At 31.4% G+C, this 71,592-nt stretch overlaps 8 protein-coding genes across 9 annotated transcripts; 2 read left to right on the top strand and 6 right to left on the bottom strand.

The window, feature by feature from the left end:
• Positions 1–15,154: 15,154 nt before the first annotated feature.
• On the bottom strand, positions 15,155–15,814 carry LOC125862822 (protein RADIALIS-like 5). Its single transcript, XM_049542940.1, has 3 exons — positions 15,560–15,814; positions 15,382–15,404; positions 15,155–15,226 (listed from the first exon to the last, which is right to left on the bottom strand). The coding sequence occupies exons 1-3, from the start codon at positions 15,810–15,812 to the stop codon at positions 15,155–15,157; spliced, it is 348 nt and encodes a 115-aa protein (XP_049398897.1). The 5' UTR covers positions 15,813–15,814.
• A 6,286-nt stretch (positions 15,815–22,100) lies between these two features.
• On the bottom strand, positions 22,101–31,142 carry LOC125862110 (sugar transporter ERD6-like 4). The gene is made up of 18 exons (XM_049542109.1): positions 30,748–31,142; positions 29,517–29,579; positions 29,351–29,440; positions 29,199–29,258; positions 29,028–29,093; positions 28,857–28,922; positions 28,696–28,771; positions 24,998–25,062; positions 24,823–24,915; positions 24,524–24,604; positions 24,361–24,445; positions 24,023–24,069; positions 23,786–23,848; positions 23,644–23,703; positions 23,472–23,537; positions 23,316–23,375; positions 23,020–23,134; positions 22,101–22,496 (listed from the first exon to the last, which is right to left on the bottom strand). Exons 1-18 carry the CDS (start codon positions 30,949–30,951, stop codon positions 22,384–22,386), a joined length of 1,473 nt encoding a protein of 490 aa, XP_049398066.1. The 5' UTR covers positions 30,952–31,142; the 3' UTR covers positions 22,101–22,383.
• A 4,591-nt stretch (positions 31,143–35,733) lies between these two features.
• LOC125862604 (protein RADIALIS-like 3) lies at positions 35,734–37,379 on the bottom strand. The gene is made up of 2 exons (XM_049542719.1): positions 37,059–37,379; positions 35,734–35,887 (listed from the first exon to the last, which is right to left on the bottom strand). The coding sequence occupies exons 1-2, from the start codon at positions 37,298–37,300 to the stop codon at positions 35,863–35,865; spliced, it is 267 nt and encodes an 88-aa protein (XP_049398676.1). The 5' UTR covers positions 37,301–37,379; the 3' UTR covers positions 35,734–35,862.
• Positions 37,380–42,608: 5,229 nt separating this feature from the next.
• LOC125862268 (proteasome subunit alpha type-1-A-like) lies at positions 42,609–46,077 on the bottom strand. The gene is made up of 2 exons (XM_049542304.1): positions 45,671–46,077; positions 42,609–43,305 (listed from the first exon to the last, which is right to left on the bottom strand). Exons 1-2 carry the CDS (start codon positions 46,019–46,021, stop codon positions 42,835–42,837), a joined length of 822 nt encoding a protein of 273 aa, XP_049398261.1. The 5' UTR covers positions 46,022–46,077; the 3' UTR covers positions 42,609–42,834.
• A 1,019-nt stretch (positions 46,078–47,096) lies between these two features.
• On the bottom strand, positions 47,097–51,259 carry LOC125862980 (ornithine transcarbamylase, chloroplastic-like). The gene is made up of 5 exons (XM_049543118.1): positions 50,970–51,259; positions 48,954–49,288; positions 48,162–48,293; positions 47,540–47,815; positions 47,097–47,434 (listed from the first exon to the last, which is right to left on the bottom strand). The coding sequence occupies exons 1-5, from the start codon at positions 51,181–51,183 to the stop codon at positions 47,252–47,254; spliced, it is 1,140 nt and encodes a 379-aa protein (XP_049399075.1). The 5' UTR covers positions 51,184–51,259; the 3' UTR covers positions 47,097–47,251.
• A 781-nt stretch (positions 51,260–52,040) lies between these two features.
• Positions 52,041–56,341, bottom strand: LOC125863140 (bifunctional nuclease 1-like). Of its 2 annotated transcripts, XM_049543291.1 has the most exons (11): positions 56,173–56,337; positions 54,853–55,138; positions 54,163–54,333; positions 54,031–54,080; positions 53,866–53,922; positions 53,726–53,791; positions 53,553–53,627; positions 53,348–53,466; positions 53,073–53,164; positions 52,436–52,492; positions 52,041–52,275 (listed from the first exon to the last, which is right to left on the bottom strand). In XM_049543291.1, the coding sequence occupies exons 2-10, from the start codon at positions 55,130–55,132 to the stop codon at positions 52,440–52,442; spliced, it is 963 nt and encodes a 320-aa protein (XP_049399248.1). In that variant the 5' UTR covers positions 55,133–55,138; positions 56,173–56,337; the 3' UTR covers positions 52,041–52,275; positions 52,436–52,439. The 2 variants fall into 2 exon arrangements, with proteins under 2 accessions (XP_049399248.1, XP_049399249.1); XM_049543292.1 differs by lacking the exon at positions 54,163–54,333 and having other exon boundaries at positions 56,173–56,341.
• Positions 56,342–60,247: 3,906 nt separating this feature from the next.
• On the top strand, positions 60,248–63,254 carry LOC125862353 (uncharacterized). Its single transcript, XM_049542404.1, has 5 exons — positions 60,248–60,520; positions 61,166–61,306; positions 61,913–62,032; positions 62,759–62,854; positions 63,117–63,254. The coding sequence occupies exons 1-5, from the start codon at positions 60,299–60,301 to the stop codon at positions 63,234–63,236; spliced, it is 699 nt and encodes a 232-aa protein (XP_049398361.1). The 5' UTR covers positions 60,248–60,298; the 3' UTR covers positions 63,237–63,254.
• A 1,806-nt stretch (positions 63,255–65,060) lies between these two features.
• Positions 65,061–69,327, top strand: LOC125862821 (protein NRT1/ PTR FAMILY 8.2-like). The gene is made up of 5 exons (XM_049542939.1): positions 65,061–65,159; positions 65,282–65,381; positions 66,275–66,492; positions 67,178–67,737; positions 68,448–69,327. The coding sequence occupies exons 1-5, from the start codon at positions 65,061–65,063 to the stop codon at positions 69,325–69,327; spliced, it is 1,857 nt and encodes a 618-aa protein (XP_049398896.1).
• Positions 69,328–71,592: the final 2,265 nt, after the last annotated feature.

The raw sequence follows: 71,592 nt of genomic DNA, 5'->3' as shown, positions 1-71,592 counted from the left end.
AAAATGAAAAATATATTTTTTTATTTTAAGAAAAAAACACTTATAAATTGTTTAAAAACTTGGTCAAACAGATTGTTGCAAGATTTGTGATGAGTGTAGCTTTTACTAACAAAAGTTCTTGATTGAAAAGTAGGGGGTGACAAAATTATTCCATAAAATTATGCTTTACCCATCATCTAAAAATTAGTTTGACTCATATTTTAGCTTAATCTATTTTCACGTTAAGTAGTTTATAATTTATTTATTTATTAATTTAATTCATTTTAATCTGCTCAAATTCAATTCGTATATTTAAAATGTTTACTGAAATTGTCATATTTAGACATATTGGGCAGACAATCAATACTTTAGTAGTATTAGTTTTAGACACGCATTTTTTTTTAGTTGAGAGTTTGCATGTAATACACGTAAACAATTATGCAATTTAGAAAATTGTCATTTTCTATGTCTACTTGCCACAATTAGTTTCCACTTGCCACACACAAAAAAGAAAAAAATAAATAAAGAAAAAGACAATAGAAAGGTCATCACATTTAAAAGTATAAGGTGCAATAATTCCCAAAAGAGTAGGGTATAATAAGAAAACTATAGATTGCAGTATAGTGGTGGCACTACTCTAATTAATTAGAGGTCTTGGGTTCGAATTTTAAAATTGGAGAAAATTTTGTTGGGAACGTCATCTTCTAATAAGTCATGTAGTACGCGATTCAAACTCTAATGTAGACACCGAACATCAGATAGAGATCAAAACAAAAAGAATAGTCCAATATATAATTATGAATAATAACTAGTCAACCAGCAATTAGCTTATATATAGCCTATCAAAGTTGAAAATTTGCACAAATAATTGATCTTATAACCAATATCCGATACAGCTTATAAGTAATAGTCCAAACTCCCTTTAAAATAAAATTTTAAATTTAATTTCATTCCAAAATTCCCTTTCACTAAATATTAGTAGTAAATATTAAGTGGTATAAACTATAGTATTCTTTGTTAATCTAAATAGAATAACACCTTGCGATTGTAAATATTTATAAAGCAGTATATGTCTAGTTATTGAGCGAGTTTGAGCGTAATTATCTAATTTGTGAGAAAGACTAAATTCCACATATATTGATGAATTAGGTTAATCCCCTGACTCGATAGATAACGAATATGCATGGAAGAGTTAGCTTAAATAATCTGTAACCAAACTTTTAAAATAAAAATACTAGATGGGCGTATAATATATAATTCAAATACAATAGGTATGTAATCGTATATAATATCTGAATATTTTGTGTAAAGTGGCTAAAATATAAATAGTGAATCTGATTGGCTATTTAGGTAAAGATCTCTATAGTAAACTAGTCATTTAGCCCAAGTAAGTGCAACTTTCTTGGCCCAATCAAGAATTTGGGCTTGTTACGAAGCTACAATTAAGTGATGACAATGGTTATTGTTACATTAGCATGTTGACAATATATATGGGCCTTTACCAAGGCCTATAAGGGAAAATGAAAAATTACTTGAGTGGATCCTTTTTAAAAAATAATTACTTATTTTAAATATACTCTTTAATTATTACCATTTATAGCAATATATAACAATACTTTATGTTTTATTAGATTTGTCTTTCTCTTTTGCCTCTTTCTCCTTTTTCTCTCTCGCCTTTTTAATTTTTATCTCTTTTTCTCGCTCTTTCTCCCCTTTTTTCTTCATATTGTTCTTTTTCCCTTGTTTTCTTTCTGCTGCTGCTTTTTCTCTCTTGCTTTCTTTCTATTGTTTTTTCTTTCTTTTTTCTTTTTGTTGCACTTTCTCCCTCTCCCTCTTGCTTTTTTCCCCTTTTTCTCTCTCTATTTTCTTTCATATAGTCAATGATTCGTAGACTAAATAATTTTTTATTAATAATTAATTAATTAGACAAGTAATCCAATCGTAACAAATGAAGAGACATAATAAATTACAAAATGAATTAAACTTGAATTAAAAATGTGTTCCACACATATTAAAGTTGAATTAGAAGAGAATTAATATGAATGCAAAATGTAGCAAACGAAAGAGCATTCTATGATCTGTAAACGGAATGAATTTGTATAACAATGAATTTCACAAGTAATTAAACGTAAAAAGTCAACTAATAAATTGCAAAATTGATTAAAATTGTATTACACTAATATTAAACAAGTAAATAAATTAAACTTCCTTTAAAATTGTATTACACAATATTAAAGTTGAATTAGAAGAAATAATTAAGAATGAATGAAAAACGTAACTAACGAAAGACAAGACAACGATCTATAAACTGAATTAAACTTATATTATTCATGAATAAAACATGTATTATATGTGCCTTATAAATTATTTTTGGTTTGTATCACTAAGAACGTGAGTGATGTATTATAAGTGTGTTACCTAAATTACTTTAGTTCATATCATTAAAAAATGGAGTGAAGTTTGCAATATGTATTATAAATGTAGGATGTATTATTCATGATTTTAATGCAATTTTAATACAATTATGAAACATATCTAATACAAACGTGATATAGTTTCGTAAACTTCATCCTTTTCGAGATTCAATCTAATATTTCTCCTAAAATCAATTCTAAACTTAACCAAATCCTTTTTAAATTGAGATATTAAACTCCAAATGATATTTTCAATTATTTGTAGGAACAACCTATTCAAACTAAAGAGCAATCAGGTAATCTAATCGTAACAAATGAAAAAAACCTAATAAACTGCCAAATGAATTAAACTTGAATTAAAAATGTATTACACACATATTAAAGTTGAATTAGAAGTGAATTAAATACGCATGCAAAATGTAGCAAACGAAAGAGCATTCTGTGATTTGTAAACTGAATAAACCTTGATCAATAATGAATTAAACAAGTAATTTAATCATAACAAATCAACCAATAAACTGTAAAATGAATTAACTTGTATTAAAAGTGTATTACACAAATATTAAAGTTGAATTAGAAGAGTGAATTAAACATGGATAAAAAATGTAACTAATGAAAACACCAGACAATGACCTATAGAGTGAATTAAACTTATATCAATAATGAATTAAACAAGTAATCTAATAGCAACAAATAATAAACTACAAAATGAATTAAATTTGCATTAAAAGTGTATTACACAATATTAAAGTTGAATTAGAACAGAAAATTAAGAATAAATAAAAAAACATACCCAACGAAAGACAAGATAATAATCTATAGACTAAATTAAACTTGTATTATTCATAAGTAAAACATGTATTATATGTGTCTTATAAATTATTTTGGTTTGTATCACTAAGAACATGAGTGATGTTTGCAATATGTATTAAAAATGTAGTGTGCATGTATTAATCATTTGGTTGGTATCACTAAGAAGAGAGTAAAGTTTGCAATATGTATTAGAAATGTATTGTTCATGAATAAACCCTATATTATACGTGTCTTATAAATTATTTGATTTGTATCACTAAGAAAATAAGTGATGGTTGCAATATGTATTATAAATGGATTGCTCATGAATAAAACTTATATTAGATATGTCTTATAAATTATTTTAATTTATCACTAAGAAAATGAGTGACGGTTGCAATATGTACTAAAATGTAATGTGGATGTCTTAAAAAGATATTATTAGTGTATTACCTAAATTATACTTGTTGGTATCACTAACAAAGGAGTGAAGCGTGCAATATGTATTATAAATGTACTATTCATGAATAAAACATGTATTATATATATCTTATAAATTATTTTGATTTGTACCACTAAGAAAAAGACGACGTTTGCAATATGTATTACAAATGTATTGTTCCTATATTATAAATGTATTAAGAGTGTGTTACTTAAATTATTTTGGTTGATATCACTAAAAAGAGTGAAGTTTGTAATATGTATTATAAATGTATTGTTCATGATTTTAATTCAATTTTAATACAATTATGAAACATATCTAATACAACTTTAATACAATTGCGATACAGTTTCATAAACTTCACTTTTTTCGAGTTTCAATCTAATATTTCTCCTAAAATCAATTATAAACTTAACCAAACCCTAGCTCTTGAAATTGAGATATAAATTTCATACGACATTTTCAATAATTTGTAGGAATATCCTATCCAAACTAATCACAAATTCGTAAAATTCAAATAATGATTTCAAAATTTGAATCTTTATAATGACCATCAATGGTGAACTCTTGTTGTTGTAGTTTTAGAGATTTGAAATTTCTGCTTGAAAACATGATTTTGTACAAATTTTCATCTTTCCATTTCTTTTTTCGTTGTATTTTTTGGATAAAAATAATGAAATATGAAAAATTGATTTGTTATTTAAATGAAAATTTGAAAGAAGAAGAAGAAATTAAAAAAAAAAAAGAGAAAAGAAGAGTCGGAAGATAATAATTATATAGAAAAGAAAGATGAAGAAGAATTTAAAAATAAAGAGGAAGAGGTAAAAGGGCCGAGAAAGAGGCAAGCGGCGGTACATTTTTCTTAATTTCAAAAAAATTGTTATATTTAGTTAGAAAAATTATATTGACATAAATGGTAAATATTTGTTTAATATAGCATATTTATGTGATTTACCCAAGGGAAAACTACATAAATGGGCCATAAAATCTAAAATAATTACAAGTTTATACCCAAATCCAAAATCATTCCTGAAAAATCCATATACTCTCATAAATAATTACAGTCCATACCCCCATTCATTAAGGATGGAATTAGTAAACGGGGTATATAGTGTAATTATTTAGTGGGGTATGAATGTAAAGGGGTATATGTTTGTAATTTTTTGCTTTTATGGGGTATTTGCTTATTTTCCCCTATTATAAAGGATAAACAACATAAATTTCACTAGTTTAGGAGCAAATTATTTTCCTTCACACGATTTTGCAATATTACAAATCTTACTAGAATTAATTCTAACTTCAAATACATGTATCTGGCGCGTCCAGATACATGTATCTTGGATATATGGGTCAAAATAGGTGTATTTGATCTAGATACATGTATCAATATGTGGGTAAAAAATAGGTGTATTTGATCTAGATACATTGTATCAAAGAGAATTTATATGTATCCGACTCTCTCGCTCGCTTCTCTCATATCTCACTCATCTCTCCATTTTGTATCTGTATATAAAAAATATCTGGAATGTATCTGGTAATTCAGATACATATATCTAGTGAGAATCACATGTATTTGGGATACACAAACTCTCTCTCTCGCCTCCATCCTATCTCACTCGCCTCACTCCTATCTCTTTCACCTCTCTCCTTATGAATATGTGTTTCAGAGTGTATCTTGCAACAAAAATGTATGCATACATCTATGTATATCTGACTTGAAATCTGGTAAGAAATTATTAATTAATGAGACTACATAATTTTTTTAAACTATAGGAAGAATTATTAAATATAGTAGGAATGTTTGTGTAATTAGGTAATTTTTTTCTATAATTATAAATGACACACTATATCAACTAAGACACATAATTGACAAACATTAACCATGTTTTAAGAAATTAACACAAAATAACCCTTCCATACCTTTTGGCCAAAAAATTAATACCACATGACCCACAATTATTTTTCTAAGAATAGTATGAACTAGAAAAGAAATATTTTGAATCTTAAAATTTAAATTTCTTACCAACACTCAATATATATCTCTAATAGATAAATTAATCTAAGATAAATTTTCTGATCTAGACTACTGATTTTGAGTTACTAAAACTTAATATTCTTATCCTCACTTGATTTATATCCTAAAAGATACGTTACTATCTTACAAATTTTTTGATCTGGCATACTTATCTTATGTCTGAAAAAGAAAATCTATTACTCGCAAGAAAATCTAAAATAATTAGTTATAATTAATTTATGAAGAGTTAAGTGGTGGCCATAACAACAATTGCGATGATGTTGAACAAAGGTAAAGCTAATATTTTACTCCGATTTCAAATTATTGTTACTTAATTGATAACCTGATAGAAGTTGTGAGTAATCTATTGTCATGTTTATTACATTGACACTTTATTTGTTAGTTGAGATATTTAACATTAATATAAAATTATCAATGGATATTTTTATTATTAGCAAATACTTGTTCTAAGTATGTTGGTAGGTTACTCAAAAGCTTCTTTTCTGTCCAAATTAATTAATGAATTATCGTACAAATTCTTCTACATTATCTTTACTTATTATTAGAAGAGTTTATATTAACAACGTTAATAGATTTGGAGCGAGGATGATTAGGTAGGTTTAGAATCTTAATTGAGTTTATGAGTTTAGAACAACAACACTTCTTATTTATTTGGATGTGGATAGATTATTTAGATATATTGGGCAAATATTTTAGAGAGAATATCTCAAATGGTCACTCAACTAAGGGTTCTTATCTTTGAAAGTCACTCAACTTTCTTTTATAAATTCAAAGTCAATGAACTAAGGGTTTACCTATAGGACAAAATTAATGAGTTTTGACAAATTCGTAACTTCTCACCACTTCTATCAGATTATCAATTAAGAAAATCATAATAATGTATTACTGATATTTCATGAGAATTGAGTATTATTAATAAGATTAGTTATTTAATATAGGAAAAATTATATTATTAGACATACTTCGCTATCATAGAAACTATTATTACCTATACTTTCAAAATATTATGTATCTTAATACTAATTAAGAGTTTCCTATCATATATTGAGGAATATACACTTAGATACATGTTTTTTTCTACCATATACACTAGTATAAGGAGAAAAGTGAGCGAGATGGGGAGGGTGGCAAGCGAGATTCATCATTTATCTGAAATACAAGTGAATCACGCCATATACATACAAATCTATGTGTCTGGTGTGAGTCGAATGCATACGGGATACCAGATACAAAGGAGAGTGGCAAATGAGATGTGAGAGAGGCTAGTACACGAAAAACTGAAAAAACTGTCTAATTCTTGTAAATTGGCCCTAAATGCTTCAAAAAATGGTGAGACTATTGTACTGCTCCCCCAACTCCCTATGGAGAGTTTTGTAAAGGTTTCACCTAAAAATCCACTGGAAACCATATCATCAAAATATTCATGGGCTAACACACACAAAAAAACTGAGAAAATCGCTTAGTTCCTTTTAATTAGCACCTAGATGCACAAAAATGACTCCAAAAATGATGAGACTAGACATACTATTCCCCCAACTCCATACGAGGGGTTCTGTAAAGATTTTGCATAGAAATCAATCAAAAGCCATATCACTAAAATATTCATAGGCTAACACATACGAAAAACTAAAAAAGAAATCTCCTAATTCCTGTAAGTTGTCCCCTAAATGTCCAGAATTGACTCTAAAAATGGTGAGACTGTACGTGATGCTTCCCCAAATCCCAACGAAGGATTCTGTAAAAAGTTTGCAAAAAAATGACTGAAATTTATTTCACCAAAATATTCATGGCTAACATACACAAAAAACTAAGAAAATTTATTCTTTTAAATTTGCCCCTATATTCCCAAAAATGCCTAAAAAACGATGAGATTGTATGTACTGCTCTTGCAACTCCCTACATAGGGTTCTTTAAAGGTTTTGCTAAGAATCGACGGAAAGCCATATCACCAAAATATTCATTGGCTAACACACATAAAAACTAATTAAGAAAAATCATCTAATTCTTGTTAATTGGCCCCTAAATGCCCGAAAATGATTCATAAAATGACGAGATTGTATGTACTGCTCCACCAACTCCCTACGAAGGATTCCGTAAACGTTTCACAAAAAAATCGATCGGAAGTCATATCACCAAAATATTCATTGACTAACACACACGAAAAACTGAAAAAATCTCCTAATTTTTTATACAAAATTTTATGGGTACATCTGTGATGGCCTAGTGACCAATAATTATAGACTATATAAGATCTACATCACTTTTTTTTTGGAATTTAAGGGTAAAAAATAAATTCAGGATTGTCTGAATTTTATGTGTATTAGTTCATGAATTTTTGGACTATGATCGAATGACTCTGTTGGACCCCAAATTTTGTGTGTCCATCCGTGATGACCTAGTGAATAATAATAATTTCATATACATGGTTTGCACATTTAATTTTTGAGTTTTGGAGGTACAAAATGGGAATTCAGGATTATCTTAATTTTTATTTGTATTAGTCCATGTATTTTTTGAAGTATAACCGATTGACTCAATTAGACCCCAAATTTTGTGGATCTGACGACTAGTGAACTTATAACCCATACAGAATCTACATAACTTTTTTTAAAAAAAAAAATTGGTGTCATAAAACAGAAATTCAAGATTATCTCCGTTTTGCAGGGGTTTAGTCTATAATTTTTTGGAGTATGACCAACCGACTGTGTTTGATCACAAAGTGTATTGGTTCATCCATGATGACCTAGTGAATGATAATAATGGCCTATGCAAGATCCGTACAATTTTTTTGAGTATTACGACCACATAATAAAAATTTGGGGTTATCTCAATTTTTCGTGTGTTTAGTTCATAATTTTTTTAGAATATAGCCGACCGACTCTGTTTGACCTCAATTTTTGTGGGTCCATCATGACAACCTAGTGAATGATAAATATAGCTAATACAAGATCCACACCAATTTTTTTTAGAGTTATGGGGTAAAAAATATGAATTTATCTCTATATTTCATGTATACTAGTTCATTAATTTTTTAGAGTATGGCTAACCGATTTTGTTTGACTCAAAATTTTGTGTGTCCATCAATGACGACCTAGTGAACAACAATAATAGCCTATATAGGATTCACATCACATTTGTTTTGAAATATGGGGTCACAAAACAAATTTTTAGGATTATTTCTCTTTTTCGTGTGTATTAATCTATAATTTTGTTGGAGTATTGCCGACTGACTTTGGTTGACCCCTACTTTTATGTCTCCATCCGTGAAAACCTAGTGAATGATACTATAACTTGTACACAATTCACCCCACTTTTTTTTAGTTTTAGGGCCATACAATAGAAATTTAAGATTATCTTAATTTTTTCGTGTTTGTTAGTTGTTGAATTTTCTTAAAACTAACAAATCTTTCAAACTGGACCACAAATTATGGATTTTAAAATTTAAATTTCTTACTCCCTCTCAATATGTATTTCTAAAAGAGACGTTAGTTTTTGAAAAATCTTTCATTTTTACTATTGATTTCAAGTTCTAAAATTTAAGTTTCTTACTCAAATTCACTATATATTTAATCTCTAATAGAGCCGATAATGTCAGAAAAATTTTCTGATATGGTTAGAGTCGTCAAAACGGGCTTCGCCGATGGGACCGGCCCAATCTAATCCGTTATTAGGGTAGGGTTGGGATAGAATTTTTCAAGCCCATTTAAAACTAGAGCTTATAAGCCCGACCCATATAATCCCTTGGCCCTTGAGGCTTGATCAGGGCAGGGTCGGGTCGGCTCATGGGGCAAAACTTTTTATTTAAGGGTAACTTACAATAATCTCACTAGTCTATAATCTAATTACTTAAAAATACACACTATGTTGTAATATTATGAATCTTACCAAATTTTGGTACTTTCAGATACATGTATCTCGAAATATATGGACTCAAAATCAGATTAATTTGTTCTAGATACACTCTATCCAAGTAGATTTGCATGTATCTAGGATACATAGACAAATCATACGCCCTCGCTTCCCTCCCATCTTGCTTGTCATTCTCTTATCTCACTCGTGTATCTAGTATGCGAGATACATGTTAATTACACTAAATTTTTTGCTAGTGTTATTGAAACAACACCATTGTTTGCCATGTTTGATTTGAAAATCTTCTCATTTTTTTGATGTTATAGAATTATAAGTTTCAAGAGAGAAAAAAAAAAAAAAAGGGCTAGCCCGCCACAACCCTCGGCCCTTCTAGGGTTGGGTTGGGCTGAGCATTTCTAGGCCTTTCCAAATGAAGGGCCGGCCCGCCCTAGCCCTTCAAATTCCTTAGTCCGGATGGGGCTGGGCTGACCCTTTTTTGACAGCTCTAGATATGGTCAACTTATTTTGATTCTTAAAATTTAACTTACTTACCAACGCTCAATATATATAGCCGTTATTATCAGATAAATTTTCTGACTTGGACTATTATTTTTTTTCCTACAATAAAATCTATTTCCCCACAAGAAAATCTAAGATAATTAATTTTAATTAATTTGACTAATTTGAGGTGGACCGTATTTTTGTCTATTTGTATCTCTCATTTGCTATAAATATAGAGTACACTTTTTCTGTACCAAAACATCACAGTTCTAATTTGTGTTTGCATAAAATAAAATGGCCTCAAATTCAACATGGAGTTGGGAGCAACACAAGAAGTTTCAAAATGCTTTGGCTATTTATGGTATTGATGAAACAGCAGGTATGTGGCGTTATTTGGTTGGTACCATGGGTAAAACTGAGGAAGAAGTTAAGTCGTACTATGAAAAACTTATGGTGGAAATAAAAAAAATTGAGGCTGCACCAATTTCTGAAGAATTAGTAAGTGGTGATCATAACAACAATCGCCAGCATGATGAGTAAAGGTAAAATTAATAATTGATAATCCAATAAAAGTCATGAATAATTAATTGTATTTTTTCTCATTTGTTTGGATTAATGAACTTGTTATTGTATTGGCAGGCTGAATTAGAAGCAAGAAATGAAGAGAAGGATGTTGACTGAAAATTAATGTCTTTCTTTTAGTTCCATATCATTTATTTTCATTTAAATTTTCAATGGATATTGTATAAAGGTGACTCAAAAACATCTTTCTATCCAAATTAATGAATTTTCTTTATATTCTTCTTATTTACTATAAAGTCAGAATAATTATTCAACTATTAGAAATTATGTAATAAAATTGTTCTTTCTATTTCGTCTTAGAAAATTACTTTCAATGTAGCTAAACCACTCTATAAATTATTGGAGAAACTACCTAATTACACAATTATTCCTATTATATTTACTATTTCTTCCTATAATTTGAAATAATTACATTTTATATCACTAATTAATAATTTCATATAAGATTTCAAGTCAGTTATACCTAGATACATGTTTTTTAATTTGCTATCAGATACACTGAAATAGAGAGAGAGGCGAGCGAGATTTGTCTACGTATCCCAGATATATGCGAATCACACAAGATACATACAAATACATGTAACTCGCTTGTATCTGGGATACCATATACATAGGAGAGTGGCGAGCGAGATGAGAGGAAGCTAAGGTCAATTAGATTTGTCTATGTATCCAGATACATGTGAATCCATTTGGATACAATGTATCTAGAATAAATTACACCTACTTTTGACCTTATGTATCTCGAGATACATATATCTGGATGTATCTGGACACACTAAAATCTGATAAGATTCGTAATATTGCAAACTAATGTGTATTTAAGTAATCAAATCCTAAACTAGTGGAATTTTGGTCATTTCCTCTACACCCAACTCCTAATTTAAAACTTATAGAAGCCCATGTGAACTTAAATAACCCCGAAACCAAAAAAGAAAGCTCAACTCGCTCCAAACCCATTAACATTAATGTAGTCGTTTGATAGAGTGTATAAGAACAATATTAAATAGAGTGTATTAAAAATATTGAGATTAGTAATGTTGAATTAGTTATATTGAGATTAATTATCCTGGCATTATTTTCTTATTCTCTGTTTGATTTGGTGTATCAGGATTGTTATGTCTTTAGCCATGTATATCTGCGTATAATAATCTTTGTATTGATAACACCATAATTTGTTATCTATTAATTATATACATCCTATATATCACACTGAATAAGGTGGGTAAATATTACATGTATACATAAATCCTATCAAAATAAATAATTAAACAAAACTAGTCATAACAAATGGTAATATTAGTTTCTGCTGTTTAAACGTAAAAAACATTTTTGTAATAATTATTTTTACATTCACGAAAATAATTTGGCCCAATTTTTATTTTTTATAAAAAAAAACTAAAATTAAAAACGTGATAATGCCTAGCTCTACTTACCACACTTCTTTTGCATGTTTTAGCAAAGTTTCAAACCAATTTCAATTGGCTTTTGGTTCAACAACGGACTATTTTTATCATTACATATTTGTTTTTTGGGTGTGTATAGTGTGAACTCATAGCATAGATGAGAAAAGAAGTTATGATTTTCTTTTATGCGTGTATATATAATGTGAACTCAAAATATGGAAAAGAGGCAAATTTAAAATTTTCTTTTATATGTGTATAGTGTGAAGTCACAGTATGGTGAGTGTGGAGTCAACACAGGCTTTTATAGAATTTTTGAAAAAATTATTTGATATTAACGCTTCTTTTTGACATATATATATTCATGAGGGCGGGTAAAATAATTAAATTTTAAGACATAAAATAAATAGCCTAGATGGAAAAGTTGTCTGATTTTTTGAAATATTTTATGTGTTTATTAGGTAATTAATTAACTATATTGATCTCTCATTTGAATATTAAGTAAATAATATTATGTAATTATGCAAAATATTTTTGGGTTTTCACTTTTCCTTGTGGAAGAACATTTTCCAATAGAATCAAAAGATATTTTACAAGATTAATTACCTACTTATATAATGTAGGTAATAATCTATCGCATTATTTGCGATATGCATAAGTTAGAAGAATTACAATAATACACGCACTTGAACAATATTGGTTGATGATACTTGCACGCTTTAGGGCCTAATTTATTTTGAATTACTCTATCAAAATATTGTTATACAGAACATATTTCGAAAAACAACTTAATTGTTATAGTGAAATATCATTACAAATGGTAATCACATATTCAAAGGGTTGTTCCTTGTTGAGTTGTTAGATGTTTGTTTCTGAAGTCACTCCTCTACCTTTCATGTGAGGCATACAATTCGTTATATTAAGCAATTAATATTTTCTTTTTGATGACAAGGAAAACCCGCAGTCGCTACCCTTCTGGTGCACACAGGGCAAAACCCCCGCTCCTATGCAATAGCTCGCAAATCACATAGGAGAGGTAACCCGCACTAGACAAGCCTGGTGCGACGAGCTCGACCCAGAAGGCAAACCCCTTGCTTTCGCTGACAAGGAATTTCGAACTTGAGACCTCCAACATGGAAATTATTAATAATTGGAAGAAGAAATAAAACGTAATGAAGCAACCATATTTCTCAAGCTATATATAGAGTATCAATGTTAACCTTTTTTTTTTTTTGCACCACCTTTTATCATTTAATAATGTTCTTTGTATTTGCATAAATGACATCCAATTCAACATGGACTCGAGAGCAAAACAAGAAATTTGAAATGACATTGACAATTTATGACATGATACACCAAATAGATGGTGTATTGTAGCTAAGGCCACTGACAAGACTGAGGAAGAGGTGAAATTACACTACCAAAAACTTGTGGAAGACGTAAAAAATATTGCGCCTGATCTAGTTTCCTTGCCTCATTTTTTTTTTGTCTTCCACAAGTTTTTTTTTTTTAGTGTAATTTCACTTCTTTCTCAGTTTTGTCAGTGGCCTTAGTCACATTACATCATTTATATGATGTGTTCTTGTCAAAAATGGTCAGTGCATTCTCAAACGTTTTGTCCTCCTCCCTAGTCCATGTTGAATCGAATGCCATTATTACAAAACTAATGAGCATTATAATTAAAATGATACAAAGGAGAGAGGAGAAATAGATGATACTTTGGTTAATTTTTTTTTTTTATACAAGAGACAGAAATATTTGAGCCTGAAAAAATGTTCTTCTTTATTCTGTGGTGTTTTTTCTTCTAATTAGTCATAATTAATTACAACTATTTTTTTGAATTTTCTCATGAGTAATAGATTTAAATTTTAAGATAAAAAGACTATTAGTCTAGATCGAAAAATTTATCTGAAACTAATTCTTTTTTAGAGATATATATTAAATAATACGGATAAGAAATTTAAGTTTTAAGATTCATAATTATTAGTTTTTTCTTCGAATAGAATCAGAAATTGTCACACAACAAAAATTCTAGGATGCACACATTCGGCCTTACCCCTTGTAGGGAAGGTTAGCTCCAGACCAAGGGTGAGTCTGAGTAGGAGCTTCGATAATCGGACTAGTAGTCTAGTTTTTCTTCTTCTAATTCTACTCCTTCCTTTATTTTTTTCCTCAAAATTACCACAACATCTTTGTAAGATTTCCTGATCTAGTCGAGTATTCGAACTAATATCAACGAACGAGAGAAAGAAGTTTCATCAACATAAGTAAAATCGTTCATATTAATTAAATCTAACTCTAAAAATTGATTTAAAAAAAACTAACACCTCATTAGAACCAAAACCTTTACTCTCTTTTTTTCTAGAAAAAGCTCACCACTTTAGGGACATTCACGCCAAATTTTTTTTTATTGTTTTTTACCAAAATCTATATTAAAATTAAATAAAATATGAAAAATAATAAAACCAAATAATAAAAGAAAATTAAATACTGGATAAAATAAATTAAGAAATGAAATAAATATACCAAACTTCTACGTAAAAGCATATAATTATAACCAAAAGTAAAAGATTAATGCTGAAATTTGAAACTTACTCCAAAAAAATTCACCAAACTTGATAGCATCAACATTAATAAAAATAAAGAGGGTTAGAGAGATTATGGTAGAAGTGAATATATATACATATTTGAGAGAGAAGGAGATGAGGGAGTACATGAATTTGTGAGAAATATCAAAGGGGGTGGAGGGGTATTTATAGTGTAGAGGTAGAATCAAAGTGCAGTTTATTGAAGTTATGGATTGAAATGAAAATTTAGGGGGTACGGGTGAGGGGGGGGGGGGTAGGGGGATGAAAATAGCTATTTGGGGGACCCATAAGTTTTTTGATCAAAATTTTCTTTACTGTATAATTTATAATAATTGAGTAACCATTTAAGCAATGAACTCAGAATTTCGTTACTAAGAATATTTTATCTACTTAGTTATAAGTAAGATAATGCACACAAATTTGTACGATAATTCATAACGATATCATTTATTCAAATATAAAAGATGTTTTTGAGTCACCTTTCCTAAACATAGTACATAAATTTGCTTATTATATATATAAAAGACATTAAAAAATTAAATGAAAATAATGGTATAGAAAAGAAAGACAATTTAATTAGCAATATCCTTTTCTCCATCTTCATTGCCATTTATTGCTTCTAATTGAGCTTGAGAGAGTTCACTCTGCCAATAAAATAACAAGTTCATTAATTAAAATAAATTAAATGAGAGAAAAGATAACACAATATATAGTTTTAGATTCAAAATATTTAGAGTTAATAAAATTGTAAGAAAAAAATACAATTGATCTATATCATTTTTTTTTTCAAGTTTCACACCTCATTTATATCACTTGTTTTTGCTATTTGAAATATTACCATCTATGAATTAAAACACATATACAAGACCAACTAGCAGTTTTTTTTTTTCTATCTGAACTATTATCATCTACTTAACTAGCTAGGCGATGATAATTCAGATAGAAGAATGTAACGATTAATAGTTAGGGTATTTTACCTTTGTTCGTTGTCCTTGCTTTGTTGTCATGACCAACACTTACCTCTTTATATTTAGGCAAGGGAACTAGATCAGCCTCGATGTTTTCGATATCTTCTACAAGTTTTTGGTAATGTAGTTTTACCTCTTCTTCAGTTTTGCCTGTGGCCTTTGCTACATTACTCCATCTATCTTGTGTGTCCTTGTCAAAAATGGCCAATGCATTTTCAAACATTTTGTCTTCCTCCCTAGTCCATGTAGAATTGGTTGCCATTTCTACAAGGAAATCAAAGAAAAATTGAGATGATAAACAAGGAGTGTAGAAAGTTGATTTTTGGTTAATAAAAGGTTAACCATGACACCCTATATATAACAATTGGGAAATATGGTGGCCTGAAAATATGCTCCTTTTTTTGTGATGCTTTGTTACTTTTTATTTCTTCTCATAATTAATTAGAAAATCTCTTTTAGAGATATATATTGGTCGTGGATAAGAAAATTTAAGTTTTTAAACCTAGAATCAATAGTTCAAATTAGAAAATTTGTCTAATATTAACGGCTCTATTAGAGATACTGACAAATATATCTTCTAGAGATATATATTGATCGTGGATAAAAAAATTTAAGTTTTAAAACTCGGAACCAATAGTTCAAATTAAAAAATTTGTCTAATATTAACAGCTCTATTAGAGAGAGATATTGATTATGAGTAAGAAATTTATATTTTAAGAATTAGAATCGATAGTCTACATCGGGAAATTTATCTCATTTTACCGTCTCTTTTGAGACATATATATCTGATGCAGGTATTGGAGGTGTATAAAGGTTAATGAGGTTAAGAGTGTGATTCAAATGAAGCATAGGGGAAGAGCGATCAGGCTAGATGAGATCCCGGTGGAATTATAGATGGAAGAGCGTAGGCACGATAGGTACAAACTGGCTAACTGGATTATTTAGTGTCCTTTTTAAGACGATAAAAACGCCCAAAGAACAAAGGTGGAGAGTACAATCATTCTGTTGTACAAGAACAATAGTATAATAGCAGTCAGAAATGCAACAACTATAGGATATGAAGTTGATATGCCATAATATGAAGGTTTGAGAGAGGGTGAAAGAGATGAAGGTAATGATGAAGATTATTTTTTAGAACTAATTAGGATTTGTGCTAAGACATTCAACTATAAAAGTCTTCCATCTTGTTAGGAAACTGATGGAACAATATAGGAAGGGGACTTATACATGATGTTCATCGGGCTAGAAAAGATATACAACAAAGTCCTGAAAAAGATTCTATGAAAGTGTTTGGAGGCTAGAGGCGTACCTGGCGTACATTAGGGCGATTAAAGACATCTACAGTGTAGACAAGAGCCAAGTAAGAATAGTGGAAGAAGACTCAGAGCACTAACCAATTATATTATGATGGGTTTGCACTATGGATCAGATCTTAGCCCATTTTAATTTACCTTGGTGATGAATCTTTTGACGCAGAAAATCAAAGATGACCATAGTATATTTTATGCAGATGACATAGTTTTAACTACAAGACTCATGGTAGAGTTAAAGCTAAGCTAAGGTTATGAAGACGAACCTTGAAGCCTGAATGGTTCATTTTGGACAGGACAAAACAAAATACTTCGAGTGAAAGTTTGTGATGTAACACATGAGACTAGTATGGAAGTGAGGTTTGATACACATGCCATAAAAAAAAAAAGAAGTTTCAAGTATCTTAAGTCTATTATCTAAGATAATATGGAGATTGACGATGATGTTACTCAAGTATTAGTACGGGGTGGATTAAAAAAAGGCTCACATCCTGAGTGTTGTGTGACAAGAAGGTGCGACCAAAAGTTACAGACAAATTATATAGAGTAGTGGTTAGATTGATATGCTGTATGAAGAGAAGTGTTGGTCAGTCAAGAACTCTTACGTCTAGAAAATTAAAGTTGAGGAAATAAGGATATTGAGAGAGATATGTGGGAATACTAGAAGAGATAAGATTAAAATTGTAAGATATTTGGGACAAGATGGGTGTGGCCTCGACGGAGGATAAAATACGAGACGTGAGGCTGAGATGGTTCAGAAACATGAAAATGAGATGCACAGATTCTCCTGTAGAGGGGTGAAAGGTTGGCTATAAATAATTTCAGGAGAGATAGATGTAGGCCAAAGAAGTATTGACTGAAGGTGATTAGATAGGACATGGTGCAACTTCAACTTATCAAGGACATGACCTTAGATACATGATTTTAGTGGATACAAATTAGGATAAAAGGTTATTAGGTAGTTCATTGTTGTCTCACTTGTCTTCTATACTAGTCGTAGTATTAATCTTGTAGTTTCTTATTTTTCTATTTTGTTATTATTTATTATTATTTGTACTTTGATTATCAAATTATTTAATTGTAATTACTGTTCATTTTTCAAAATGTTTTATTATGCCTTGTTTAGTATTTTGTCTTGGCTGTTCAACCCATTTATTTTCTTGAACTAAGGGCCTATCAGAATCAACATCCCTTTCAAGGTAAGGGTAAAGTCTATGTACACTACCCTCTGCACATCTTACTTGTAGATTACACTAATATGTTATTATTGTTGATGTTTAGTATGGGTAAAATGTTGAAGTTTTAATGCATAAAATGAACATCTCTCTTAGATATACATTTTAAATGCATGTAAGACATTTAAATTTTAAGACACGTAATCAGTAGTCCAGATTCAAAGATTTATCACGTATAACTAGGGTATCTTTTTGAGATATATATTTTGCGAGCAAGTTTTCTCTAATCTCATATCAAATCAAGACCTTTCTTACTATGAAATAAAAATAAAGTGGATCCCCTTTTCAGTTACCCTCATCAATTCCTCGAGAGTATGTTCTTTTGTGCTCAGATTAATATGAATTCAACCTTTTTTTCGTCGGGTCATAATCAATAGCTGATGGAATTGAGAAAAGTATAGTCTCACCAACTTGATCTTTCGCGAGAATTGTATGTCCAAACATGCCTTAAACAGGTAAATCTTGCTTTCCTTTGTCACAGTGTAGGACATATGTCCGACTGATTAGCCCTTTTTCTCATACTTAATGAAAGAGTCTATCGACTTCCTCAGTAGTCTTAAATTTCTCCAGTATCAACATTTTGTTTTATAGATACATATTAAGTGTAGGTAAAATACATAGGGGCAAAGCTAGAATGATCTGAGGACGATCAGACGAATACTTTTTATCGAAAAATTATATCATGTATATAAGTAAAATGCTACTTGATAGATTATATTTGAAGTTTTGCACACCTTTGCAACAACTTGATAGGGTAGATTAATGGTAGCGGGTGTCCAAGAAAAGCGTACATGTGCACAAGTTTGATTCTCAATAGTTGATACTTCTCTTCATGTGAGTTTTCAATATTACGATCTTATGAGAATTTGGACTTCGAATACATGTATCTGGCGCATCCACATATATGTATGTCAGATATATGGGGTCAAAATTATGTGTAATTTGTTTCAGATACACTGTATCCAAGTGAGTTCGCATATATTTGACTCTTTCATTCGCCTCTCTCTTATCTCGTCTCTCTTTCTCTCTCACTCTCCTTTCTCCCTATATATTTGTACTTCAAAATATATCTAGTATCACATATACATGTATCTGTATTTGGGATACATAGATTATCTCATTGGCTCCCTTAACTCACTCACCTCTCTCCCTTTTTCAGTGTATGTAATAGTAAAAAATATATATATCTAGGTAGATGTGTAAAAAATGAGCCCAATAGATAACTTGTCCAATCCGCCCAATATTTTATGGGTTGTGCTGAAGATAATTTGAATTGGATTCAAACTCAACTCATTCAAGCCTTGGCCCATTTTAAAAGAATTTTCAATTGAGCCAACTTAATCTCCAATTACAACCCGTTTTAAGACTCTTTATTTGCATTGATGTAATGTATGTTCCTATATTGAAGATATGAATTACTATCTGTTTTATATCTTCTGGAATTTATCTATCAATTTGTAACTTTTTATTTTATTTTCTTGAGTTGAAATTCAAAGTGTGGTTATAAAAGTTAAATTACAATATGTTAAAATTATTGAGATTAAGCGGGTCATGACCCAACCCGATTTTTAGCCTATTTGAGCCCAAAGTAAACTTGGGCGGGTCATAACCCAACCTAATCTCGATTTCAAACCATTTTAATATATTCAATTTCAACACAACCCGCCCATTTGATACCCCTACATCTAGGTGTATTTGACTTGAAATATGATATGAAATTATTAATTAGTGAGACAATATGTAATTATTTCAAATTATAGAGAGAACTAGTAAATATGGTAGGAATATTTGTGTTATTAGGTAGTTTTTCCTTGAAATAATCCTTAATTCGTGATTCTGCTCTCTATTCTTCATGCCTCACTGTTATTGTTACCATCTAGAGACCGATAAAAGCTTAAAACTTAAAAGTGATTTCTTTTTATGTTAAACCCTCTTTTTTCTTTTTGTTTTCTTATTTACTTTTTTTTGCTCCATCCGTTCTCGGCATATTAAATTAAATATAAACTCATTAAATCTAAATATTACGCATTTTGATTTGTAAAGTTTTGTTGCATATATCCATTAAAAAAAAGTCAATTACAAATATTGCGTAGTTTGATTTTAAAATTTGTGGTGCATCCATTTTCCAAAATAAATTTACTAATGGCTTGAGCATTCTTTATCAAATTTTTTATTACGTTACTGAAAATACATAATCAAGAATGATTATGTCCAATATTAATATCCCTTTTAGAGATATTTTATATGTAATTTAAGTTGTAAGACAATAACATTAATAGTTCCAATCGAATTAACCTTTCTTTTAAAAATATATGTATGAGGATAAAAAATTAAATTTTTTTAAAGTATTTTAAATTGGAATAAAGTATTTTCTACCAAATATAATTTTTAAAACTATCAAATTAGGTCTTGGGCCTAACTCACACTCAAAAAGCTAGCTTATAAGGGGAGGATTGTTCAAATCCATATAAGGAGACCACCAGTTTATTCTCCAACCAATGTGAGACTTTTATCCACTCTAACACCCCTATTCACGCCCAGACCCAACTGGAGCGTGGACCGGGAGTCCAAACGGGGATGGACCTGACTCTGATACCATGTAAAATTAGGTCTTGGGCCTAATTCACACCCCAACAACACTCATAAGAGGAGGATTGTCTAAGTTCATATAGTTGTCATATCTTTACCTGGTATCAGAGCAGGATCCATCTCACCCAATGTTGAAAATCAAAATTACCCACACATCGGATGCTAAACACTGAGCATGAAGTGGGATGTTAAAGAATGACAAAAGTCTCACATTTATGGTTAATGAGATGGATGAACTCCTTATAAGGTTTGGTCAATTCTCTCCCTTTAAAATAGCTTTTGGTGTTAAATTAGGTCAGGTGTCATATCTTTACAAAAACCGAGACATGTGTATTCCAGTGGGTCTAAAGGGAAAATTAAAGCAAATGGTAATATCAGTTTCTACTGACTAAAACGTAAAAAGCATTTTTGTATTATTATTTTGCATTCACGAAAAAAATTTGGCCCAATTTTTCTTCCTTGTTTTTAGGGAAAAAGAAAAATTGAAAACATGATAATGCCTAGCTTTACTTTCTACGTTTTTTTTTTGCATGTTTCTGAAAGGTTCCATGTAAAATATATACTTATTTCTTTTTGTGCAAGTATAGTGTGAACTCGTATTGTGGACAGAAAGGAAATTTATAAAAAAGAATTTAGCGTGTATAGTGTGAACTCTTAGGATAGACAAGAAGTGAATTTAAGATTTCTTTTTGTGCATGTATAGTGTGAATTCAAAAATGGACAAGCGGTCAAATTTAGGAATTCATTTTGTGCATGTATAGTGTGAACTCACGGTGGACATGAGGCGATTTTAGGATTTTCTTTTGTGCATGTATAGTATGAACGCAGAGTGAACAAAAGGCGAATTTATAATTTCCTTTTGTGCATGTATAGTGTGAACTCACAATGAACCAGAGACGAATCTAAGATTTTCTTTTGTGCATATTTAGTGTGAACTCGCAATGTGATATGTGAATTTAAAATCTGTTTTTTTTATAGATTTGTAAAAATATATGATATTAATGTTTTGTTTTGCGATTTCTATTGAGAATGGATTAAAAATAGCTTTTGAAACATAAAATTAGTAGTCTAGATTGGAAATTTGTCTGAAACTAACATCATTTTTGAGATATTTTGTGTTTATTAGGTAATTAATTAATTATATTGATCTCTCATTTAAATATTAAGTAAATAATATAATATGATTATGCAAAATATTATTTATAGAAGAAAACATTTTCTAATAGGGTCAATGTTATTTTACAAGAGTACTTACCTATATAATGTAGGTGACAATAATCACATTCTCTGAAATATGCATAAGCTATAGGAATTTCAAGATTTTATATCAATTCTAATTTTTTTCAAGGGAAAAAGGACAAATATAGCCCCGAACTATCGTAAATGGTATGCAGATACCCTCTGTCAACGAAGAGCAAAAATATCACTTGATCCCTCAAATTGTCCAATAAATGTGGAGTATATGTATTACAGTTACAACAACAGATTATTCTGAATAATAGTGTACCAAAAAATCAAATACCACTTGTTTACATGTATGATTCTCTCTTTCTAAAAAAGATGAATAAATCAAAGTGTAAAAATCTCATAGATTTTATCTTCTAATATGGTATTGAAACTCTTGCAGAATGGCAAGAATTATTGTCGAAAGAACGAAGAGGAAACAAGGAGTGGAAAATGCAAATATACACGAATTCTATCATCTAAACGAAAACTGTATTTCCTCTAGCGTTTTTCCTTTCGTCTCAGGTACCCAAATTGTCACAAACGCCACGGTGAACACACACATAAGTGTATAAAGAGTGAAGGTTCCTGGTAAAGATCACGTAGACGCGTTAAGTTAGATCAACAACTATAGAAACAAGGTAAAAAGGACAAATATACTCCTGAACTAACGTAAATGGTATGCAGATACCCTCCGTCATACTTTTGGGACATTGGTGCCCCTGCCGTCCAAAAACTAGAGCATGTATGCCTTTCATTAGTATAAAGGGTATATATGCTCTAGTTTTTGGACGGCAGGGGCACCAATGTTACAAAAGTATGATGGAGGGTATCTGCATACCATTTACGATAGTTCGATGGTATATTTATCCTTTTTCCCTAGAAACAATAAAGCGGACACTTAGGTATGCGTGACCACTGAATAAAATGTAGAGCTGGTAGGAGGGGGAGGGTGCAAAATTTTCACAAGATACGCAAACATGGGCCAAAATATGTAATCTTTTACGCGTGTAGGCGGATAAATATCAATTAGCTCATACTAATGCATGTTATACTCATGATCGGGTTGGATCGGTGTACATGGTATAGATTGTAAGAGCAAGAGACATACCTCCACTGCTCCAAGCCAATAGCAGCGGTGCAGTTGCTGTAATTACCCAGGAAAAGAACCAATTGAATAACGTCGCTACACTTCCAGCAAGGCCTTTGATCTTAACCGGAAGAATCTACAATACCAGAGGGATTAGAAGTCAAAAACTTTACTTCCCGTGATGAACTCTGAAAATTCCTACTATATAGGTTCTATGATTTGGAAAGATAGGAATGTGCTGAATTTAACGTTGCCAGAATTAAATACCAACAAGAAAATGTAATAGTAAGTAATGTGACAAATAAAGATGTTAGTACCTCAGACATTATAAGCCACGGAATAGGCCCCATTCCAAGCGAAAATGAAACAATCATCAACTGAAAAGAAAAAATGGTTAGAAAAGGAAATCAATCATTCAGAAGCAGTGTTATTCCAAGAGTCAAAAAGACGTCTACAACAAGTCGAGGACATACCAAAACACCAACAACTGATATCATGCCTAGAACGCCATACAAGGTAGAATCCTCATCTACGAAACCCTTTTTGAATAACAATATGCGCAAAAGAAGAGAAACATGTCAGGGCCAGAACACCTCATTTTTTTCAAAATTCAAAGGCAAGTTACATAACTTGAGCTAAAAGTACCTTCAGAAAGAATGCAATGGCAACAACAAGGAGACTAACAGCCATTCCAACCGACGAGACCTATAATGAAGCACTTGAGTTCTTTGTTAGGAAAAAGTTCAAAAATTACATATATGAGTTACTACATTTTACCAAAACTTACAATCAGTAAAAGCCTACGGCCAGTTTTATCCACCAGCCATGTAGAAACAGCAGTGGCAACCACCTACAAATTTCAATCTTCTTCAGTTGTATGTTAGCTACAAAGGAAATAGATCGGAATGTGACGAGAAAAAATTGACACAAAGTGCCACATGGGGGAAAAAGAACAATCTTTGTGTATCCTTTTTCTATAATATGCTGAACAGGGAAAAGCAAGCGAACTAAAATTAATCTGGACCTGGATAGCACCTAAACCTAAAGTTGCAGCATCACTTGAAGAAATCCCTGTTGAAGATGCAACTAAATTAGATAGGCTCATATCATGTGAAATAAACATATCAATCAATACAAGATTTGAAGAGAAATCTCAAGTTTCTTCAGTAGTTTCGGTTATGGTTCTCATCACAACAACAAAAAGTTGTTAAAAGTAGGTTTCGATGCTTCACGGATACTGAGAATCATAATGTTGCTTCTACCACGTACTTCATGACCTTTCTTTTGCATATAGAATACTTTGGTACTTCCATCATTCTACAAAGGCAGATAAATACATTTCGATTTAAGTTATCCACGTACCGGCCGATAGGAAAATGTTACTGGAATAGAAGATCACACCATTGGTTCCGCTGAGTTGTTGTAGGACAAGCAGTCCAATGCCTATCTGCGGGATGAAATGTTTTAAAGAATGGCATATGTAAACATGGTCATCTTCTGAAAACAGCCCAAACAACAAATATACCATGAGAGGCAGCCAATATCTTCTTTGCTTGAGATCTGCAAAACGTATTGTTGACTTTCGGCTTGTGGATGCTACAGCCCTCTACACAGGACAGACATTTAATAGGATAATGAATTCCATATTTCTGACAGTAAAATTCAATTACAAAATTGTCCCACGGAACAGTAGCTACAATTATACTGTTTTTTTTTTTTTTTTGATGACAAGGGAAACCCGCAGCCACTACCCTTTGGATGTGCACAGGGTAAAACCCCCACTCCTATACTGTTAGTTCATGGTCTTTCAAGTAACTGAATTACCTTAATTTCATTTACTTCAACGGAAATGTCAGCATCGAACCCTCGGAGAACTTGCAAAGAGGTTTCAAAATCTTCTGTCAGACCCATTTTGGCCTATGTCTCACAAAGAAAATCAAATGAGATTCTGCAACTAGAACTATCAAGGAATGATGGAAAATTACAGTATGATACTCACCAACCACCGAGGAGATTCTGGGATGAAAAATAGTCCAGGTATCAGTGCAAGGCAGGGCAATGTTCCTGCGGCAGAAAATGATAGTTATTGACATTCCCAAGACAGACACCAGAAAGATCTCTGCCATGTGAGGATTTTCTACACGTGATTCCGAACGAAACTAAGCACTGTGGATTCTTTCATTTGAAAAGGCTTAAAACACTCTAGGCTGTTTAGTTTGCACTTCAAATCAATCCACAATGTAGCGTAACATCACTCGGATATATCTTTGATATTGCTTTGTTTTATCACAACACAACCAGTAAAATCAACTTTCTGGAAGAGATATGCTAAATCAGTTAGCAAGGATGACAAATAATTAGATGACCAAGCAAAGACGACTGGCTACAATGTTCTGCTTCTCCTATTGCTTCGGTAAGAGCAGAGACCACCTCATGAATGCTCTCTTGAGATGTACTTTTTGTTTCTAATGTAGGAAATCCTAGCTGTTACCCCGTCTAAGGGAATGCTATGGTAGAAAATAGTATGCATTTATCCCACTAGAATTGCTTAAAATGGTTTGTTATATCAAAAGGCGAATAGAAGGTCATTTCAAACAGAAATTCACCAACCAAACAGTATGTGAGCATTATGAATAGTATCTGTGAAAGAGAAAGTGCTTCATCTTTCTGTCTCCAAACTATCAGAAAAGAGAAAGATGGATTTAATTAAGAATGAGGCGAGAACAGTGTTGTCAAAGGTCTGCTTAAGCCCTGAAGCGAGGCTTCAAATGTGTTGAGCGCTTTGCCTCGCTGTTGTTATCAAGGTTCTAAGGCATACTTTTCCTTGCCAATGAGCCTCTTCGACACTAAACAATTGATATTTCGCTTTATTGTGAACTTTTTTTGATTTCCTTGTTCATATATTTGCCATTCATGCTTAATTATAAGCCCAAACGACCCTTTGCGCCTTTTTTTCATTAAAGCTCACACTTTGTTTGCGCTTAATGCCCCAACGGACCTTAGAGCTTTTTTGTGCTTTTTTCTTTTGATAACACTGGTCAAGAGCCGAGTCTAAACTCTCAAGGTAGCTAATCTGGTTAACCCATCAAACCAAGATTGAAAACTTTTTTTTTTATGATAAGTAACTAAGTTTGAACATATTCTATTTTTTCCCTTGAGGGCAATGGGCATGTTTGGTCAACTTATTAAGCTCAGTTAAAGCATGACTTCACAACCAATAGATGTATTGGATGCACATAAAAACTACTTGAATTCGACCCTTGATCCGCTTAACTAAACTTGTTTGAGCTTGGTAAGACATTGTCATCCCTGGGTGGATCTACTAAGGTCCGAGGGGTGTCACATGGCACTGCTTCTTAGGAAAATATTGCTAAAGATGTATATACAATTAAATGACAGCAGAAAATATAAGAGATATATGTTATAAAGTGACACCCTTGTATACAAATGTGTGCGCAGCTCGGTCGGTTAGGTGTACCAATTGCCCACGTGAGGGACGTGAGTTCGAATACAGATAGCCTCATCTTTTAATACAACTTAGGAGATTAAGTTGTTCAGTGATTTTTTTCTTTCTTTCTTCCTTTGTTTTTTCTTTTTTTTTTATTTTCTTCTTCCTTTGGTGGTTTATACAAAAAAATATTTACCACTATTATTCCAAAGGAGATCATTTTCAAAACGAAAACTCATCCAGAAAAAGTTATAATTTTTATTTTATTTTTGGAAAAAGGTATAGTAGTGTACATGAATTGTGTTTTATATTTTATAATATAATGTTACATTGTTTTTCATTTTAAAAAGTGACACCGCCAGCAAAAAATCATGCCTACGTCACTGATTGTCACAAACCTCCCTCATTTATTTTCTATTGCAAGTAATAAAAGGCCATCATAAATGAAGATGAGTTAGTCAAATGAAATTCAAAAGTAGTTTTGACCAGATTAAATGAATATGATATTAGGTATGACGCGACTATTACGTCACACTTGAAACTGCCCTATATATTCCACCCTACCCTGCACATCTCCACATCCCACTCTCCCTACCTCCTTTTGATACCTTGCTTTGAACTATTTCCAATAGAAATTTCTTTACACCCATCAGCCGCCACAAGCAGCGGCAGCTTGAGCTCATCCTCTGCCGCCGCGAGCGGCAGTTCCACCAGTCGTGAAACATTGCCGCCATCCAGTGATCAAAGAAACAACCGCGTGAAAGTGAGTGTGGAGCAACTGATAGCGGAAAATGCCATGGTCATTGTAACTGTGGGCGGGTGGTGCATGTGGATCGCGGTGAAGCATTTGATGGAAAGGCTGGTGTTAACCCCAAGGTTTTGGAGGTGGATGAGGCGGAGGATGTGACGGTCGTTGTAGCCGTGCGCAGCATCTTCTGCCTCATCTACCCCTAAAACCTGGGGTTAACGCAAAGCCTTTCCACCAGATGCTTCACCGCGATGCAGATGGAGCACCCACATGCAGATACAATTACCATTGAATTCTCCGCTATCAACTTCGCCACACTCATTTCACGTGGTTGTTGATATGATTATTGGGTGCCGGCTGTGATTCGTGATTGGTGGAGCTGCTGCTCGCGGCAACAGCAGAGGTCGAGCTCATGTTGCCATTGCTTGTGGCGACATTCAGCGGGAAGAAATTTCTGTTGGAAATAGTTCGACGCATGGTATCAGAAAGGGGTGGGGATCCGTACCGGATTTGGTCAACGATTTTGGTACTTTGACTGAAATCAACAAAGAAATTTGGAATAGATACAATGATTTTTGTAATCAAAACAAAAGCTAAGGCAAAATTGAAGAAAATGGAGTTTCTTGTATATAGAAATTTCTACGTCAATCACATGTATAGATAAGTGGGTGTTATTTGTAGAAAACCATATCCTCTTGTGAGGTTTTCTACTTTTGGTATACTTCTTGTATACGGGCAAGCTTTTTGCCCTAAACTAATTAAATTTATTACTTTATAAAAAAAAACAAATAAACTATATGTCAGTCTTTTTCCTTATATCACCTCCTGGAATTCTCCTCTTGATTAGTATTGTTTCCTCATAATACCTTGTAAATTTTCTACATAATGTCTCATGAATATAACTCTATTTTTAGATATTTGAATTATTTTTAGAGGAATCTCCGCACACGTGTCCGTATCTGGATCCGTACCCCCAACAACACAACAACATACCCAGTGTGTACGCAGACCTCACATCTTCCTTAAAAAGAAGGAGAGGTTGTTTAAGATAGACCCTCGGCTACAAACAGATGAAAAAAACGATGTATCCGTACCCCTGTATCTTAAAATTTAGATCATGAAGGATCCGACCTCTAGATCCGCATCCATATCAGTCACTCGTACCCGAGTCCGAGCAACATAGGTCACAGCTACTATTGAATTTCATTTGACTACCTCATCTTTCATTTATGATGATCTTTTACTACTTCCAAAATTGCAACAGAAAATAAAATGAGGGAAGTTTGAGACAAATTTTCAATTTAAAGCTTGTTTTGAAGTCAAGAGAAGTTTGAACATCCTATTAATTTGCTCTCACTTCCTTTAGACACCGAGTATAAAACACATTTCCACTTGAAGGAAATTAAATGATACACAGAAAATTGAATGAATATACAACTTCACAATTCACATCCATAAACTAAATATCTAAACAGAGATTTTAAGAGAAATGATCATTTACCAAGAACAGCGAGCACTCTCCAATTAACAAAAAGTCCTAGCAAATAAGCCAACATGATCCCAATTGTAACAGAGAGCTGCATGATAGAAAAGTTAAGTTAACATGTGATTTACTTAGCATGCATAACTTTGGTTAAATGGAATTTTAAGTCACTAGCAAACCTGGTTAACTGACCCCAGGGCCCCTCTCAGGTTCTGAGGTGCTATCTCGGCAATATATACAGGAACCTGAAATAAGCATGAAAATGGAAAGCAACAAGATTTTGATACTTTTAACATGTCCAATAACCCATAAAAGTAACACAGAAGAGGATTGACAAATTTAATGTGTACCGTGTAAGAGATTATGCCAACTCCAAAACCTTCCAATAATCTTCCCATGTATAAGAAGGACAGATCCTAGATCAATATCGAAGTCAAAAATGGAGATACAAATATTGCAATTTGAGGAACAACATGAGGCAAAGAAACTTTATTATTAGTATCAAAGCAGAATTATCTTACTTTGGCAAATGAGATGGAAAGCCAACCAATGATGTTAGGTATAGCAGCTATCATTAAAGACTGCAAGTAGGATGGAAAAGTTTGAGTATCCACTTGTGCACAATAGGCAGGATGATAAAATATCTAGAGCTCTATTGATGCCATAATCTTACCCCTTTTCGTCCAATGTACTCGGCAATTTGACCACTAGATATTGCCCCAACCATAGCACCCACATTAGATAAGGAACCAAATAAAGAGAACTGAAAAGATTAACTTTAATCAGCAACTGCTCTCAAGCAAATAATCGAAATACATAAAGCAAGAATGACCCGTTACCTCAGATACAGTGAGCTTCAGATCATTGACTATCGCAGTTTGCGTAGGCGATGAGTAACCAGACTACAACAAAGCAACCCCAGAAGAACAAAAAACATTGATCAAACAAAGATACATACATACCAGAAATAAGACAACTGGAACTTCAACATCTAGAAATGCTACACATATAGGTCAAAAACATGTCATAACAAATTGAAATCAGAAACTGTAATAACAATAAAGAAGCAGCCGTTTAGCCAATTGATTCATTTATCACTTAAAAGAAAGGTCCAAAGTTTATTTTCATTCCCATACCAGCCAAGAATGTACAAACTACATAAGGGAAACTTCAATCTCTAGAATCACTACAGATTTAAGTTAAGAATGACGCCAATAAAGACTCAACCTTTTAGCCAAAATGATTCCTTTATCACTTAAAAGAAAGGTACAAAGTTTATTTTCATTCCCATACCAGCCAAGAATTCACAGACTATATAAAGGGGAACTTCAATCTCTAGAATTAACACAGATGTAAGTTAACAAGGATGCAAATAAAGATTCAACCTTTTAGCCAAATTGATCACTCTATCACTTAAAAGAAAAGCACAAATTTACTTTCAATCCCATACCAACCAAGAAAGCACAGACTACATCAAGTGAAACTTCAATATCTATAATTACTACAGATTTAAGTTGACAAGAATCCTAATAAAAACTCAACCTTCTAGCCAAATTGATCCTTTTATCACTTAAAATAAAGGTAGAAAGTTAATTTTCATTCTCATACCAGCCAAGAAAGCACTGACTACATAAAGGGAAACTTCAATCTTTAAAATTACTACAGATTTAAGTTAACAAGAATGTCAATAAAGACTCAACCTTTTAGCCAAATTGATCATTTTATCACTTAAAAAAAGATACAAAGTTTATTTTCATTCCATACCAACCAAGAAAGCACAAACTACATAAAGGAAAACTTCAATCTTTGAAATTACCACACATTCAAGTTAACAAGAATGTCAACAAAGACTCAACCTTTTTAGCCAAATAACCCCCTTTTACCACTAAACAAGAAAGGTCAAAGAAACACTTCATTCTCTTATCATAGAAAAAAAAAACTTCACTAAGATAAAGAATGTCAATAAAGATTCAACCTTTTAGCCAAATTGATCCCTTTTACCACTTCAAACTCATCATAGCAGAAAAAAAACACAACTTGAATAAAAAAGAAAGAAATGGCTATACATACAGTGAACCCAAACTGAATTGGACCCAAAGCAACAATCATAACGCAAGCAAGAACTGAAATTGAGCTATCACGGATAACTTGAGAAGAACCCAACATGCTAGAAGTTTGTGCTGAACCCATTCGATACCAACTTCCAGTATGTAAAAATGGCTTCCTCAGATCCCCTCCTCTTCCATCTTCACTATTTTCTTCTCTGAAACTCATTTTTTTTTTCAAGAATTGAAAAACCCAGATGGGATTTACCAGTAATAGATCAGAAATACAAAGTTCTTGGTAATCAGACAAGTAGTATCGTCATTGGGATACTCCAATTAGCCAAAAAAAAATGGTGTTTGTCGTTTTAAGGTGACAGGTATTTACTGTAAGAAGACTTGAAAGAGAGACAGACAGACGGATATTCACATTTTTTTTATTTTACAGTGAAATCATTAATATATTACTCCCTCCGTTCCATTTTATGTAAGCATTTTTCAAATTTCGAGATTCAAATAAAATCATAAATTTTTCATAGATTTTAAAAATATTTTTGAATTATCAATTATTGTGATTTATAGTACTTTTTACGTAGTTTACAAATATATAAATTTCATTTAAAAAAAATTAAAGATTTCATGTGTAAATTTTTTATCAAACTTAAACGTTTGATTCTCGAAAAACGAAAAGTATCACATGAATTGAGATAGAAGGAGTTATTAATTTTACTATTTTATCTTTTATTCATATGAAAATACGTATATATCAAAATAAGTAAGAAAAAATATATAAAAATTATACTCGAACTCATCAAAGCTTATAACTCTTGTTTATGATATTGCTTATATAAAAAAATATATTATGTATATAAATTAAAAATAACTTTTTGAAGATAGATATTAAAAATTTAAATTTTCTTAGTAAAATTATCAGCTTCGACAGTTTATTAATTTAATTAATTAATATACATGAGCGATTCAAAAATAGTGGACCTAATTGAATCCATTGTCCTCTTCGTTAATCTTAATATTTAATTTAATAAATATTTGTGGTCCTAACTACTATGTATATTGAGAGGATTGGTAGGCAGTCACGTAGTTTTATTTATTTGTTTATTGGAGATTTTGTTTTTCTCTCTCCAATAACATTCAGATGGTATAAATGTTATAAAACATATTTTATGCAGGTATTTCGACCTTTTTAAAAAAAATAAAATAATCTTGTGCTTTTCTTTTTTCTTTTAAATAAATAACATTTACGACTAGAAAGACAAATAAGTTAAAATAATTAAAAACACAATAATATTCTAACATCATTTTTCAATAAGTCATAACATATACTATATATTGACAAAATAAAGTTTTTGTTTGTTACAAAAAAGTATTGTGATAAAATAGATTATTTTTTTCCAAAAAGATGAAACAACATAATCTAAAAATACTAGTATTAAACAAGTTTTCAGTTAAACGATTCTCAAGAAGTGTGAAATAGCAAACGTTTAAGGAGAGAATTAATTTGAACATCTGTGTTGATATTAATTTTAGTATATACAATGTTGTTATAGACCATTTTCTGCTAATTTAAATTATTTTGTATGTTATATAGATTATATTATATAGGCATATAAACATCATTTTGAATTATAGCGTTTCTTAAGTTATTGTCATAGGTTAATTAATTAATCACTTTGTATCAAATTATTTATCGTGGTGACACAACAAGGGCCTATTACAGATTTTAAAAATATATAAGGATAAAACTTGTGCTAACTTTAAGTGTTTGTCGATGGATTTCATTTTAAAAAACAAAATAATTATCTTCACATTATTTGTAACATGGCTACTTGTCTCATTTTAGATAATTCAATGATTGAGGGGGAACGTCTCAAATCATTATTCCAATATGATTTAACTTGCGCAAATATTATACTCTAAAGTTTTTGAATTTATCAACATTATAGGTAGGATACATTGATTTGTCGGAATGTTAGTAAATTTCATTTAGAAATATGAACTACGTTACGTCTCAATTGATCAACATTTGAATATAGTATAAAGTCTTTTTTTATTATTCCCTCCGTCCTATTTTATGTGAGGTAGTTTGACTCGACACGAAGTTTAAAAAAGAAATGAAGACTTTTAAAATTTGTGATCCAAAATGAAGGATAGAAATTTGTGTGGGTATAAATCATTTCATTAAGGGTAAAATAGACATTTTATAGTTAAATTGTTACTTAATATAGAAATGTGTCATTATTTTTTGGACTAACTAAAAAGGAAAGTAAGTCAGAATAAATTGGGACAGAGAGAGTATATAATTTTAACTCAAAATTTGGAAAGCTTTTGTACGTATTCTCATATATCCATTATGTAGATAAATTAACCACTTAAAATATATCACCTCCTTTAATTATACGCATTAATTAACCTCACAAGACCAATCAAAGAAGGGGGGAGCAATGGAAGCGAAGGCCTTATTTCTTTGTTCTACATTTATATTGTGAGCTCCTATTAATTTGGATTTGCGTCAGTTAATAACCATTAAAGAGGAAAACACTCTCTAAAAAGATTTTTCTTCTCGTTTTGGAGCTAGAAGAAAAGATGAGATTCGATTTATATCTATAATAGAATATAATACAGTATGTTATTCAAAATATGATATGTAACAAACCATACAAACAACAAAAAATCTAGAAACATTGAATCAAGTCTAGCCTTCTTTCTTGACTTCATCCTAGCTTATTTATTCATCTCCTTCACGTAACCTAATTAGTGCATGTTCTAACAATATCCTTATCTTATTTCATCTTTTGTGTGCGTGTGTTATTTCCATGTTGTAGCCAATTTTTATCCAATTATTTAAGATATATTCAATTTTTAAAATTATTTAATTGATAATTAGTATTAGCAAACATCAGACAAAAACATTGTTGTTGCTCGTATTATGACTTTTCCTTGCAATATAAAAGGAATAGGAATTCACTATGATTAGGCTCGATCGATGTCTGAAGTTTGGTTAGTCGAGACAAAATTTCAAGTAAAACTGTATAAAATTTTGAGATTGCTAGGTCAAACTTAGACAAAAATACTTACCTTTTTTTTTTTTACACAAGTTGTATATCAAATTTCAGAAAAAAATTGTAACTTCAAATTGATTTTTGCAACTTTCATTCGAATATGTTTACAAAGTGGCTTATAAATTAGAAAAAAGTTTATATTGTGCCTATGACTTAAATAAGGTCCTCAAATCGGCTATATTTGCACATTGTCCTTATTTACGGCCCATTTAAGATTTTAGATTGAAAGCCCATTTAGCCAACTATTGGCCCAGCCCATATCAGAGATTAGTTTGCTTTTTGGGCTTACTGGATTTAATCAGTTATCGTATCGCTGTGTATAGTAGATACAATAGCTATGTTTGTTGTGTCGCGTAATTTTTTTATTAATTAATCCAATAAATAGATGAGACATATCTTTATATTCTCCCTTTATCAGTTATCACTAAATCATAGTTAAGTAATTTATATTTGTTTTACTTTAAATTGTGTTGCGGTCTAATATATATATATATATCAAAGAACACATTCTCTTGTAGAGGGCATGCCTAAGAGTTCACATCGAAGAGAAGGTTTGACACCTTGATGTCTGCTCTTCACCACCTGGGGCTTTAGTACTATATATGTTTCATGAGTTGGGTTCGCCCATTAAAGTGGTACAGAACTCGGTCTATATATGATGTAGACGTTAGAGTATTGGGAGGACCTCGAAAGGACCGGAAAGGAGACACCCTTTAATTTGGTGTATCTGTTAAATTTAATCATGATAAATTAGTATGATTTGGTGTAAATATTGGCGTGAATAAAAATGAGGTTCATACTTAATTATACGTAAGACATCAAAATACGATAAAAACTTACCCACATGAAATATTTATATATAAAAAATAATACTTGACATATGTATTATCACTTTAACAATTATGATTTAACTACCAAAATTAATTTACTTGAATTAGAGTAAAATATTGGTGCGAGTACAAATTTATTCTTCTTCTCTCTCACACTATCTTGAAAAACAACAAATCATATGCCTCAATATGGTATATTCCATTTTATACACTATGGAATATATATATTTTTTAGTCCATTAAAGTTAGTTATTTTTAAATTCTAGATTTGTAGCTGATCGATTTTTCTTATTTATTCTAACTTTGCGAAATGAGTGGTGCGTCTTACTTGGTACCCTAGCACGGTAGAAATGTCTTCACTATGATAAATAAATACTCCTTTTATTTTAAAAAAAAAATGTTTTTATTAGTCCACTCTGAAAAGAATAATATATTTTTGAATTTGGTGACAATTTTAATTGAATTTTTCAGTTTAACCTTAATAACAAGTTTTGATTAGCACATAAATATCATGACATATTTAAATAATAATTTTTAAAGTCTTGTCACCACACAAATATGACTTCTATTATTTGATAGTCAAATAATAAATTAGGTAATTTTGACCTCATGCTTTGAATCCCACAATTCTCTCAAACTTTAATATTTGAAGTTATAAAAAAATTAAAAACTTAGATACATATTGATCTAAATCACATATTTCTTTTTGATAATCGATTCAAGATGGAAATATGATTATACAATGTGATTGTTCTGCACCTAGTGAAGTATTCGTTGAATTCAAGATTTAAAACTTATAGATCTTGAACTTAACTTTTTTACTTTTTAGAATTCCAAGAAATTTGTAGTTGCTATATATCGTTCTTTGAGTGTGCAATTTTAACCTTTTTTAGATCAAGTGCTAATTTATCTATGTTTAATGCATTTCTAAGAGAAATACAAACTTCAAGTCAAAGCTATTGATTCAACTGAATTCATATTGTCAACTCTACATACATACATTCATATATTTTATGAACGTAAATCAAGAAAATCGACATCCGTAAGATAAAAATTCAAAGAAAAAGAGAAGATTAAAGTAAGCATGGTATTATTTGCGTACATGTTATACATTTTAGCAACAAAGCAAAGTACTTTAATACATATTAGCATAAAATAAACGTGGATTAATTTTTGTTTGCATTTTATAGTACTGGTAATTAGATGATATTATACATCGATGCAATTTTCTTCTTGCTATAACCTCAGATTCTGCATAAGCCTGTTCAAGAGAAATTATTAAAAATATATAAAATTAATTTCGATACACTGATTTATAAAAGAATTTTTACGCTATTAAACGAAAACTTAAAATATTAGGCAAACAACGTGTTAACATGTTACATAACACTAATATTACAAAATGTTTTTAACCTGAAGGGTATTTTTTTTTTTAAAAAAAAGGACGACTAAGTGTATAAAATATTTGACATTTACGCAAGAAAGATGTGACATAAACAACTTACATTAATACAAGCGTTATTGATTGTTTCCATATTTGGTACCAAAGTTACCTAAATATGTGTACATCATGTGATGATATACTTATTAAGACAAATATATAATTGTTAAACAATTTTGTTTTGTATAATAATAATAATAATGTGGTCAGAGATAAATTAAGATGTAGGACAATATGCATGTGCTCTAAAACAAAGTGGGATTAGATTTCATGTGGGTTACTTGGAGCTTAATTAAACAAGTAGGATTAAATTTCATGTGGGATTGCTTAATTAGGAGTTAAAATATTATAAGCAACATTTATAGCTTCCTAAAATAGTAAAATATCAAACAATCCAGAAGTTTCTAAGTACTTTATTAAACTTAAATATGTCTTTAATTAGCATAAATATAAATATTCAAGTAATATACATTTATAGTATATTCCCTCCATCCTTATTTACTTGTCAAATATTTCTTAATTTAATTTTCCCTTTTACTTGTCATTTAAGACAAATCAAAGAAGGACCCTTTTTTTTCGTATTATACACTCAATTTATTAACATTGAGTTAGTGTCTTTAAAAAATATAGTGAATCAATATATTTAAGACTATCAATTAATACGGGGTAAAATAATAAACTCAGTATACCAATCATGTCAAGTCAAAAGGGACGGAGAGAGTAAATACAATATGAAAATATTGTAACACTATCTGATCTCTTGAGATAATTACTAGTAAAAAAATGAACTACTTATGGAAGACTCGATATGCACCTCGATATTCTTTTAAGAATCTAAACAATATAGATATATATTACAGGTAATTTTCCGTAACATGTGGAATTAGTAACATGAAAAATAAGACAAGTAACATATACTACATGTTAAAAATGCACGATGTGCATTTCACTGTCAGTGAATATAAGTTAAATACAATAAGATTAACAATACCTTTGTTCATTGGCATAACTTCTTCCATTGCTACTAGCACCCCTATAATTGGGCAAAGGAACTTGATCATTTTCTATTTTCATGACATCTTTGACAAGCAATTCATAGTGCCTCTTCACTTCCTCTGCTGATTTTCCACCAACACACCTAGCAATATTATGCCACCTATCAGGAGTGTCTTTGTCAAATAAAGCCAATGCCTCTTCAAATTTCTTGTTTTGGTTTTTTGTCCAATTGGCCATTGTGTGTTGAGAAGTAATTGGAAGTAGGAGAAGAAGTTCTAGAAGAAACTAGAGTACTTAGGACTAATTAAGTCAAGGTGATTGTATGGACAAGATGGGTAAGCTTTGTTATTTATAGGGATGGAGGAGAAAGGTGGCATCCAAGGTGTGGCCTGATCGTTAATGAAGTGGATAAAAATTATGATAAATTATTTTTTAAATTTCAAAAGAAATAGCAATAATAATATATTGTGTGTAATTTTATAATATCAAATGAGCTCTAAAAGGTAAAGTGTTTATGTAGATTTTATCCCTAATCTTGGAGATAGAAATGTTGTTTCTCTCGAAAATTTCAAAAGAGACAAATAAATAAATATGTTATGTCTTTTGATTTGTCTAGATTTTGATGGATAAAATTAACTAGCATCTATGTTGGTGGTGGTAGATGCAAATTCAAATTTTACGTTTATAAATTCTAAAAAAGACAGCTTTCTAAGTTCTGAATAAATTCTCTATATATACTCAATGAATTTCTCAACACAATACAATTGACTACTTTTATTTTATTTTAAAAAAACAAATTTTATTCAACACATGACAAAACTTCATCTCCGCCTCTAGTGAAGGTAACAATTACCTGATGAAATTATCAAAGTGCAAACAAGTTGGCATAAACGCTTTACTATTATTCAAAATTCAGAGGCGAAACAAAAATTTGAATTTAATGGATTCGAAATTCTTCTTAAAGTAATTAAATTCTGAAATAATAAATACATGATTTAGATCAAATCTACTAAATTCAGTCAGATTCGTAAGCCAAACTCTAACTCCGCCTCTTCGTCCCTGGTTTAAACACCACTCTCATAATTTTTATTTTAAAAAAAATAAAAATGAGGGAAGTGTTGGGAGTAGCTAGTTGGGGAATCTCTTTTTCATTTTCTAGGAGGGGATCTAGTTATACATTAAATGTGATTCTTGTCAGCAATATGAAATGAAACTAATGGAAAGATGCATGTGGAGGGAAAAATAGGATAAAGTATTTTGAAGTATCATCATAAGCAAGTGGATCACCTAGCTGGTCCATAGGATTTAGATCCCTAATTTTATTTCTATTAGCACGTTAAAGTGTGTGATCACTCAAATTCTAGTGTTGTAATTATCTTATATATACAATAACATTTCATTGATGTTAGCCCCTTTCTATTCAATCAAGATTTATCAAGCATGAAATCATCAGAAACATAAATTTAAATCTAAAGAATGATTTTTCGAATTAATTGAGTCACCATTGATAAATCAACATATCTAGATTGTCAAATGCTTAGGAGTTCCTTTATTTGATCATTTTTCTTAGTTTTTTTGGATATTTTGTTTGTGTATATCTTCACTTTATTTTCGATAGTATATTAAGGGCTTATGCAATTTACTTGTTGTCTACTAAACGAACGTTACAAAGAGGAATTCATCACCAACATTTGATTGGATAAAACAAATTGACTTTCTAATCTCTATTTGTTTTTTGAAAGTTTTCTTGGCCATAGTTTTAGAAGAGAAATTATTTAAAAAAATTCTTAGTGCCCTAACATTATTGGATGGATGTTAAGTAAAACTTTTATCCATAATCAACAATATCATTCTGCACCAACTAGCTAGATTGGGTAGACTAATATTATATACTCTCCGTTCAACGGTAGTTGTCCACTATACTATTTTGAGATGTCTAACAATACTTATCCACTTTATGAAATCAATGAATAATTTTACACTTAGTTCCTAATTGATCCTTATCATTAATTATAATCATTTTTCTATTACATTTTTCTAGACATTGTATTTATATATTCAAAAGATGATATAATAAAATTATCCTTTTATTTATAGTTTCTTAAGAATTACTACGTAAAGTCAATAGTGGACAAGTACCGTTGGATACGAATATATGTACCATTAACTAGGCACATTATTCCATGTTGTTTGGAATCTATGTCAAGTAGATCCTTTTGAATAGAACTTTATGCTCTGACTGTACATGGTGTACAATAGAATATGATTCTTCTTTTTTACTTTTAATTTAGTTTTCATTTGTTTAGTACTAGTCTATCGAGAGGTCTGATTAAATTTAAATTTATGAAAAGAAGTTTTACATTAAAAGTTAAAGTACTTTCCAACAAAAACAACTCTATATTAACTAAAACTTGACAAGAATGATCGAGACCTCTGATAAAATATGAATATGATTCTTAATTGGGACAATATCTAATGTTTCACCAGGATACAAGTTAAATGACTTTCAAGCTATATAATTGAATTGACCACACTACTTTTTGTCTAACATTTATATTTCCTGATTTGAAAATTAAAGGTTTGCACAAATAAAGAAAATCAATGTTGATCCAAAGATCGACTGTATGATTCGTTTTTTAGATGGTCAGTCAATTTTTTATCTTATTGAAAATAAAGGCGCTATCATACTGCGCTACATTCCTTTTCATTGGTCTACAACAGTGACATTGTAGTGAATCTTTGCACATCACTCTCCCTATAAATCGAACCTCTTTTTCAATCATCCTCTACATCATTATTTTTTTTCATAAATATCTAATTTATCTTGTCATTTCTACATTTTTTATCTTTATTAATTTATATAGCACTAAAATTATTAAACTATTTTTTATAATTAAAAAATCACCCAATTTTACTTAAGTATCACAAGAGTTATCAAACTTCTTTTAATTATTATTTTTTGTTGTAAAATGCCACTCAATTTTGCCAAAATATATATCATAAGAAGTCATTAGGAGAAAATAAAACAAAGAATATTTGATATGATATTTGAGCATAGTTAAGTAACTTCTTGGTTACAAAAAGAAATAGATTGTGACTTATTAGAAGTAAAATATATTCTTAGGTGACGCTACAAATTATAGTTTAGTGACTTTATATGATATTTTAATCAAGTTGGGTAATTTTATATTTTTTTACTAAATATTGTTGAGTGACTTCTTTTTTTAATAGTGATTTTTGTTTAAATCATGCATTTGTACTAAAAAAATCTATCAAACTATGTATAAGTATTTAATTACGAACTTAATAACTAAAATAAGTTGAAGTTCAATGACAAATTTAATATTCATAATAACTTTAAATTCTAACTCCTCCGATTCTGAAACCTTTGAAGATTATCAAGAGGGAGAATATATTATATATAGACAAGTTGTTTGTAGTGGAGGGCCCTCATTCTCGAAATTTCATAGGAAAATATTCTGCAAAAGTTGCTATAGGAATCTATATATGTTTGATATATAACATCAGTCTTGTAGTATTTTAAGAATCTTGTTATTTGAAAATGATATGGAATAAAGCACCCCAATTTCCCCTAAAGTTTGTATTGTTTTGTCTTCTTTATGATTGGTAGTCATGAAGGATATTTTATTGTATAATCTTTATGAAACTGTGGACTATGTTATTCGAATTCTTCAAAAACAATATTAGTTATGCGTTCGATATTCAGATCCTTCAAAAATAGTGAGAAGGTTTAGGATGTTTTTTCTAATGAAATAATTTATAGGGGCAAATTTAAGAGGATGTAATGTGTTAGTACACACTGCATTCGACTCAAATTATATATAAAATGTTTAACAAAAACTTGGTAGGCTTGAATCTAAAATCTCTACCTATTATACTATCATGTCGAATTATATCAATCGCCTAATCTAAAAACTTAAATTGTTAAAAACGCAACTAATATAATTTATTATTTATTATTTGTTTTCCATCCGTGTCTAAAGTTCACATTAGAGCCCCGACTAAATTCAAATCGCACATTGCAAGGCCCAATTGGGGGCGACACTCCCAATAAGATTTTCTCCATACCAAGACTCGAACCCCAAAACCTTTGACGCCCGGTTCACCAGGTTCTACCACTGCAGGGCCCAATCATACTCAAAAGAAGAGTTTGATCCGACAGTCCCACCACTGCACGTCTGCACCGCACCCCATATCGATAAATAATGTAATTTATCATCTTATCTTATATGAGGTCAAAAATATATGGTCACACATATTATATATTCAAGTAGCTCATCTTTTCAGAGTCAACTATGTGTGATATAGTGTTTTTGACTATGCTATATGCACTATGACAAAACAAATGGATTGCAAAAGGCAATTAAGGAAGATTTATTCTGCTGACATATATTATAGGATTGTGGGAGTCAATGGTAAGAAAATTAAAGAGAAATTCCTAAAGTATCATTTACTGCAAAATGGGATTTTAAACCAATAGCGGGTTAGATTTTATTATTTACTTTTCCTAATCGATAAACATATATATTATACATATATTCACTGGCTATTTTTCATTTAAGTGATTTGGATAGGTAGATACTTAAGTGAGGTCACAAATAATAATTCCAATATATCCATATTGGAACCCGACTAATCTGAATCCATACTATATAAAGCTCATTTAAGGTAAAAACACTCCCTAACAGGTTTTTGCCATGTTCATGACTCAAACTCAAATACGAAACGTCTGATTAATAGTGAAGGAATCCTATTTGTTCCGTCACAACCCTGATTGGTCAGAAACAATATATAGCTACATGATAAGAATTGAAAAACTATGTATTACCTTTCACTGAGATTATCCCCTTTTAGACAACTTGCTTGGGGATTCCTTATTAATGCTATGGTGGAGGGGCCTTATTCACAATTTTTTTAAGTAATATTCTTAGAGAAGTTGAAGCAGGAATCTATGTACATATACAGTAAAAACAGTGATTTTAGCCCCCACCTTTCTCACTAAGAAACTAGTGTGTTCTTTGGTTCATGGTCCTCTTTCAAATGATTGGTAAATGGCAATCATGGAGAATATATTTTTTTATCGCAATGGTGTCAGGGCTAGCTTGCACACACCAAGGGGCGAAGTTAGGCTTTAACATATAGGTTCAGCAGAATCTTGTAGTTTTGATCCAAACTATATATGTATATACAATCACAATGCGTGTGTTACGAAAACAACTAAATACGCACAAATATAAAAATTCAGAACTCAAAATCATGAATCCACCTCTGGCGCAACTCGATTATTCCAGTGCACACCTACTATGTATGTCATACTGCACTTGAAATTCCTTGTTATACTCAGGTGTAAGATGCTAACATTGCAAGTTTTCAACCACTAATTCTTTTGCCCTTTTGACATTTTTAAATAAAAAGGAATCTTGTTTTGAAACCTTTCAATTGGACCTTTTTTTTTTCTTCCAATTATCATCTTTGGTGACTTATCAGAAATCAAAAGAGGTACACCTTTTTAACTGACCAGTCATGTTCCATTAAAAGCTTGAGAAGTACACCAAAAGATGACTAGAATCTTCGAATAAAGGGAAAAATATTTTGTTCAAAAAAGATACTCTAATGACAAGGACGGCACAAAATTGACATTTTTTCCTAAAAATATTACTTTACAAAATAGTTCAACAAGAAAATATCGTCCACTGTGTAGAAATGAAACCTCAATATTCTATCAACAAGAACAAGATCCAACAGAATCATCATATATCCATTGGTGCAGCTCCTTTATCCGTAGGGGCACCCGCTTCAGGTACTGCTGGTTCGATATCAGCAGCTGCATCTGTGGTTGCAGCAGGATCTTCTTCACCAGCTAACTCGAATTCATTGATCAATCCTTGGACAGTTTCTTTATCCAACATATGAAAAGCTTCTCCTACTCCTACCACAGCAACAGTACAATTCGTGCTCGTTAGCTTCTCTCCTTGCAATGTCTCCCTCAACGCGAAAAGTGCATCCTTAAGCAGACTTCCCCGTGAAGAATCAGTGAAATTCTCAAACCTACGCTCCAAGTATGTTTTTGCAGCTTGTGACCGAGACCCAATGGCAAAAGATTGGTATTCGAAGTAGTTACCACTAGGGCAATTGTAATAGAGGTGAGCACCGGATTCGTCCAGCCCACCAACAAGCAGGCCAACGCCATAAGGTCGTTTCCAGGACCGTTGAGTACAAACCTGGCCCCAAAAAGATGTCAATAGAATATTGAAGGAAAATAGACATCAACCTTTTGATATCACCTTATCAAGTAGCAGCATATGTATGTCAGTTTATAATCTAGCAAAGGGAAACAGACAGATTATTGGGTACTAAAGAAAGTCTTCTAAAATATATCATAGTTCACACAAGTTACAAGAAACCATTTTACTCACCTAGATACAACTTCCTATTCTGTTTTGAAAACCTAAAGTAATATGTGAGCCCACAAGTTCTTATCATACGCTAAATAATGAACATTTAAACTCTCCTCTTAATAAACAAAAATATTAGCAAACCTCCGCTTGGCAACTTAGACATAACTTGCCCCAGATAATTAAACGGAAGAGCATGACAATAAAGGACATACTTATGCAAGGAGCACTGAAGGTTATGGTAAATAGTAGTGGCTTACAAAAAACACTGAAGGTTGCAGTTGAAACTCCCTTGTCCGAATTGGTTATGGTAAATAGTTGTGGTTTACAATAAACACGATTTTCTTTACCTGGTTAGACTACCACCTAATTGGTGTAATACTTCTGGAGGGAGACTAACAAGAAAGCACTAATTTGAAAGACAGTTCAAACAGTCTGGATTTATACCATACTTGATTATAGTAATACTTAAAAAAGAATTTGAGATAATCAGTAAAATGCCAAATGCAAAATAATTCTGCTATGCTACAACCAGTAGTACACTGCCTAGTGCCTACCTCTATGACCCCTTTTCTTCCAACTAAAAATAATCTCATAGAGTACATATAGAGAAGTAAGAAGGAAAAAAATGAACATCATATCTGAAACTTACTAAGAAACCATGATTCATATGCAATTAGTTAAATGCTGTATCAGAGTTGCAGCGTTTTGCTAAAAGCACTAACATTCTGAAAAATCTTTGTTCGAATGCTCTCACCAGTAGAATCAGCGATCTCGAAAGCTCTACATCAGCAGAATCAGAGAATCACTTGAAAATATACAAAGATCTCAAGCGAAATCACCCCAGAACCTATGCCAATCAACTACAGATCTTTTCTAACATGTTATATCTAAACCTAATCACCGAAATATTGGCCAATTAAGAGAGAGAGAGAGAGAGAGCTCCCATCGCTAATTCACAGGGCATTCAGCTACTTCTCACCTATTCTATTGTCACTTCCTAAAGCTAGAGTCTGTGATTTAGTAATGGATTAAAGGAAGGTACACTTCGTGGAGTTGATTATAGATACTGCAACCTTCCTCTATTTGTAACAGAAAGTAGCTAGATTATCACTAAATACATCTAGAATGCAATGCATAAGTTCACAAAGGCGGAAGGAAAAAACACTGTGCATGCTTAACCAACTTACATTTGATTCTCAGCTTCCTACGCTACTTCATCCTCATGATAGCACTGAACTTTAAGTTGTCAACAGGAAATTAAGGTCCAACAGTATCTTAAGAATATGCATCCCATAAATAAGGAATGTTATCAAAAAATGAAATGTGAGCTCGTGCAATTGCTGGCACAGGGAAGGTTATGCACAAAACCACATCAACAAACTGCTTCCCACATTCAGTCCAGAAATGCTCTTATGCAGCATACATAGATAATAAATGGAACACACTATGACCCTCCCTTTTTATTTGAAAAATATTATAGCTTACTTGCCAAAAAGAAAAGGTAAACTAGAAAAAAGAATGAACGGAGGTTTGGTGGTCAAACAAAGGATTGAAGTAGTAATAAATGAAAAGAACACTATCTCTCACATTGGAGAAATGATACATGACGATGTAAGAACACAGCTAATTCATATCATAGTAATAAACACAGACATGTCAAGATCATAAACTTGTTCCTGGGTATGGTCAGAGCTGGTGGTTAAACAAAGATTTGAAGTAGTAATAAATGAAAGGAACGTTATCGCTTATATTGAACAAATGATTCGTGATAATGTAAGAACACAGCTAATTCATAGTAATAACCGCGGATATGTCGAGAGCAAAATTTTGCTCCTGGAGTAATGCGTCCTTTTTTCCATTATGAACTACACGCTTTAGCTCCTCCCTCCTCCTGTCTGGTAGCACTCCTGCCTAGAGCTAACAGAACGACTGAAAGCATGAGCAGGCTTCTGACGGTTTTTGTTTTCAAATCCCAGCTAAAATGCAATTTCATTTCACTAAATACAAGGATACTGAGCAGAAACCAAATGGAACATCCAAACTAAAACCCTAACCGCTCAATTTCCACAATTCAAATACAGCATTTCACTTCATCAACAAACAATAATAGCGCACATACACAACAACAACAGTTTAGCAGAAGCAATTGCAAAACATAAACTAGGGGTTTTGATAAGCATTTTCTCACCTGAGCTTTATCAGCGAGCTGAACAACAAGTCGACCAACAGGCAACGCTGATTCATAAGAATAACCATAATTAATACACTCCGAACGCATATACCGAGAAAGCACACGGCCGTCGGCGGTGAGTCCAGCTATTGCAACACCGATATGATCATCAACTTTGAAAATCTTCTTCTGGTGAGAAGAAAGTTCGGAATTAGCCTTGTTGACGCACGCGAGAATCACGTGAGTTTTCGATCGAAGACCTATTGCTGCTGAACCTTGTTTCACTGCTTCCATTGCATACTCTACCTGAAATAGCCTTCCCGCCGGCGACCATGTCGTCACGTCGGTGTCGTACTGGTTTCTGAACATCTTCACTCGATTGAATCACACTCGTATGTGATTCGGATTTTGGTTTCTTTTTCTTCAAGGCAAATGGGAAGGAAGGGGGGTTTTGGTTCAATTTTACTTAATGATGATGTATTAAAAATATAATTTCATTTTTATTTAGTTACTTTTAATATATCAAGAGTAATATATTTTTATTACATGCTTACTCTTGACATATCCATCAATTGATATGAGTATTGTAGTAAAACAATCATATTACTTAGTATTGTGACGGACGAGAGGAAAGCGAGACTAAGATAATTTGAATACATGCAGAGGAGGTGCACCAACACCCCAATGAGGAGAGGTGAGAGCATGGTTGTAGGGGGTGTGTGGTGGGGTACATGTAGGCCGAAAAACTATTGAAAATAGGTGATTAGACAACACATTGTGTAGCTTTCATATTGCTGAGGACATGACTTTAGATGAGAAAGAGTGGGAATTACGTATTGGGATAGAAAGTTAGTAGGGTTAGATGATGTCTTGCTTAGCTACAGTTTGATTAACTACACTCCATAACTATAATTTCATTTGCTATAGACCAATATACAAATAGAGTAAGTATATATATAAATATTGTATTTATACATTTAGAAAATTTTCAAAACTCTGTTTATACATATCGCTTGCCAAAATACAAACATGATAATTTATTATGAATTTTTAATAACTTATACAAATCAAAATGTATCAACAAATTGTATACAAAAGAGCTAGGATAAGCATATACAAATTCTGAATTTATATAATCAAGAACCGAATTACACAAATTCATAGAAATATTTGAGAAACTATAGCTGTGAATCATAAATGTCCGAAACTATAGCTAAATTAAATGATACATAGTAAGTGTTTGTCGTTTCACATAATTTTTCCTTTATTAACTACTATGCTTTCCTCTTTTATTAGTTGAGTTTGATGCACTTGACCAAAGGTCTTCCGAAAACAATCTCACTACCTATATACATTCTACCTTCTTCAAACGTCATCTAGTTTCAAATGATTAATAGCTTGTTTGATAAGATAACAAAATCTTTTCAAAGTGAATATTTTCAACACGAGTGTCAAATTAATACTAGAAAAGTTCAAATTATATGCACAACGAGGGTCTAAGTTCTTCAATGTTCCAAACAAAGTATAGTTTAGGGAGAAAAGAAGGAAATTTGCTTCTAGGTCCTAAGAAGGTTGTGCTTTAAGCCAAATGAAGGGCATTTACAAGCCAAGAACACGAAGCATAATTGCATTTTGCGCATGCATGCGATTCTCAGCTTGAGGGAACACAATGGAGTTTGGTGCTTCGATCACACCATCGGTAACTTCCACTCCTCTTTCTGCCGGCAAACAATGCATAAAGTACGCTTTTTTTCCAGCTAGTTTCATCAGTTGTTCATCCACCTGTAGAGAAATAATGTCAAGCATGTTTCAGTACAGACAGAGTTCGAGTTTATTTGATAAGTTAGGGCACAGTTGGTTTAAGGTTATCATTTCTCATGCTCCTACCTGGAATCCTTGAAATACTTGGCGGCGATGTGCGGCTTCTTCCTTCTGTCCCATGCTGGCCCAGACATCTGCATAGACAACATCAGCGTCTCTAACAGCTTCTTTTGGATCATTAGTTATCTCGATTTTGCTGAATCCAGCTTGTCGTGCTTTCTCAACTGTTTCCTGATCAGGTTCAAAACCTTTGGGGCAGGCACAAACAAAGTGGAATGGAATCACCGCAGCCAGAAGCAGCCACGAATGCACTATGTTATTTCCATCTCCAACATAGACAACCTAAATTTGCAGCCACCACTAGATTATTAAAATCTATTCACCAATACAACCAAGCATGGTTAAAATTATCTGAAAGAAATCTGAGATGTTTGAGGTGTTTTAACTTCCACATCCACCACCCTCTGTTTAATGAATCATTTTAGTTGGTGTAACTTGTAAGAAGAACAATGTTGATAATATAGAACATTTTTTGGATTTTTTATGCTCATTTTTTTCTGTTTAGAAGTGCAGGTGAACATGTACAGGAGCTTAATGCCCTGTGATTGAGATCTACTCTTTTTGCATTTTCTGGGTGAACATAAATAAAATGTGATTATTTCATCAGGAAAACTAAAAAAGAGCTAACCTTAGTTCCTTCCAGCTGGCCGACATGTTCAATCATTGTAAGGGCATCAGCCATTATTTGACAAGGATGGTTATAGTCTGTCAGGCCATTGATCACAGGCACAGTTGCATATTTAGCTAGATCAAGAATGTCCTGCAAAAGAAAAGAAATACAATGGATACCAATATTTGATTTGCAGTGGGAATGGAAGAAAAGGGGGAAATATTCGTAAACTCAGTGGACAGATAATTCAGCCCACATTTCTATTTAAGCAACGCCTAAAGAAAATTAGACATGAATGGCAACACTCAATTAACTTGCTGGGAGAGGTACAGCAACATCATCGAACTGCCATCATCTGTAAGATATAGTAAATCAGAAATAAAGCTAGGACCAAATTTGAACAATCATTGATGGTTTGCATCTTTGTAAACCTAGAGAAAACGGAACAACAAAAACAAAAACAGTTTGATGTCCGTGGAGTCAAATGTCAACAGAGTTTAATCATAACATAGTTTGTAGGATCACCAAATATAAATGAGCCTTCTCTTCGCACCACCCCCAACCTCCTCCTCACTGCCCCGAGGAAACATAAACAGATTTGTTTCAACTATTATATGGAGTTGCCAAAAGCGGCTTTGTGGGATATCACTGGGTGTTGTTGCCAAGAGCAGCTTTAATGAAAGATATAAAAAATTTGGACTGGACAACTAGAAGACTACAACATATAAAAATATTATGCAATGCTTCTTACAAGCCTTAATTCTTACCAAGCACCAGGAAAAAGTCACAACAGAAAACTCACCAGCATACCTGATGAGCAAAAACTCTAGCCATAATGATATCATTATAGCGAGAAAGAACACGGGCAACATCACGAGTTTCTTCCCGCTTACCCATCTGTATATCATTTGGTCCCAAATAGATTGCATGTCCTCCAAGCAAGTAAAAACCTGTCTCAAAAGAAACACGTGTCCTCATGGAAGGCTTAGCAAAAATCATCGCCATAGTTTTACCCTTGAATGGGAGATATGTCCTCTCTCCTGATTTCAGTAACTCTTTAACCTCTCTGGCTCGATCCAAGATGTTCAAAATAGTGGCTTTATCGAAATCATTAATGTGTAGAAAGTCCTTTTGACTGGCATTTCCTGGAATAGAAAATTACAAAGACATGTTAGAAATTCCAGCCTCAACAGACTCTGATAAGAAGTTGTACTTAACAACACATAGTTGAGCATGTTCAGATCATATCTTAGAAATCATTGATCCAAAGAAAAGGTTTAAGCCATTGCCAAACATGCTCTTTTGACAAATTATTACTATGAGTAGCTTTATGATAAATTTTCTTAGCATTCAAGTTCTAAAAATGGGAGAAAATTACATGTTGTTTCTCTAATTCATATACTATTGTTTACAAGCTATCATTGTAAAATCAATCAGTTTTAATATTTTTTGCAAATAATGGCAGATAACTCTTAGGAAACTGGCCAATCAGACACATTAACATATACAATACAAATGTCCGTGTATCAAAAATATGTCTCTTCTTAACCAAATCAGTAACGAAAAATTAAGATACTCACTCCACAGCAGGAAAACAGTTAAAACTAGAATACGTCAAACAATTTTAAACAACACATGCCTGGTTTTTGGTGATTATAAATACTTGACAAAAACTATAAATACCAAAAATTGAAAACGTAAACGAAGCAGCTAAGAGTTAGTTGGGTATAAACTAAAATGTTTTCCATGGAAAATAATTTTCATAGAAAATGTTCTATTGTCGGCCAAAAAACCATTTTTTGGATCATTTTCTAGTGTTTGATTGGCCATAAAAGACAAAAAGCAGGCAGGTAATTTACCCGGTAGAGATAGCATATGAGGGTAGTGTTTTGGTCATCTTTCTGAGTATTACAAATTAACAAAAAAGTCTAACTGTTGGTTGAATCAAATGACATAACTTGTTGAGTTTGGATGCCTGTGAAGAAAAATGACTTGGGAACACAAGTACTAGAATTATTTTTTTCTCTTTTTGTTGAAAAGTAAACATTTCTAAAAACTCGATGTAATCAGACTCTGAAAATCATTTCATCAACAAAGATATCATCCAGGAATTGATTTACCATCTGCCAAAAACACACTCAATCACAAATGAAGCAGAAAGCAAATAAGCTCAATCATCCAATGTGAATGATAAAAAATAGACTTCCTAGACCAGGATATGAGCATAAGCAACAATATAGCTCTTTTAGACAAAGTTCCAAGAGAAGAGAATCTGAGTTTCGGATAAATAAATTATACAAGGAAGTTACAAATTCTGTGCCTTTTTTTATCAAGTTCTTTTTCTTTGTCACAGTCTATTCTGGCATTCTCACTCATTGTCACTGAAAGCATTTTTCTTTAGATGGATAACTCATCAAGTACTTGGCTTCAACAAGGATTATACAAACTAGACTCTGAGCCTGGTTGGATGAGCTTATAACTTATAGCCAAAAGCTAAAAGTTTAGTATTTCTAGCTTACGTCTTTTGACTTATTTTTGTTACTTTGGCTTAAAAACAAGTGCATAAAAGCATTTTTTTTCATTCTACACAAACACTACAAAACTGCTTACTAAAAGCTATTTTGGCTTAAAGAGCACCTAAAACAAGCATACAAAAGTCTGCCTAAAATTGAAACGGGATTTTCTGCTTATGACAACACATTCCAAGCATAATCAAACCTTGCATTCAAAATCAATCAAATCGACAGCTCCAAAGGAAAACACAAAGCTCAAATTAAACACACGGAAACAAAAAGGAACAGAAAAAATCGAGAAAATGGACCGGACCTTTTGCAATAACCGAGGAAGAAGGAGCTGCTGCTGAAGAGGTGGTTTGGCATGAGATGCGTTGACGTATCGCCGGAAATGTGATAGGAGAAGATACGATTACACCGGAAAAGTGAGACGATTGCTTGCCGGAGTGGGAGAGAGTGGAAATGGAGGAGAAGGAGAGGTTTTCCGGTGATTGGAGAGAAGATAACTGAGAGAAAATGGCGGCCATTGTTTTGGTGTTTGGATGGTGAGTGTTGAAGAGTAATTTGGCAAGTATGGCAGAGTGTTTGTGTTAATTTCTAATATGAATAAACCCTACTCAAGCATAACTTCAAAAATCAATTATTATTATTTATCTCTTTTAAATTGTTAATGTTCAAAAACTAAAATAAATAAATAAGATAGACAAATTAAAACAGAAAAAGCACAAAAATTTGTAAAAAAGGTAGATCAAATAAGAAGGGAATACACAAAAATAATTCCCAAAACAAGATATGATGACTTGTGACACTGACCATAAAAGGTATTGCCACTAGACAGGATAAGGATATATTCCTAGATAAAGAATATATGGAGAATGAAGATTATAATAGAAGATTAATAGGGTAATAGTGTGTTATACATTTTAATATTATTTATTCTTTAATTCTATTAATGCCTTTTTATTTCATTCCTTTGGTAATTATAGTAATTAGTATCTATTTATTTGACTTCTTTATAATTGTTTTTTCTTTCGATTAAAATTGAAATAGTTTCTTTATTATCACAAAATAGAAATAAAACATCGCACACTTTAAAATTTACCTACACTCAATATTTATACACTAAATAATTGATATACATTCTCACTTTAATTTATTCACGCCCAATATTCACACTAGACTATAACGAATAATTATTACATAACACATTTCTTCACATATATAGTTAGCGCACATTTTCACCTTAATTAGAGAAAAATAAAATATTAATCGCATCTAATATTAACACCAAACTAATGTATACGTAACACATTTCTTCCCATAATCACTAAACCATGAACAAATAGTTTATAATTTAACCATGATAATTAATATTTTTCGAATATGACACTTTTTAACCAATTGACACTTAAATTCACTAGTTCTTTACATTGCCAAGAACAACAAATTTTACCAGTTTCAGTTTTTTTCTTCTTAACATTAGCATTAGAGTCTATACAAATATACAATATATACATATTTGAGGAAGAGCTATATATAATTGATCTTCAATGCTGATCGTATCGATAAATGGTTTCTATATACATATCGAGTTCTTGCTTCAACAAACTGCAACAATCCTGTCAAATTAGAAATGAAGCAATTTTCTTATAGGAATCAATTTTTTGAATCCCAAACTTGTTTAAATCGAAAGGGATCGATGTATATAGGAAGAAAAAGACACTATTGGATTTGCGGAAAAAAAAAGTGTCACTGAGAAAGAAGATTGGAATAACACACCTTGCTATGCCCAATTCTTGTTGGATCGAAGTTGAGTAAGCTTGTCCCTCCAAAGAGCTACAATAACCAGGAAAACATCGGCATAATATATAAATATGTCATTTAACTTGACTTCAACTAACATCTATGTCCTCGAACTTTGATGTGCACAAGTAGGCCATTAAACTTGTACCCCATCAGATATTTAACAGACAACAAACTCGATTTCTAAATCCAATCTGGTTGGTGACAACATGTTGTCATGCCAATATCTCTCATCATCTGTAAATCCCTCCCTGCAAGTTTCCACACATGTACAACTTGCCATCTTTACAGTAAAAACGACTCCCCATACCAAATTATCTATCGCATTTCGCTTCTCGAAATTCAAACTATGTAAACTTTGACCACATGTTAAAAGGTATGTTTTCATCATATTGACATGAGATGAATTGCAAACTATAGTAGTTTTTGTATAACTTTTGAGTATCTCAATTAGTCAAATTGACTCTCGAAAGAATAAAAGCTACACTTATTTTAGGATGGCGGAAGTAAACAAAAAGATTTTAACACCATGAAAAGGTAGACCTCAAGACAGTTATATATGTTAATGTTTGACATGATAATAATATGTAGATATGTTATTAATAAAGTCTACCTGCATCTCTGTATCGTTCTTCGACTGCAGCAACCAGCATGTTTCGCACAAGAATAAACTCCTTTTCATCTGTGGATGGCTGCCCAGCGGGTCTGAATCAAAAATGCTAGTCAGAACTATATTTTGTTCAACTTTATACAAGTTTATGCATGACACACAAATGTAAATGAGAAAGAAATTCTTTTTCATACACACATAATGAACATAATACAATTTCCCCCCACTTTCCAAATGCAATTCATTTTGAATAGGATGTCTGCAAAACATTAACTTACTTGTCAGGCCCAGTGAACAATAGGCCGTCAGAAGAGGCAGCACGCGGTGCAAGATCTGCAGACTCAACAATCCTCACGCCATCACTGTATGCCAAGTTTTTATTGACTTGTATCGGCACCTAGGAAAATTAGAAACAACACAAGTAATTAAAATTGTAAATAAAATTTCAGTTTGTGGTTTAAAGCGGATTGTTAACTACTTCACCTTGCATTTCACAGCGATGTTGATTGCATCAGAAGGACGAAGATCGAAGCTAATACTCTCAGCATCGTTATCTAACTGTTAGTACAACCACATGAAAGTTGTTAAAGTTGCATACCACAAAAAATGTACACATAATCGGGTCAGCATTCAGCAACTAGTACATTTTACACTACCTTGGTTAGATGTAACTGAGCAAGATATGTCTCGTGCTCTCTCTTGGTAACTCGAACAAGTTTAACCTTCAAATTACAACTGTCAGATTAAGCTTGAAAAATGTGGCATTTACTGGTAAATGCACAAAGAACAAGCTTACTGTGTAGCCCATCTTTTCGACCATTTCCTTCAAAACTTGATACATTGTTGGTCTGGCCTGAAACGGAGCAAATATTTGTACCTTTTAGTAACAGCATAAAAGCTATGCTTACTGTAACTTTCGCTGAATGGCTTTATCAGAATCAATATAAAACAGAAGACGTACAAGTTGGACATTGCGTACAGCAGCCATGAGCAGCACACTTGACATCTCCACTGTTGCATAAAATAGAGACACAACATTAGACTCCCAAGCGACTGTACGTTCACTAAGACAATAAATGAATCATGTACATACAAACAATTATAGGAAGAAGCAGCCCAGTCCCGTCCTCCATCTTTAGCACAACCGCTGGGTTTGGAGCATAATTATGTACGTGAACCCCCTGCGGATTGTTATGGACGCATTTCACATGACTTCCATCTCTCATCTTAATCATGAAACCATCTTTCCCACTATGCACTTCAACTACACAGGATAATGGGGAAGTCACCACAAAAATTGCATCGCAATTTCACTTTGATATGTGTTGACACTTATTGATTGATTGTGTCTTAAGTTAAGTGAAGCAGTGCTATCACGGAAATCTTGCACCCAAAAGTACAGAATACAGGGTATTACATGAAGAAAAGATTGGAAAATTCTAGACAATATTACTTCATCGTATTGTGGAAAATTCATTTCCAAAAGTAGAAGGTCCCATCTATGGTTCTTCACAACCTTACTGCAACAACAACAACATATCCAGTGCAATCCCACAAGGTGGGGTCTGGGGAAGGTAGAGTGTATGCAGAACTTACCATTACCTCTCCAAGGTAGAGAGGGTGTTTCCGAAAGACACTCGGCTCAAGCAAATCAAAGCAGTAATTAAAAGAAAAATGTTAAGTGAAGATATAGTTTTATTCGCTTTTACGAAAACAAACAACACACATCAATACAACAAACAAAATGTCAAACACAAAGCACTGAACAATAAAATCAACATACCAGCTTCAACCACGCTAGAATTCACATAATCAGCATCACTTTCGTTAAAATTCTCGGCTGTACTACCACTATCATTTGATGATGAACTGAAACTACATCCGATCAACTTGCTTAAACGTGATCGTGGTACACGAGCCACATTAACCCGCTGTCTAGGTATTCCATTAAACCCCAAGAACTCACTCCTCAGCATCTTAGCCTTCACTATAGGTGAACTAAGTGTACCTGCTTTCTTTCCACGAACCAGAGGGAAAACAACAGGCCCTTGTAGAGAGCTCATTTTTGCCTAATTTGAAATTTATTACACAACGATTAGATTATAATCCAGTACATTGTTTTATAAAACAATAATTGATCTTATACTTCTGATGAAACACTTCATAGTAGTTGCCTTCTTACAGTTAGTACTTAGACACACAGATCATACAAGAATATAAATTCATCAGCAATGGTTAAGTGATACTCCTTAACATAATTAAAATGTCAATGTTGTGTTTATTTTTCATGCACCAAGAGGGAATGATCAAATTTTCATTTATAGCACTGATATGTAATTTCTGAATACTCTTTTAATTCATGATCTGCTTTGATATGCGTTACTTGAGCCAAGGATATTCCAGAAACAACCACTCTACCTCCAGTAAGGCTAAAGTCTGCATACACTCTATCCTTCCCAAACCCCACCCATAGGATTTCACTGAATATATTGCTTTGTTGTTACTCTTTTTGTTGGTGAGAATTTCTGAATACTTCTTTCAATCGTCAAAGAATGAATTAATCAAGTCCGATGACCAGCTTGCAGCCACATCCACTAATCCAGAGGTACCTCCTACCTCTATCCAACATAGGTAGTAGGTAACTTTGTTCCCCGAGACTTGGACGGATAGGAAAAACTATAATCTACTCCTTCCATCCCAATTTAGGTGGTAGTGTTCAAATTTCTAGAGTCAAAAAAGTTTTCTTTTGACAACTATATCTTTGAAGTAATTTCCAAATATGTAAAATTTATTTCAAATCCTTTAACTTGGTCTCAACTAGCATTTATGCTCTTAAGTGTGCACAAATAGACTTTAACTTGTATAAAGTTGAACAAGTAGCTACACACGTCTTACATGACATAAGTAGGACGCACGTAGGACGCGAATTACCACGTAAAACGCCAAGTAGGATGCGTGTGTCTACCAGTGAACTATGAACCTAGACCTCATAAAACTTTTTGTACTTCGTTCTATTCGAATTTCGAGTAAATTCAAATTCAAAATTACAACATCAACTAATCTTCAGCAATGAATAAATGCATCGGATACAATATTTACGCACCTGAATTATAGAGTTCTCCACAAAATCTCTTAATCGATCTTCAGCAGAACTGCAAAAATCAACACTTACCGATCACCAATTCATAGCTTCAACCACAAAAATTACAGTATGATGAAAAAAAAAATGAAGTTTTGTTCACAAAATTATATTGAACTGAGAGAAGTATGATGAAAAAAAAAAAAAAAGATATTTAACTCAATTGGCGAGAGAGTCACAACTTATAGGCAATACTCTGTTATCAATTTGACATCTATGCCCTTCGCGCCAAGCAATAATTACTTTTTCTTCAAGATTCTTTTTTTTAAAGCTCCTAAATCGAAATTTTTAATTAAAAATAGATAAATCATTCGTTGTAACAAAATTATTATTATTATTATTATTATGGTACTTAAGGTTTCTTTCGTCCACAAACTAACTATAGAATTAGTATCCCAATCTTTTTGAACATTTAAGAATAAAAAATATATCTAAAATAGCTGGAGTTTTTGAGTTTCATATATGATTAATTGTGTGTGAATTTTCTATCTAAATTATATCATTAAAATGTTTATCGAACACATTTTAACTATCAATTATTTGCATTTTTTATCGAAAATATCATCATCATTTAGATAGGAAAAATGAATTATCGATAGTTGAGGTGTGTTCGCTTTTTACTAACAAACCGATATTCAAAATCATTTCATTCAGATTTTTTAATCTGTCAAAACGTTGCATTTCTAAACTTTCGTAAGGTTCTCCTGGAATTCTGATCCTTTCTAAGCTTGTTGAATAATCTTTAAGGATTTTGTTATTTCACTTATTCGTACTAACGATAAATATTTAATGCCAATAAACTTTCTTTTGATGCTCTTACGAATAATATTGTGCATGTGATCAATTCATCTCAAGTTAACTCTACAAAGGAATTAGTTATTTCTAAGGAACAACAGGGTGCGACAAGTACTCCGAGGTGGGCATATATATCAGATGAAGAGGAAGAACAAGTCCCTTCCCCTCCTATGCAAAAGAAATTGAGCCCAACAACTCCTGCTTTTGTGCCTAGTAGTGCCAAGTTAGTAACTCTCCGACAAGGTTTGTCATCATCAACAAATGTTGCGGCAATCTTAAGTGATCATTTGGTGAGTTCTAATATTGAAAAATTGGCTTCTCTTACACCTATTAACACTAACAAACAACTACAAGTTGGTGGTAGTTGTACTTTAATTTGTCCCCAAATAAATTTGCAAACCTAGATGATGAGGACATCTCTGAAGAAGGTGAAGAAGATGAAGAGGAAATGTTTGATTATTGTTTTGCAAATGCAGCTAGGAATGCTGATATTTCTCCTAGGAAACAATGCAACAACAAAACGAAGCATGGAAGAAAGCATAGTTGGGATGGTAAAGTGACTGAGGAGTTTGTTCCAAGGCACCTACCGATGCGACTGGTCAAACAGAATCAAATGATAGTGTCAACAACTTCAACAAGATCCAATAAAGCCAAGAAGTGATGAACTATCAAGTGTTATTGGACATACTTAATTTGAAGAAGAAGACATGAGAAACATACTTCAAGTTCCTTTGGAAGGTCATCTAACTTTTTTAGTTCATACATTTGTAAAAGAAAGTTTGAGGTTGATAACTCAACTTTCTCCTTGACTTTTATGATTTTTTATTACTTAAGAATCCTCACTTGTAATATCATTATAGAGTGTACGTATTATAAACTTTGTGATGATCATAGAATATTTAGTTCTCTCTAGCTCGTATTTTCTTCATGGTTGTTAATTAGTAGATGATAGGTATCTCATTAGGATTGGTAAGGTAAGCCCTAGCCTCCCTTGCTTGTACTTATTCCTATTAAGATTTTTTTTTTATGTTTATTATTAATAATAAGCCACTAGACCACTGTATAGTGGTATAAATTTGCTTTAAAGAAAAAGATAAACATTTAATGATAGTTCAAGTATGAAACTAACAATTATATGTGATGTTAAAAATTTAACTCATTTTGATTTGACTAAAAAGAACCATTTTAACATGTAAATAAAACAATTACTCACCAATTACATCAAACATATCCATTGAGATGGACATTGACACAAAAATCAATTAAAGAGCTGCCGTCCATAGATTAATACCCTTGAAATCTTAGAAAAAAAACAAACAACCAATTGGATTACACTTTTACCCTCATCGGGTGATCCGTATCGATATTACAATTCGACTAATTCAACTTCATATAGTATAATCAACTTTAATAAAAAAAATCGTTTTTATCAAATATGATTTCGTTCTTTTTTTCTTTTCCTTTTACCCTTCTTTAGAAATTTTCAGCCCTTTTTTGGCCTATTATCAATTTGTCACCCCTCCTTCATTAAAGATAAAAGAGTACTTACTACAAATTTTATCAGACTATTCAGATGTTGATGTTTTAATTCATATTCAGTATGCAACTTTTAGACTCAAAGTATGGTCCTTCCACTAAAATTAGACGACTAAAAACATAACAAGTGGAAGTGTGACAAAATGGAAATAATTTTATCTTAATAGTATATGTCCAAATATCAATTATTGGTGACTCTCTCTATCCATGCCATAAAGAACAAAGCATTTTTTTGGTACTTTTCTAGCTTTAGACAATGAGTTATATGAGAAGATACAAGAAGAAGAACTTATGATGGCGATCAGATGAGCGGGTTGGATTGAATTTAATAATGTTAAAATTGTTTGAGTTAAACCATTGATCACTTAAATATTATATAAACTGAAACGGATTGGTTATGCTCAAATAAGTTGAAAATTGGATCATAATCCCAACATGCTGAATTCTTACTAAGTTTTAAATTCACAAGCTGTTTTATAAAAAATAAAATAAGAATTGTTTGAGTTCCTAATAAAACATTTTTCCTTATATTATGAGTATATACAATATATCAAATGAAAAAATAAAAATAAAAATACTTGTACAAAGTTTTTATGGGTTAATTTGACTACATACTGAACTAAATAGGTCAAAATGAACACAATTAATAAAATGAGCGGGTTATTAATTCACCTAAACGAGTTGGATGGGTCATGATTTTATGAGTTGATTTTGTTACTCCTAACATTGAACATGCACTTATTCTTAACCATCTGTTATTTGGAAACATTGTTTTAAGTAGTAACTTATTTATGTAATATTTGAGATTACGCAAAAAAAATTTTAAAAATTTAAATTAAAACTATCTAATAGAAACATTTTATCATATATTAAAAAAAATCAATTGTAACAAACCTAAATTTAAGTATCTAAATAAAATCTGCCTATAAGTTTGGTTGTCAATTGTTATGTTGAAAAGCATCTATCTTAATTATATCCACATACAATGTCAATGAGTTTTTTTCACAATCAATATTTAATTGCCTTAAAGTGACATGATATTGTTACATCTTTTTACACTAGCAATTGTTTCTGGAAAGTTCAATTCAAATCTAGTGAATTTTTTTGGTCTAATACAGGACTTGAACTAAAGTTACTGAATTCGATTAAACTTATCAGACATAAGTTGTATCAAGTGAAAATTACTTTTCCTAGATTCTGAATATAAATTTTGTATATATTTATTGAATTTCTTAGTACAAATAATGACATTAGGTGTTAGAAATTATGCATTTAAATTTTGTACATATTTAGTAGATTTCTTAGTACAAATACAGGATTTGGATTAAGATATGAATTCAGGCATTCAGCTGAATTCATACTTAATCTTATAGCTCTATACACTAAGAAAATTTGGAATTAGCTATGAATTTCATCTATAATTCATCACTAAATTGCTCGAAACTAAAAAAAAAAGTTGATGATCCCACTATAACAAATTATACACTATTTAGCTATAAAATTTATCTGTAGCGAATTTGTGCTTTTACGTGGGAAATTGGCATTGCAACATCATGCTAACTTTGTGAAATAATGAACTCCAACTACTTTGTGAACTTCCCCAACTACCTTTACTTTTGCAACTTGAAAAAAACATTAATGCATCTTTAATATTGTTAGCTCCTCAACCTCTTTGAATAATAATTGGTATTTTTCTACAAAAAAAGTAATATTCTTTTTTTTTTTTTGAAGTAGAAAAAATAAACAAAGTTCTTTCTAAATGGAAGAAGATTCAATGATAATTATTGTTTTATTTGGAATTATTTTATGGTCTACACTTTTTTTATTAATTAGAAAGGCTTTTCCTAAACGTTCATTTGATTTTTGCAATCGTTTAGTTTCTACAATTCATGCATCTTTGGCTGTGACTTTGGCTTCTCAATCTGTTCAAGATTGGAGCTGTCCTGTTTGCCCTGTGGCTTCAACATCTTCTCCCAAACAGGTATTTTTTTTAATCTCGATTTGCGTGCATTTCGATTATTTTATCAGATATCTATTAGCTCTACTATTTTTGGACACCTTATATTTTTAGTGACTACTGAAATTTGAAATTTGAACTTTAGTCTCTTATTATAAGTCGGTATCTAACAAAATATTCAAAGATTTTATCTTTCCTTTTACCATAAATAAAGCGAAAGGGTTATTATGTCATGAGTGTTTATCTGTCTTTAATCTAGAGTTTTTGAGTTGTACTAATAATAAACTAGAGATGGTAAGTCGATCTATTTATATATTAAGAATTTAAGTTGTACATACCATGTAGTATCATGTCACATATAGGTAAATATTCTCAAAATGTGAAATTTGTAATTTTAAGAAAATATAATGAATTACATTCTATAATATGTAAATATTACTATATGTTATCAGGTCACTCATACGATATTCATACGTAAGCTTTCTTAAAATGTGAATTTCTAATTTTGAAAGAATAAAACCAGTCACCTACTACAATATGTATATATTACTCGATGCTGTGAAAAGTGTTTTATCGTGACTCTGTATAAAACTTAAATTTTTTTTATTTATTTATTTTGAAGTTAAGATCTAATAATGATTACTTTTGGTAAAAATAAAAATCAAACAGAGGAAGGCACTTGCAGTGACAGCAGCCTATCTTATTTATGATTTTGGTTGTTGTCTATTTGACAAACAAGTGAGGATTGATAATTTGGTTCATCATTTGGTGTGTGTTGTTGGAATTGGAGCTGGCTTTGCATATAAATTGGTAAATATTTCTTCTCCTAATTACAAGTCCTCTTTTCTTTTTTTCCTAATTAATGAGTTTTATAGCTTATTTGGCCAAATTTTTACTAAGCCAAAAGTTTTTTTTTTTCCTCCAACATTACTTATTTTAGAAAGTTGATATGTTTGATAAGGTTTTAAAGAAAAAATAAGTGTTTTTTGAGCAGTAGAAAAAAAATGTTTTTCGTCAATATGGATTGTAGTGTAGTGGTGTGGGACTGCTACATCTTTAATCAGAGAAATCAGGATTGAGCCTTGGGTGTGAAGAAAATTTTGTTAATTTAATCGAAGTTCCAATTACACTTGGACACCAAATAGGAAACCAATTAACAAAGTTGTTTTATAGAAGCTATAGAGTTTACGCACCTTGACTAATTCTACGAGATACCATCCACCTCAAACCAACAAGTACCAGGTTATTTTATCACCAAGACTAAAACATATGAAAAGAAATAACTAGTACTAGTAGAATTTGAACCTGAGACCTACTTTATCAACCACTAGGTCACACCTTTTGATGCGGTCATGTTATAAGAAAAATTGTTTTTTCAAATTGATTAGTTACCAAATGTTTACTCACTCGTTGCAGTGTGGTTCAGAAATGGTTGCTGCATTGTGGATAACAGAAATTTCAAGTCCATTTCTTCATCTAAGGGAGCTTCTCAAAGAACTTGGATACAGAGACACTGATCTTAACTTTGCTGCTGATGTTAGTTTCTCAAACTTTAATTCATATGCATTTCCATTTAACTATTATAAAAAATTGTTATTTTTCCACTGAAAAATGTTCAGTATTTATTTTCACATATATTTTAATTGAATTGGTGAATAATAAAGAGTAATGTTTACCTACAGAAAAATTAGAAAGTTTTCCACTATTTCAGTGAGAATCTGTTTCCCACCTTGTATTCTCTGAGTGGACTAATTCGATAGAAAATGAATGAAAAAAATCATGTTCTATAGCACAATTTTTTCAATGATTCACGGTTGAAAAATATATATATCTAGTAGCGTTTGAAGGAACAATAAAAAAAGAATAGTAATAATCATTTTGCTTGCAACTTCTACTATATATATATGCATGAAAATATCATATATTTATTTTGAACCCACTCTTTCTATATCTTAGATTCGCCTCTGAGGTAATACATGAAGATCTAATCCTCCAATGTCCCCTCACAAGTCACAACTAATACTCTTTGTTGCATTCGTGCTTGATGACTTCTTATAAACTAATGATAGAGATTGATTTAATCCGTCCTGGGAGTGCGGAAAAGTCGTAAAAATTCACATTGCCTTTGTTAACTAATAATTCCTATCGTATCGAATAAATATATTAAGAAATACCTTTTCTTTTTAGAATTCACAAATTACTCGATTTTTTTAGCTTGACACCTATTAGATATCTCTAAGTCAAAGATTTTATATTTTTCAGGTTTTATTTGCAGTGATTTTTTCCATTGCTAGAATGATAGGAGGGCCATATCTCAGCTATGTTACTCTTTCTGCTGATAATCCAATCATCATAAAGGTAATGCATATATTTGGCACATCAAAGGTCCATTATATTACAAACAATTTATATCAAAATTATTTTTAAAAAATACACGAATTAGCAACGAACAACTTCTATCGACATTAAAAAATTCATTGCTGCATTATATTTAAACGATATGGATATTCAAAAATTCCTATTAGTTATGAGCTATTTAGCGACAAATTAATTATGAATTTAGTAGTTTTTTTTTTTTTTTTGGTAGTGGAATAATAACTAATCTTATTGAAATTTGTAGGCCATGGCTTTGGGGCTACAATTTGTAAGTGCTTTCTGGTTCTACAAGATTGTGAGGATGTTGATGTACAAATTGTCAACAAGGACAAAATCTACAACTGTACTTCTTTCAAAGAAATAATTAATTTGCTGATTATTTATTTTGATGCCGGTGATGTATGACTCAATATATTTTAACCTTCAATTAATTAAAATAATTTTTTTTTCCTTTTATGTAGGAACTATGTATGTTCTATTTGGATTATTTAGGAAGTTATATATATATATTACTTAAATATAAAAGGGAAAAGAGTTCAAAATATATTTGAACTTTGACCGAAATTGCTGTAACAATACCGAACTTTGGAAAATACCTTTTACCCCTGCACTATTTAATAGAGTATTTTAAAGGTATATATGTGCCCACGTGGACACGTTACTGTTTATAATGATGCAATATTATGATGTCCACGTGGACACATATATACCATTAAAATACTCCATTAAATAGTGTAGAGGGGTAAAAAGTTCTTTCCAAAGTTCGGTATCGTTAAAGCAATTTCGATCAAAGTTCGGATAGAATTCAGACCTTTTTCCCAACATAAAAGTAACATTACAAGCTTAACAAAATATACCGACAATTAAATAGTGGAAGGATTAATAACTTGAGAAATAGAGATCGGTAGTAAATATTGACGGAGCCATAATTTTTATGCAAGGGGAGTCAAGGTGAATTTTGAAGTTTGAACCCCAAAACTATAAAAAGGAACCTCTAATTAATTTTGCGTTTAAGAGATTCAAAATCTATATATATACGTAAAAAAGTAAAATCGAATCCCCTTAGATCCGTCCCTAATATTATAAAATATATAATTTTCTCTCGTAAAAAGTTCGATGAACCCCTTATTCTTATCTGACTCTGCCTTGATCATTAAAAAAAGAAAAACTTGTGATTTTTTTCTCTTTTTTAATATAGCCGTCTAACACGTTAAAAGGAAAAAAAAAAAAAAAAAACCTCAATAAGCAGCCAAGCTAGCTAGCAAAAGCTTCGTCTTTATATTTCTGTATCCTACATGAACTGTCTGACCAAATCCCTAGACGGCAATTTGAATTATTAAATTATTAGAGAAAATTAAGCTCTAATTTACTGAGAGAAAATATTTACGTCTCAATGTAAAATAATACTCAACATTATATTTGATTTAGGCCATATTTGTGTATAAAACACTATTTATATATTATTATATACTTTTATATATGAGGTTAACACATTATATAATGCTTCTCGCCCTCAGATATAATATTGTGTATTGGATTACGTGACATAATATTTTATGTTGAGTTCAGGGGCGGAGCTAAGTGCGACTTTGTGGGTTCAATAGCTTTTCTATGGATTCTGTAGTTGTATTAGAAAATTAAATAAATATGTGTATATTAACTTGTAAATCCTCTAATAAAATTGACTGACAGCTCAATTGTAAAAAGGGACCCTAAAAATGCTTTCCACACTAGTGTTATGAGTTTGAACTCCACTATCAACAAAAGTTTTTTTTTTCTATAAAAAAAGCATGCTTTGTAATATTTTTCAGTGTCCTAAAATTTAAAACCTCCAAATTTCTAATTCTGATTTCGCATTAGCGGCATATTTTTGAAAAATTCTCTTATATTGTCATTTGTTTGACCAAATTAATTTATGAAATGTGTATGGCCAATTGGCAATAAAAATACGCTTTGTTGCTGTTTTCTAGCCTTTTGGTTATCAAGACTTTTGAGGATATAAAATTCTAAAAAGAAATGTTTAAAAAAATTAATTAATCTACCGGCCCGAATTTAAAGGAAATCGATATAAAAAATAATAAAATTCTATTTTACTTTTGTACTATATATAGAACTTAAGATATACCACATTAATGTGACCTATCTTGCTATCAGTTCAACTAAAGTGCTTTTAATTTATAGTTTCACTATGGATAAAAGCATTCACGTTGATGATCTGGATGACAAATTATCATATGTTCAACCATCTTTCGATGGATTTATTGATTTGATTAAGAATGACAAGAAGGTAATTAATAATATAATTAACCTAGCAAATTGTTATTTCATATTATATATGTTACTACATAAGTTTACCATTAATTATTTTTTTTATTAATTTTAAATTAACATGGTGGGATATATTGGCAGGTAGCAGAAACTTTGGTGAGCAATGGTTGTGTTGATTATAAAGGAAATATTGCAGACAAACGTACTACTGGAGGATGGAAGGCTTCACCATTCATCATAGGTCTCTTTTTCTCATTTTTTTTTTCGTGTTTAAGTTATATGTATTGACGTATAACTTTTTTTAGGGAAAAAAGACAATTATATCCCTGAACTATCATAAATGGTATGCAGATACCCTCGGTCATACTTTTGGGACATTGGTGCCCTTGTCGTCCAAAAACTAGAGCATATATATATGCCCTTCACTCTAACGGAAGATTAAATAGGGACACGTGGCGCAATCTTATCCGTTGATCCGATATTTAATCGGTGGATAAGATTATGACACGTGTATGTCCGTTAGTATAAAGGGTATATATGCTCTAGTTTTTGGAAGGCAGGGGCACCAATGTCCCAAAAGTATGACGGAGGGTATATTTGCATACCATTTACGATAGTTTGGAGGTATATTTGTCCTTTTTCCCTTTTTTTTAATACCATCAATATATTTGAACTATTATAGAAGATTGATTATATAATATATATTTTTTTACATGTTTTAGTTATATCTTTGAATTAAGCGATCTGATTATATAAATTTCTTCCACCGTCATAACTTAAACTTGTTTTTTCCTTTTATCGCTCAATTACAAGAAAGGGAGTAACATGTATGATACTTCCTTATCTTGTGGCGGAATCAAGAATTCTAATAAGATAATTCCAAAAACATTTAATAAGCTACTTTTACTATCGATTTGTTATGTTATATTATATTATATATTTTCGATATATAATAACGTAACATTTTGCAATTGCAATTATAAAAATTATCGAGACAAATGATTTTGACTATATAATATAATTTTTCAATGAAGCGGATTCAATTGAACTCCCTTCCGTCCATATAACTAGTAAAGAACATGGTTCTACGTACGTTTTCTTTTTCTAATTTTGTTTTTGGTTGTGATCGAGCAGTCAATGAAGTGGCGGAGAGGTTGGCATTCTTTGCAGTAGCAGTAAGTATGGTGTCATATTTGGTGTTTGAGATGCATCAATCATTGCCAGATGCTGCAACTCATGTCAATGATTGGATTGGAGCTGCCTATGTTTTAACACTTGTTGGAGCTTTTTTGGCGGATGCTTATTTTGGTCGATTCTTAACCATCATTATTTTCTCATGTATCTACTTTATGGTAAGAAATTAAATCACTCATTTTTATTTTATTTTCTTGTTCAATTTTCCATAATATTTATCACATGCGTATATCTATATATAATCAGTGTATAATCTATGTATAACAATTAGCAGAAGTAATTAATGAGTCTTACAATTTTAGAAAATCTTCGTTGATTTTTAAAGTACTCCATATCGATTCAAACTATATCATAAAAATTGGGTTGAAGGCGTATAAGTTATACATACAACAATTATTTGTGTGCCCAATCAGATTATAATGTATAAAATATGCGAAACGTTATGCTGAAATTATTTTTTGTTACTAAACGACCCCTAAAAGTATAGTACTAGTTTATATATAGATGCATTGTACATTTCACTTGTTGAATAAATTGAAACAAAGGGATCGTATATTCTGAATTTCTTATTTCACATTTTGTCCTATATAAAATAATAAACAAGATTTTGTATATCTTTTCCGGATATATTAGCAATATTTTAGAGTTTTAACAAAGGTCAACCAAGCGTTGTATAAGTTATGCATGCATGCAACAATTATTTGTTCTGGAGGGATCAATCGAATTTTATTATATAAAATATGCTAAATTTTACGTGAAAAACCCCTAAAAATAGTCGTAAATACATTATATACATGATTTTTTACTTTCTAACTTTAAAATCTTGAATCCATCTCTGATCAGGGAATGATATTACTAACACTATCAGCATCAATAGACAGCTTAAGACCACCACAATGCACAAAGAGGCCATGTACTCCATCAACAAATGCCCAAACATCTTTTCTCTATGGAGCACTCTATCTAATTGCACTTGGGACAGGTGGCATCAAACCATGTGTTTCAACATTTGGAGCTGACCAATTTGATGAATTAGACAAAAAAGAATCACAAAAGAAATATGCATTTTTCAATTGGTTCTTTTTTGCAATTAACATGGGTGCATTATTGGGAATAACACTTTTAGTTTATGTTCAACAAGAAAAAGGATGGACTTGGGGTTTTGGTGTGCCAACAATAGCTATGTTTACATCAATTGTTGTTTTAATTGTTGGATTTAAGAAATATAGGTATAAAAAACCTATGGGAAGTGTGTTTACAAGATTTGTTCAAGTTATTGTGGTTTCTATTAGAAATCATTTTAGAGGTGTTGTGGTGGTAAATGAAAGTGAATTATATGAAATGAAGACCAAAGAGAGTGATATTTTTGGTGCTAGAAAACTTCCTCATACAAAACAATACAGGTTAGTTTTATTATTAGTTTGTCTTTTTTTTTTCTTTAATGAATCAATTTTTTATGTTAATATGTTATATCAAATGTTCTCTATAACAACATTTTTTACTAAATATTTAGCAGTCAGACACTAGAGAGGTTTGAGTGTTAACAATTTATAACTAACAAGATTAATTTTGATAATTTGTCACCAAACCATCGTTAGATAGGAATATTGATGGATTTTTGTTGTTTAGCGAGATAAGTTGTTTACCTCTAAGTTGTATAGTCTTTTTATTGTTTTATATATATCAACAAATTACTTTTCATTTGTGGCCTTTTTTCTACTAAACTCTTTTAGCACTTGCCTAGAATATTAGTAGTAGTATTTTTTTTAAGCATAAAAAAGTATTTGGTCAAATATTAATTAATTTCAAATTTGGTTATTTAAAAATCAAAGTCAAAGACATACATATAAAAATGAAAGAACAAAAATATTTCTTTTTCCATAAAATGTAACTTTATATCTCAAAATTAAAGTTGTGTTGGATCTTTAAGGATGACTCACATTTTCACAATATTATTTAAGTTATACACACTGACAATCAAACTTATTTTTTTACACAATCAATATAGTTTACCTATCAATTACTAATGTTTATCGTAAAAAATTACGTGTAAGTCTAATATTCGCGATATTATCTCACTATTTTTTTATTTTATTTTTTTTGTATATTACAGATTTTTGGATAAAGCAGCAGTAGTAACAGACCCTGAAATAATCACCAACAATAAATGGAAATTATGTACAATAACACAAGTTGAAGAATTCAAATCCTTCATAAGAATCCTTCCAATTTGGGCCTCAACAATTGCACTTTCAATTTCATTTGCTCAACTCTCAACATTTTTCCTAACCCAAGCCAACATCATGGGCCGAAAACTAGGCCCACATTTCACTATCCCGGCCGGGTCCATCCCGGTCTTCACCGCCCTTAACGGGCTCCTCCTCGTCCCGATATATGAGAAATTTGTGGTCCCGTACCTCCGTTCCAAGACAGGGCACCAACGTGGCATCACATCATTGCAACGTATCGGGGTAGGCTTATTCGTGTCAATATTTGCCCTAATGTCCGCTGCATTGGTTGAGAAAATGAGACGTACACACTCTGACCCTAAAGGGTTGACCGTATTTTGGTTATTTCCACAATTTTTCCTTGTTGGTACCGCTGAAGTTTTTTCATATGTAGGTCAATTGGAATTTTTTTACGATGAAGCGACCGACGGTACGAGGAGTATAAGTAGTGCATTATTTTTAAGTGAAATTGGAATTGGGAGTTGGTTAAGTTCAGCCATAGTGAAAATTATTGAAAGTGCAAGTGGTGGTGTAGAGGAAGGTTGGATTAGGAATAATCTTAATAATAGTAAACTTGATTATTTTTATTGGATATTAACAGGAATAAATGGAGTGAATTTTTTGGTATATTTAATTGTTGCATGGAGGTATAAGGGGAGAAATTATGAAAGAGGAACAATTAGAGATGAGTCTAATTTAATTGAACTTGATGGTCAATTCAAAAAGGAGAATGATACTAGGGAATTTTCTAGTATGGCCTCTTGAATAAGGTGGTACGTGACGTCTATCAAAAACAGTATTTCTATTTCATAAGAATATAGGTAAGTTTCAAATATAGTTCGCTCTTTTCAGATAGATTTATGATATTATACTGAATTTGTTATTATTGTTGTAAGGTTTAATTTCAAGTGGGGAAAATCAAGAAAAATAAAGAACTTATTTATTTATTTTCATTTTAAAGCACATGTTCTTTCATTTTTTCTTTTTATTTTGAATGTTCACAGATATTTATACATGATCAAGCTTTGGAACTTGTTTCATTGGTGTATTTAATTTACTTCCTTAGTCTCAAAATACTTGTTACGTTTTTTTATTTCAATTTTTTAATTCTTGAAACTAAATAAGATTAGATTTAGATATTCGAAATTAAATACTATAAATAACAATTCTTTTCATATCAAAATGACAAATAAATAAATAAATAAATTTTAAAATACTGAAGAACCTAAACATTCAAATATATTCTTTTATACTATTATGAAATAATAAGTAATATCCCTCCAAACAAAATATTTTTGTAATATTAAACAATTTCTTATTTTTTCTTGAAATATTAATCCTAAAAACTAAAAAGTGACAATTTGTGTACTTTTCCGATATATATACAAAAAGGGAAAACCCCTAAAAAAATCCAATACTTTAAAAAGTTCTAATCCTAAAATAATTTGGTTAGCCTCAAAATTTCCTATTTACCGTACGTTAATTTCCTAAACCTAATCCTAATTGGTTTACTTAATAATATGTATTACAATCCTTTATAAATAACACTTTCTTGCAGAATCTTAATTTCAAACCACTTTAATTTGTTTGTCTAGTTCATACGTTCCCCTTATAGTTGCATTATTGTTTTTTCGTCTTCATAGAAATTTCGAGCAAATTAAAATTGAACGAAAATATGGCTATTTCATCAATGTTAAAACGAATTTTCAATTTTCTAGCAGAGGGGACACGGCCTTCGATATTATTTGCTATAATCTTTTGTCATTTTGCAGCAGCGTTAGTATTTTTGCCATATTTGGACACAACAAATATGTCAATTATTGCGATACATGTGAAGAGGGCATGGTTCACTATTTTTACGTCTTATTCGTTATACTTATGGTACATATTTATTTTTTTTATTCAAGAAAAAATGTGTCTATGTTCTATGTGATATATTTGTGAGAGATGTATGAATTGTTACGATATTATCGATGAAGAAGCACAACTATGTGAAATAACTAAACTTGGAATAATATTGGAACGTATATTGGACTTACTTGAAGATCCAATTAGGTTTTTGATTTTCTTAACGGGTTTAGTTATTTCAAAATTATTACTAGTGGATTGTTCAAGGGATTTTATTATAAATTGGGAGAATTATCAAGTGTGGAATAAGGTTTGTTTTGTGTTGTTATGGTTATGGTCATTGTCATGGTACATCTTATTCATCATTCTTCCTATCGTGACATTCCTGAGGCACTCAACGAATTAATCAATTAACTGTAACTCAGTTTCAAACGAAGATATTGATGAAGAGATACGAGAATGTCTTCTGAAAGGAGGGACGCAATATTGAAATCAATCAGTCAGTTAATTGTGCCTTATAGTTTCAAGCTCTCGATCGATGTCTTAAAAATGTGTGAGAGATATGGTCAAACTATAATATTAGACCTAAAACTATGTGATTTTTAGTTCAATTGAGTTTAGGGACAAGAAGTACAAGAACCTCACGTTGATTTTATTTTTTTTATTTGTTCATTATATCAAAAATATTTTTATTTTTTATTTTTACTTGTCCTGTTTACCGTATCAAGAGAAAATTATAGAGAAAATTTGTTCATTAATTCTTTTCCTTTTCAAAAATTAATTCACAAAACTTATCAAATATATATAGGATGAAAATTAACCTTTCATTATAGAGATAAGGGTCAAAAACACATCTAAACTATTCCTTTTTCTTTTTTGAGTTTCATACCTAAATTAGCACTTATTAATTTGAGAAACACACCTAAAAAATTTAACATTTCTTGCTGACTGAGAAGCGAGAAAGAAACAAAACTAGACGCTATTAACAACTGTTAAAACCACAAAGGATCTCGCTCCCTCAGGAGCAAATTGTCCGTTTTGGTTTTAAAAAAAGTTGAATGACCTTTATGCATTTTGGAGGAAGAAATGGTCCTTTTGACTCCAAACTCCATGGTAATGCTTTTAAGATTGTCAAAAATTTAAAAATAAAATTAATAATTCACGCTAAATTTAAAGCTATTT

This window comes from Solanum stenotomum, chromosome 4 (genome assembly GCF_019186545.1).
Source record: "Solanum stenotomum isolate F172 chromosome 4, ASM1918654v1, whole genome shotgun sequence".
NCBI classification, from domain to species: domain Eukaryota; kingdom Viridiplantae; phylum Streptophyta; class Magnoliopsida; order Solanales; family Solanaceae; genus Solanum; species Solanum stenotomum.
The sequence above is the reverse complement of the archived record's forward strand: the minus strand, read 5'-3'. Positions and strand labels throughout refer to the sequence as shown.

Excerpts from the sequence above, each read along its gene's own strand:
- LOC125862822 (XM_049542940.1), bottom strand. The coding sequence starts at position 15,812 with ATGGCAACCAATTCTACATGGACTAGGGAGGAAGACAAAATGTTTGAA. Across the intron at positions 15,405-15,559 it reads AGCAAGGACAACGAACAAAG|CAAAAACAAGTGATATAAAT; the intron begins GTAAAATACCCT and ends TATTTCAAATAG. Across the intron at positions 15,227-15,381 it reads AAACAAGTGATATAAATGAG|AGTGAACTCTCTCAAGCTCA; the intron begins GTGTGAAACTTG and ends TTTTATTGGCAG.
- LOC125862110 (XM_049542109.1), bottom strand. The coding sequence starts at position 30,951 with ATGAGTTTCAGAGAAGAAAATAGTGAAGATGGAAGAGGAGGGGATCTG. Across the intron at positions 29,580-30,747 it reads CAATTCAGTTTGGGTTCACT|TCTGGTTACTCATCGCCTAC; the intron begins GTATGTATAGCC and ends GCTTTGTTGTAG. Across the intron at positions 24,446-24,523 it reads GATATTGGCTGCCTCTCATG|ATAGGCATTGGACTGCTTGT; the intron begins GTATATTTGTTG and ends TTCATCCCGCAG.
- LOC125862604 (XM_049542719.1), bottom strand. The coding sequence starts at position 37,300 with ATGGCCAATTGGACAAAAAACCAAAACAAGAAATTTGAAGAGGCATTG. Across the intron at positions 35,888-37,058 it reads AGTTATGCCAATGAACAAAG|GCTTATGCAGAATCTGAGGT; the intron begins GTATTGTTAATC and ends TCTCTTGAACAG.
- LOC125862268 (XM_049542304.1), bottom strand. The coding sequence starts at position 46,021 with ATGTTCAGAAACCAGTACGACACCGACGTGACGACATGGTCGCCGGCG. Across the intron at positions 43,306-45,670 it reads AGCTCGCTGATAAAGCTCAG|GTTTGTACTCAACGGTCCTG; the intron begins GTGAGAAAATGC and ends TTTTGGGGCCAG.
- LOC125862980 (XM_049543118.1), bottom strand. The coding sequence starts at position 51,183 with ATGGCCGCCATTTTCTCTCAGTTATCTTCTCTCCAATCACCGGAAAAC. Across the intron at positions 48,294-48,953 it reads CTAGAGTTTTTGCTCATCAG|GACATTCTTGATCTAGCTAA; the intron begins GTATGCTGGTGA and ends TTTCTTTTGCAG. Across the intron at positions 47,435-47,539 it reads AAGTATTTCAAGGATTCCAG|GTGGATGAACAACTGATGAA; the intron begins GTAGGAGCATGA and ends ATTTCTCTACAG.
- LOC125863140 (XM_049543291.1), bottom strand. The coding sequence starts at position 55,132 with ATGAGCTCTCTACAAGGGCCTGTTGTTTTCCCTCTGGTTCGTGGAAAG. Across the intron at positions 53,923-54,030 it reads CTGTACGCAATGTCCAACTT|GCCAGACCAACAATGTATCA; the intron begins GTACGTCTTCTG and ends GCTCCGTTTCAG. Across the intron at positions 53,165-53,347 it reads TTGTTCACTGGGCCTGACAA|ACCCGCTGGGCAGCCATCCA; the intron begins GTAAGTTAATGT and ends TTTTTGATTCAG.
- LOC125862353 (XM_049542404.1), top strand. The coding sequence starts at position 60,299 with ATGGAAGAAGATTCAATGATAATTATTGTTTTATTTGGAATTATTTTA. Across the intron at positions 60,521-61,165 it reads CAACATCTTCTCCCAAACAG|AGGAAGGCACTTGCAGTGAC; the intron begins GTATTTTTTTTA and ends AAAATCAAACAG. Across the intron at positions 62,033-62,758 it reads ATCTTAACTTTGCTGCTGAT|GTTTTATTTGCAGTGATTTT; the intron begins GTTAGTTTCTCA and ends TATATTTTTCAG.
- LOC125862821 (XM_049542939.1), top strand. The coding sequence starts at position 65,061 with ATGGATAAAAGCATTCACGTTGATGATCTGGATGACAAATTATCATAT. Across the intron at positions 65,160-65,281 it reads TGATTAAGAATGACAAGAAG|GTAGCAGAAACTTTGGTGAG; the intron begins GTAATTAATAAT and ends ATATATTGGCAG. Across the intron at positions 65,382-66,274 it reads GGCTTCACCATTCATCATAG|TCAATGAAGTGGCGGAGAGG; the intron begins GTCTCTTTTTCT and ends GTGATCGAGCAG.